At 43.7% G+C, this 72,089-nt stretch overlaps 1 protein-coding gene across 1 annotated transcript; it reads right to left on the bottom strand.

The window, feature by feature from the left end:
• Positions 1 to 29,786: 29,786 nt before the first annotated feature.
• LOC139402252 (mimecan-like) lies at positions 29,787 to 48,791 on the bottom strand. The gene is made up of 6 exons (XM_071146350.1): positions 48,369 to 48,791; positions 38,003 to 38,093; positions 35,055 to 35,219; positions 33,466 to 33,668; positions 32,537 to 32,629; positions 29,787 to 31,570 (listed from the first exon to the last, which is right to left on the bottom strand). Exons 1-6 carry the CDS (start codon positions 48,522 to 48,524, stop codon positions 31,400 to 31,402), a joined length of 879 nt encoding a protein of 292 aa, XP_071002451.1. The 5' UTR covers positions 48,525 to 48,791; the 3' UTR covers positions 29,787 to 31,399.
• Positions 48,792 to 72,089: the final 23,298 nt, after the last annotated feature.

Genomic DNA, 72,089 nt, shown 5'->3' with positions numbered 1-72,089 from the left:
ACAGTGAAATGCTTATTTACAGGCTCTAACCAGGTGAACAGTAGGTAAGTAAAGAAATAAAAACAACAGTAAACAAGACAGTGAAAAATAACAGTAGAGAGGCTATATACAGTAGAGAGGTTATATACAGTAAAGAGGCTATAAAGGTAGAGAGGTTATATACAGTAGAGAGGCTTTATACAGTAGAGAGGCTCTATACAGTAGAGAGGTTATATACAGTAGAGAGGCTATATACAGTAGAGAGGCTCTATACAGTAGATAGGCTCTATACAGTAGAGGGGCTATATACAGTAGAGAGGATATATACAGTAGAGAGGCTATATACAGTAGAGAGGCTATATACAGTGGAGAGGCTATATACAGGAGAGGCTATATACAGTAGAGATACTATATACAGGAGAGAGGCTATATACAGTAGAGAGACTATATACAGTAGAGAGGCTATATACAGTAGAGTGGCTATATACAGTAAAGAGGCTATAAAGGTAGAGAGGCTATATACAATATAGATGCTATAAAGGTAGAGAGGCTATATACAGTAGAGAGGCTACATACAGTAGAGAGGCTATAAAGGTAGAGAGGCTATATACAGTAGAGAGGCTATAAAGGTAGAGAGGCTATACACAGTAGAGAGTAATGTTTGTTCTGAAGCTATATTTTATTTTCCAAAAGCCAAGAAAAATGCAATGATATATTTTACTTTATAAGGACTGAATGCTAAATACAGGTTACCAAGCTTGAAACAACTTCATTTAGCACTGATGTGTCAAGTGAGAGGTGTCAAAGCCCTTGACCACAACAGAAGCACCCACCCGCTGTTCAGAGGTAATTAAAATACAGTCCCCTCTGTATGTAAAGAATAATAACACACGAAAAGAGTACAAAATGAAGGTCCTTATGGAAAAATCAAGAGACACTTTTTGCTGACTATTTTAGAAATGGGAACATAAGCAACCTTATCTTCCACACAAACCATTACCCTGGCATGGCACAGTGCTATATTAACACACTCCCCCTCTGTTAAGAGGATACTACACAATGAGGACTCTGAGTCAGCTAATATAAATCTCTATAAGTTTGAAACAGTATTAGTACGGGGCAACCTCAAACAGTTTCAGCTGGACTTTCACCTAATCAAAGATATATCTCAGCAGGAGAAGCTCTCCCTTGAGAAAGATACCCCCACCCGAGTATGTCAGACCAGACCTCTTCATTCATTGCTACCACGAAAAGACTTCCACCCTGCTACCATACAGCGGGTAAACGCAAATATTTCCAGTGACTGCGCCTCAAAACCAAATGTTTTCCTGGCCCACCACTCCATCATGGAATAGAACAGCCTCTATGACCAGGTCCACCTCTACAAGGCAGCAGTGCCCACCTTTGCCCGGACCCTAAAGGACATCGCGGTCAAACGCAGCCCCAACATTTCACACAGGAGCGACACATCAATAGACCCCCCCCCCCCCCCGGACCTACACATAGAGGACCCACGTCGAGAGGACCTACATCTAGACCACAACACCACCAGCCACATTCATACCCCCACCCCAACCAATCAACACTCCCCCAAGTCAACCATGCCCACACCCTATTTAGGCCCCCTCAGATCAGACCTATGCTCCTCCTGTCCACTCCATGCACCCCACTCCCGCAAAGAGGGCCTCAACATGGAAGTCACACATCCGCCCAGGCCGTGAGCAGGCAAACAGGCCCGACCCCCACTCTTACACTCGCCCAAGCCAATGGAATGTATCAGATGCACAGCAGGCTCAGTTCACACTTACTGGCTTGAGGCCAAACCACACGACCAACAACATTGGACACTTTATGGAACACAAAGCCTTCACTATCTCATCCTGAAATATCCCAGGCCTGAGGTCATCTGCCTTTGGCCTAAAGAGCAGGAACCTGGACTTCATCAAAGAAATCAGAAATACAGACATTGTCAACCTACAAGAAACCTGGTATATTTTTTTTAATTTTTTATTTTACCTTTATTTAACCAGGCAAGTCAGTTAAGAACAAATTCTTATTTTCAATGACGGCCTGGGAACAGTGGGTTAACTGCCTGTTCAGGGGCAGAACGACAGATTTGTACCTTGTCAGCTCGGGGGTTTGAACTCGCAACCTTCGGGTTCCTAGTCCAACGCTCTAACCACTAGGCTACCCTGCCGTCCGGAGACGGACCCACTGGTTGCCCTCTAGGTTACCGAGAGCTGGTAGTCCCATCCACCAAACTACCAGGTATGAAACAGGGAAGGGACTCAGGGGGTATGATAATTTGATATAGAGCAGACCTAACTCACTCTATTAAAGTAATCAAAACAGGAACATTTTACATTTGTCTAGAAATTCAAAAGGAAATGATCTTAACAGAGGAAAATGTCCTCCTGTGTGCTACCTATATCCCCCCACTAGATTCCCCATACTTTAATGAAGACAGCTTCTCCATTCTGGAGGGGGAAATCAATCATTTACAGGCCGAGACATGTGGTAGTCTGTGGCAACCTAAATGCCAGAACCGGACAAGAACCTGACACCCTCAGCACACAGGGGGACAAACACCTACCTGGAGGTGACAGCATATGCCCCCCTAGGCACAACTATGACAACATAATGCACAAAAACGGGTCATAACTCCTGCAGCTCTGTCGCACGCTGGGTATGTACATACTCAATGGTAGGCTTCGAGGGGACTCCTATGGTAGGTACACCTATAGCTCATCTCTTGGCAGTAGTACTATAGATTACTTTATCACTGATCTCAACCCAGAGTCTCTCAGAGCGTTCACAGTCAGCCCACTGACACCCCTATCAGATCACAGCAAAATCACAGTCTACTTGAACGGAGCAATACTCAATCATGAGGCATCAAAGCCAAAGGAACTGAGTAACATTAAGAAATGCTATAGATGGAAGGAATGCAGTTTGGAAACCTACCAAAAAACAATTAGGCAACAACAAATTCAATCCTTTTTAGACAATTTCCTGGGTAAAACGTTCCACTGTAATAGTGAAAGTGTAAACTTGACAGTAGAAAATCTAAACCGTATATTTGACCTCTCAGCTTCCCTATGAAATCCAAAAATTTCAAACAGAAAACTGAAGAAAATGAACAACAATGACAAATGATTTGATGAAGAATGCAAAAACCTAAGAAAGAAATGTAGAAACCTGTCCAACCAAAAACATGGAGACCCAGAAAACCTGAGTCTACGCCTTCACTATGGTGAATCACTAAAACAATACAGAAATACACTACGGAAAAAGAAGGACCAGCACATCAGAAATCAGCTCAATGTAATTGAAGATTCCATAGACTCTAACCACTTCTGGGGTAATTGGAAAACACTAAACAAACAACAACACGAATAATCCAAAATGGAGATGTATGGGTAAACCACTTGTCAAATCTTTTTGGCTCTATAACAAAGTACAAACAGCAAAAACATATACATGACCAAATACAAATCTTAGAATCAACTATAACTTAAAGACGACCAGAACCCACTGGATTCTCCAATTACATTGAATGAACTACAGGACAAAATACAAACCCTCCAACCCAAAAAGGCCTGTGGTGTTGATGGTATCCTCAATGAAATGATCAAATATACAGACAACAAATTTCAATTGGCTAAATTTAAACTCTTTAACCTCATCCTTAGCTCTGGCATCTTCCCCAATATTTGGAACCAAGGTGTCACGTTCTGACCTTTATTTCTGTTGTTTTTGTCATTATTTAGTATGGTCAGGGCATGAGTTGGGGTGGGCAGTCTATGTTTGTTTTTCTATGATTTGGGGTATTTCTATGTTTTCGGCCTAGTATGGTTCTCAATCAGAGGCAGGTGTCATTAGTCGTCTCTGATTGAGAATCATACTTAGGTAGCCTGGGTTTCACTGTTTGTTTGTGGGTGATTGTCTATGTTGATGGCTTGTGTTCAGCACAGGGGCCTGTTGCACAAAAGTAGAATTAAGACATCCGGGATAAATGACTCAGCTGAGCTCAATGAAGCCAAAACATGTGCGTCCAGGCTTAATTGGTTGCACAAAGACCAAGCCAGGATGAGCAGACACGGATTCATTAAGCCAGGTGAAACCAATCCTGGATAGGTGCGCGCTCACGGCTCACTCAAATAGACCCCGCCACAGATCACAGATTAACTGATTTACCATGGCAACTAGAGCCGCGTACTTTTCCCCGTCGGAAGCACAAATCCTCATGGAGGCATACGAGGAGGTAAAAGATATAATTAAGAAGAAAGGCAACACCGCCACAGTGATAAAGCAAAGAGAAAAAGCGTGGCAAAGTATTGCAGACCGCCTGAATGCGTAAGTAGTGCACAATTACACACTCACCGCTCCGCTGAAACATCACAATTACAATTCAAATATTTAATTCACATCTCCAAAAATGCAGTTGTACTGTAATTATGAAACGGTTAATTTTTTTTATTGAAATGCACTGCAGATATGAGTGAAATTGTGTAAAGTAACTCCATCACACTGTATAAAGCTATGATAAAATTTTTGATATTTTTACTGAAAACAAGACAAAAATACCAAGTAATTTTTTGCAGTGTGACTCCATTAAGTGTGTGTGTGTGTGTGTGCGTGTGTGTGTGTGTGTAGATTAAACATGAACGGGCCAAAACGGACATGGCAGCAGGTCAAAATCAAATACAAGAACATTCTGCAGAATGGTATGGTCCCTGACTAATATTTAACAAAGCACAAGCATATATTGTACCCAGAAGGTGCCTGCTCACACATTGTCTGTACTGTTTTAGCAGTGAAAAAGAATACCCACAGACAAGGCACGGGTGGTGGGTCACCAAAGGCTGACCTTACCCCAGCAGAGGACATGGCCTTGGAGCTAAATAAAGGCAGGCCCGTCTTAGAGGGGATCCCTGGGGGGAAAGAGACGAGCATAGGTTCCTCCCAAGATGCCACCCGCTTCATTCAAGGTATGTCCTTCCATCTCTACATGGGATACAACCACATTCATATTGAATCAATTTGGACTGTCTGACTTTGGTTTACCTATTGCCTTGCAGTGTCTGGCAGCACTGTGTTCCTGTTAGAGCCACCAGCACAAGCACCAGACGATGCTGATCCAGTGAGTACTCCATCAAAGGCATACTGTAGGCCTGGCATGTCTTGTCTACTAGCTTCAATATGAATCCGATTAAATGTGATAGGGTGAAGGCCCCAGTGCAGCAGCAACAGCACATGATGGAGACGATGATGAGGAGGAGACCATCTCTCTGGATTCCAGAAGGCATGAGGTATCATGTTAAGACTGTGAAAGTACTATTTACTCTACAATGGTGAGGAGTCCTCATCAAAATCAAAAAATCTAATTTCTTTTACAGGACCCAGATGCTATACAGTGGGAAAACCAGCCTGGCAACATAGTGCGTATTAATAAAAGGACACCACATCCTGCCAAATTCCAGCTGCGCTAATTGTATTGTGTTCACAGAGCTCACAAGCTATCAGAAAGTTGTATGGCAACCACCTCCGGTGCCAAATAGAACTGGCAGACATAGACATTCAGTACAAGAAGAAAAAGATGGAAAATCTTGCACTGGAGTTCGAAATAAAAAAGAGGACAATTAGGAAACTGGACCTTGAAATAAAAAAACTTGAGAGGGAGGTGAGATATGCCTTCAATGTACACTGTATGCTAACTGTAACACAAATGTATTAATCATTATTTTTCTTTCCTCCCCCAGCTCCAAGAAGATGACACAGCTCAAAATAAAAATTAGGTATATTCTCGTAAAGTCAAGTGAGCCATGACATATGAGCTCTTATTGTGAGCACACAGGACGGTGGCATCTTTCTAAGGTTTTTTTTATTTTCCCAGCAATCAGTACAACCAAGTCATCGTTATAAGGCATCGCCCTCTTTTGCCCACCCCCCCCAGCACCAGGTGTGGCCACTAGCCTATATGAAGGCCCAAAATTGTGTGTTCCTTTCTGCTCTGACAATGGCATGCCCATTCGTGCGAGATGTGGTGGATGAAGAAGCACTTGTGCTGAGGAGAGCCTTCAGGTGAGAAAGGGTCTTCAGGGACCGGTTGGACCCACTGGCCTTCCCTGATGACCATCTATATGAAAGATACAGGTTTTCTGCAGATGGCATCAGGTATCTATGCAGACTACTGGGTCCCAGGATTAAGCACCGCACTGCACGGAGCCATGCACTGAGTGTGGAGCAAATGGTTTGTGTGGCCTTGCGCTTTTTTGCTAGTGGAGCCTTCCTGTACTCAGTGGGGGATGCAGAACAGCTGAACAAGGCCACAATTTGCCGCACAATAAGGAGTGTGTGTCTGGCTATCAAAGCATTAGCAGATGTCTTCATCTCCTTCCCTGGCCACAGAAGACTCTGTGACATCAAAGAGGAGTTCTATAGGATTGCAGGTAAGAGGATCTACAAATTACAGGACAACTGTTAACACATAGTAGGATACTCATTACTTTGTGTGACAGGTTTCCCCAATGTCATTGGTGCAGTGGACTGCACACACATAAGGATAAAAGCCCCCTCAGGTGCCCATGAGGCCGATTTTGTGAATAGGAAATCCTTTCACAGCATTAATGTTCAGGTGAACATAACTTTTTGATATTGTCCATTGACGAACACTCTGCATTGCCAGTGATGTGCATTGATTGGTGAAATATTCCTCATCTTATGATTTCAGATGGTCTGCAATGCTGACTGTGTGATCAGCAATGTTGTGGCAAAATGGCCTGGCTCAGTCCATGACTCCAGAATCTTTCGGGCCTCTGAAATCTATCACAAGGTAAGCCACACAACCCCTATTTATAACCATCATGGCTGTGTCAAGAATATCACTGTGTTTATGAGGTAGTAATGATGAGATTTTGTGTTGACAGGTGAATTCTCTGGTGTGTTGCTGGGAGACAGGGGGTATGGCTGCCAGCCTTTTCTCCTGACACCTTTCACAGACCCCCAGGAAGCACAGCAGGCCTACAACCATGCCCATGCCAGGACCAGGGCCAGAGTTGAAATGACCTTTGGCCTCCTGAAGGCACGCTTTCACTGCCTTCACAAATTAAGGGTCAGCCCTGTTAGGGCATGTGATATTACTGTGGCTTGTGCTGTCCTTCACAATGTGGCCTGCCTGAGGAAGGAGAGGGCCCCCAGAGTGCCACCAGCCATGGACTGGGACAATCCGGCAATCTTCCCTGATGACGACAGTGGTCGGCTGCTGAGGGACCAATATGTGTTGAATTATTTTAGTTAGTATGTGTGCTTTCAATTTTGGTTAAATATGTCCTGCGGTGGCAGAGGAATTTGGGTTTTTTTGGGTTCGTTTTTTGACGAATTTGGCCTCTTATGATGTTTGTGCGGTATACTGTGTGTAATACAAGGCTGCAGGGAGGCTACTGCATCCATTCATTTGTCTGTTCAGTTGATGTGTATGGATTTGTCCTGCATTTATTTTAGTGTGCAGACATGCAGGGTGTGTTATACACATTCAAAGGTCTGTATATGTATCATTTTGTATAATATGCTTAGATTCTGTGCTTTCCATCTTGTAGAGTCACTGTGACTTCAGTTTTGAAAGGAGCTGATGGTTTACCTGCTTTGTTTTGTCCTTATTCAATAAAGGAACATAATGTTACACATTGTGTTTTTATATTCATATGGAATGTGTATTTGTTTATATGACAGAGTACTAGGGCCACACTGAAGAAAAAGGATAAAGTCATAAATTTATGAGGCTGGTTCTTTCTGCAGAAAAGCTACATATTGTTTTTACAGTTTTGATACTTATGACAATGTGATACTTAATATTCTGGCACATCAGCATGTCTTTGTTTATGAAACCATACTGAAGTACAATTTCACGAAATGCCCCACATCTGTCATTTTAACAACTGTCCTCCTTTAAAACAACTGGTTACAATATTATGACTTGTGTTTTTTTCCCCTCTGTGGCCCTAATATTCTAGCATTTTATATATAGCCTTATAGTCTATGGGAAACTGTAAATTATCTAATGATAGCAACATCATCTAAAAATCATTTTTTATCCAAAATCATTGAAATTAATGATCACAAACGTTTAAATAACAGTGGGTCTAGTTATATGTGATAACAATGTATAGTGAGCAGTGAAATAACTATTGGTTTCCATTTGTGGTGACTGCTGACTGACATTAGGGATGAGATTAAATAGATCCTGGAATTTAGCCTGGTCTGGAGCAGGCTAGCTCCACAGAATAAATCTCCATGGTAATTTATACCATAACATATCCTCCTGCCCCCTATCCATCTTTAGTGCAACCGGATTACGGATCAATTGAGCCAGGATCACCAAGATATCCTGGCTTAATCCCTTATCCTAGTTTTGTGCAACAGGCCCCTGGTCTCATTAGCGTCACGATCGGTATTTTGTTTCTTGTTTTTGTATAGTGTTTCAGTGTTCAGTGCTTCATTAAAATTCAACATGAACACATGCCACGCCGCATTTTGGTCCTCTGATCCTTCTCGCCTCTCCTCTTCAGATGAAGAGGAGGACGACCGTGACACAAGGACTAACCACAATCCACAAAAGTGGAGACAAATTTGACCCCAATAACTACCATGGGATATGTGTCAACAGGAACCTTGGGAAAATCCTCTGCATTATCATTAACAGCAGACTCATATGTTTCCTCAGTGAAAACAATGTACTGAGCAAATGTCAAATTGGCTTTTTACCAAATTATCACATGACAGACCATGTATTCACCCTGCACACTCTAATTGACAAACAAACAAACCAAAACAAAGGAAAAGTCTTCTCATGCGTTGTTGATTTCAAAAAAGCCTCAATTTGTGATGAGGTTCTGCTATACAAATTGATGGAAAGTGGTGTTGGGGGAAAAACATACAACATTATAAAATCCATGTACACAAACAAGTGTTGTTACACATTGACATCATGGGTTATTGTGTCTAGATCAGCGACACAAAAATGTAATCTATTTTAATGTAATCTATTTTAAATTCCACAACATGTGGAAAAAAGTCAACGGGTGTGAATTTTTTCTGAAGGCACTGTAAGTGTGATAGCTCGCTATATGATAATACTTAGCTCGCAAGCTAGCTCTCTTCTTACCTTGTATGTAGTCTGGGCAGCCAAGCCCACTAAGGGCTTCCCACGCTACCTTGAAAGAAGTTGCCACTCAAACCCTTTGATTTCTTTACAGAATGAAGAAAAACCAGGAACGTGTTAACGAGGCTCGAATCAAAGTACTCGAAGAAGAGATTACAGCACTGCGAGGCCAACAGGAGAAACATGAGCGAGAGATCACAATGCACGTTGGATGAGGACCCCTCCAAGATACTCTGTGAGTTGACATTTAGGCCGGGAGATACCAACCCTACCATTGTGCTTGTTTACACTGAGCTGCACTGGGGTCAGAATGCAATCAGGGTTACATTAAGACTGTTACGGTGAGTGAATGAGGACCCAAAAGCGAATTAACTTAAACAGAGCTTCTTTAATAACCAAACATAGGTAGGCTCAGATAGACCGGCAGATTCCGACAGGACAGGACAAGGTTACAGCAAACATGACGATAGTCTGGTTCAGGCATGAAACACAACAAACAAGAATCCGACAAAGACAGGAGCAGAAACAGAGAGAGATATAGGGACCTAATCAGAGGGAAAAAGGGAACAGGTGGGAAAAGGGGTGGATGAGGTAGTCAGAGGAGACAAGGAACAGCTGGGGGAAAGCGGGGGAGAAAAGGTAACCTAATACGACCAGCAGAGGGAGACAGGGTGAAAGGAAAGGACAGAAAGACACAACATGACAATACATGACAGTACCCCCCCACTCACCGAGCGCCTCCTGGCGCACTCGAGGAGGAAACCTGGCGGCAACGGAGGAAATCCTCGATCAGCGCACGGTCCAGCACGTCCCGAGAGGGAACCCAACTCCTCTCCTCAGGACCGTACCCCTCCCAATCTACGAGGTACTGGTGACCACGGCCCCGAGGACGCATGTCCAAAATCCTGCGGACCCTGTAGATGGGTGCGCCCTCGACAAGGATGGGGGGGGGGGGGGGGGGGAGACGAGCGGGGGCGCGAAGAACGGGCTTGATACAGGAGACATGGAAGACCGGGTGGACGCGACGAAGGTATCGCGGAAGAAGAAGTCGAACTGCGACAGGATTAATGACCCGAGCAATACGGAACGGACCAATGAACCGCGGGGTCAACTTGCGAGAAGCCGTCTTAAGGGGAAGGTTCTGAGTGGAGAGCCAAACTCTCTGATCGCGACAATATCTAGGACTCTTAGTTCTACGCTTATTAGCAGCCCTCACAGTCTGCGTCCTATAACGGCAAAGTGCAGACCTGACCCTCTTCCAGGTGCGCTCGCAACGTTGGACAAAAGCCTGAGCGGAGGGGACGCTGGACTCGGCGAACTGAGATGAGAACAGCGGAGGCTGGTACCCGAGGCTACTCTGAAAAGGAGATAGCCCGGTCGCAGACGAAGGAAGCGAGTTGTGGGCGTATTCTGCCCAGGGGAGCTGTTCTGACCAAGACGCAGGGTTGCGAAAAGAAAGACTGCGTAAGATGCGACCAATAGTCTGATTGGCCCGTTCTGCTTGACCGTTAGACTGGGGGTGAAAGCCGGAAGAGAGACTGACGGAAGCCCCAATCAAACGGCAAAACTCCCTCCAAAATTGAGACGTGAATTGCGGACCTCTGTCCGAAACGACGTCTGACGGAAGGCCATGAATTCTGAAAACATTCTCGATGATGATTTGTGCCGTCTCTTTAGCAGAAGGAAGCTTAGCAAGGGGAATGAAATGAGCCGCCTTAGAGAACCTATCGACAACCGTAAGAATAACAGTCTTCCCCTCTGACGAAGGCAGTCCGGTGACAAAATCTAAGGCGATGTGAGACCACGGTCGAGAGGGAATGGGAAGCGGCCTGAGACGGCCGGCAGGAGGAGAGTTACCGGACTTAGTCTGCGCGCAGACCGAACAAGCAGCCACGAAACGACGCGTGTCATGCTCCCGGGTGGGCCACCAAAAACGCTGGCGAATGGAAGCAAGCGTACCCCGAACGCCAGGGTGGCCGGCTAACTTGGCAGAGTGAGCCCACTGAAGAACGGCCAGACGAGTAGGAACGGGAACGAAAAGAAGGTTCCTAGGACAAGCGCGCGGCGACGGAGTGTGAGTGAGCGCTTGCTTTACCTGCCTCTCAATTCCCCAGACAGTCAACCCGACAACACGCCCCTCAGGGAGAATCCCCTCGGGGTCAGTGGAGGCTACTGAAGAACTGAAGAGACGAGATAAAGCATCAGGCTTGGTGTTCTTAGAGCCCGGACGATAAGAAATCACGAACTCGAAACGAGCGAAAAACAGCGCCCAACGCGCCTGACGCGCATTAAGTCGTTTGGCAGAACGGATGTACTCAAGGTTCCTATGGTCAGTCCAAACGACAAAAGGAACGGTCGCCCCCTCCAACCACTGTCGCCATTCGCCTAGGGCTAACCGGATGGCGAGCAGTTCGCGGTTTCCCACATCATAGTTACGTTCCGACGGCGACAGGCGATGAGAAAAATACGCGCATGGGTGGACCTTGTCGTCAGAGAGGGAGCGCTGAGAAAGAATGGCTCCCACGCCCACCTCTGACGCGTCAACCTCGACAACGAACTGTCTAGAGACGTCAGGTGTAACAAGGATAGGAGCGGATGTAAAACGATTCTTGAGGAGATCAAAAGCTCCCTGGGCGGAAACGGACCACTTAAAGCACGTCTTGACAGAAGTAAGGGCTGTGAGAGGAGCTGCCACCTGACCGAAATTACGGATGAAACGACGATAGAAGTTCGCGAAGCCGAGAAAGCGCTGCAGCTCGATGCGTGACTTAGGGGCGGGCCAATCAATGACAGCTTGGACCTTAGCGGGATCCATCTTAATGCCTTCAGCGGAAATAACAGAACCGAGAAATGTGACGGAGGAGGCATGAAAAGTGCACTTCTCAGCCTTCACAAAAAGACAATTCTCTAAAAGGCGCTGGAGGACACGTCGAACGTGCTGAACATGAATCTGGAGTGACGGTGAAAAAATCAGGATATCGTCAAGGTAAACGAAAACAAAGATGTTCAGCATGTCTCTCAGGACATCATTGACTAATGCCTGAAAGACAGCTGGAGCGTTAGCGAGGCCGAAAGGAAGAACCCGGTATTCAAAGTGCCCTAACGGAGTGTTAAACGCCGTCTTCCACTCGTCCCCCTCCCTGATGCGCACGAGATGGTAAGCGTTACGAAGGTCCAACTTAGTGAAAAACCTGGCTCCCTGCAGGATCTCGAAGGCTGAAGACATAAGAGGAAGCGGATAACGATTCTTCACTGTTATGTCATTCAGCCCTCGATGATCTATGCAGGGGCGCAGAGACCCGTCCTTCTTCTTGACAAAAAAAAAACCCCGCTCCGGCGGGAGAGGAGGAGGGGACTATGGTACCGGCGTCAAGAGCTACAGACAAATAATCCTCGAGAGCCTTACGTTCGGGAGCCGACAGAGAGTATAGTCTACCCCGGGGGGGAGTGGTTCCCGGAAGGAGATCAATACTACAATCATACGACCGGTGTGGAGGAAGAGAGGTGGCCCTGGACCGACTGAACACCGTGCGCAGATCGTGATATTCCTCCGGCACCCCTGTCAAATCACCAGGCTCCTCCTGTGAAGAAGAGACAGAGGAAACAGGAGGGATAGCAGACATTAAACATTTCACATGACAAGAGACGTTCCAGGAGAGGATAGAATTACTAGACCAATTAATGGAAGGATTATGACAAACTAGCCAGGGATGGCCCAAAACAACAGGTGTAAAAGGTGAACGAAAAATTAAAAAAGAAATGGTTTCGCTATGATTACCAGAAACAGTGAGGGTTAAAGGTAGCGTCTCACGCTGAATCCTGGGGAGAGGACTACCATCCAGGGCGAACAAGGCCGTGGACTCCCTTAACTGTCTGAGAGGAATGTCATGTTCCCGAGCCCAGGTCTCGTCCATAAAACAGCCCTCCGCCCCAGAGTCTATTAAGGCACTGCAGGAAGCTGACGAACCGGTCCAGCGTAGATGGACCGACAAGGTAGTGCAGGATCTTGAAGGAGAGACAGGAGTAGTAGCGCTCACCAGTAGCCCTCCGCTTACTGATGAGCTCTGGCTTTTACTGGACATGCAGTGACAAAATGACCAGCAGAACCGCAATAGAGACAGAGGCGGTTGGTGATTCTCCGTTCCCTCTCCTTAGTCGAGATGCGGATACCTCCCAGCTGCATAGGCTCAGCTCCCGAGCCGGCAGAGGAAGATGGTAGTGATGCGGAGAGGGGGGCAACGGAGAGCGCGAGCTCCTTTCCACGAGCTCGGTGACGAAGATCAACCCGTCGCTCAATGCGAATAGCGAGTTCAATCAAGGAATCCACGCTGGAAGGAACCTCCCGGGAGAGAATCTCATCCTTTACCTCTGCGCGGAGACCCTCCAGAAGACGAGCGAGCAAGGCCGGCTCGTTCCAGCCACTGGAGGCAGCAAGAGTGCGAAACTCAATAGAGTAGTCTGTTATGGATCGATTGCCTTGACATAGGGAAGACAGGGCCCTGGAAGCCTCCTCCCCAAAAACAGATCGATCAAAAACCCGTATCATCTCCTCCTTAAAGTCCTGATACTGGTTAGTACACTCAGCCCTTGCCTCCCAGATTGCCGTGCCCCACTCACGAGCCCGTCCAGTAAGGAGAGATATGACGTAGGCGACACGAGCAGTGCTCCTGGCGTAAGTGTTGGGCTGGAGAGAAAACACAATATCACACTGGGTGAAGAACGAGCGGCATTCAGTGGGCTCCCCAGAGTAACACGGCGGGTTATTGATTCTGGGCTCCGGAGATTCGAAAGCCCTGGAAGTGGCCGGTGGATCGAGGCGGAGATGGTGAACCTGTTCTGTGAGGTTGGAGACTTGGGTGGCCAGGGTCTCAACGGCATGTCGAGCAGCAGACAATTCCTGCTCGTGTCTGCCTAGCATCGCTCCCTGGATCCCGACGGCTGAGTGGAGAGGATCCGAAGTCGCTGGGTCCATTCTTGGTCGGATTCTTCTGTTACGGTGAGTGAATGAGGACCCAAAAGCGAATTAACTTAAACAGAGCTTCTTTAATAACCAAACATAGGTAGGCTCAGATAGACCGGCAGATTCCGACAGGACAGGACAAGGTTACAGCAAACATGACGATAGTCTGGTTCAGGCATGAAACACAACAAACAAGAATCCGACAAAGACAGGAGCAGAAACAGAGCGAGATATAGGGACCTAATCAGAGGGAAAAAGGGAACAGGTGGGAAAAGGGGTGGATGAGGTAGTCAGAGGAGACAAGGAACAGCTGGGGGAAAGCGGGGGAGAAAAGGTAACCTAATACGACCAGCAGAGGGAGACAGGGTGAAAGGAAAGGACAGAAAGACACAACATGACAATACATGACAAAGACACTGTGGAGCCGGCGTGAGATATGGGTGGGAAAATGCAGGGATGGGATATGCCACTGTACTCCAAACTGTACCTTTAGCCACAATGCTCCATCGAGAAGATTTAAATACTGCTGGTTTTCCCGGAGAACGTCCATTTTTGTCCTCATGCTAGCTAACAGTAGCCGCTATAGAATGGCACATTGTGTTTAACAACAAAGGAGCTGATATGCTGACAATACCATTCCAAAAATGGCTGCAGTGACTAGTGAAGACACTGGATGAAAGACATCTCACCACCTGCTGGGTGAAGATACCGGATGAAAGACATCTCACCACCTGCTGCGTGAAGATACCGGATGAAAGACATCTCACCACCTGCTGGGTGAAGATACCGGATGAAAGACATCTCACCACCTGCTGGGTGAAGATACCGGATGAAAGACATCTCACCACCTGCTGGGTGAAGATACCAGATGAAAGACATCTCACCACCTGCTGGGTGAAGATACCGGATGAAAGACATCTCACCACCTGCTGGGTGAAGATACCGGATGAAAGACATCTCACCACCTGCTGGGTGAAGATACCGGATGAAAGACATCTCACCACCTGCTGGGTGAAGATACCGGATGAAAGACATCTCACCACCTGCTGCGTGAAGATACCGGATGAAAGACATCTCACCACCTGCTGGGTGAAGATACCGGATGAAAGACATCTCACCACCTGCTGGGTGAAGATACCGGATGAAAGACATCTCACCACCTGCTGCGTGAAGATACCGGATGAAAGACATCTCACCACCTGCTGCGTGAAGATACCGGATGAAAGACATCTCACCACCTGCTGGGTGAAGATACCGGATGAAAGACATCTCACCACCTGCTGGGTGAAGATACCGGATGAAAGACATCTCACCATCTGCTGCGTGAAGACACTGGAGAAATGAAAGTAAGCCTGTCTCATTCTATAAAATTAGAGCTGACGTTTGGAAAATGTTAGAGCCATACAACGAATCACATCTAGCCTGGTAAAGAGTACACCAACACATTGAATATGATGCCTATGTAATTCACGGAGATGTTTGTGGATTTGAAATACTTCTGGGAATATATTATTTTAAATATATTATAAAAGCAATATATCTTACTACACAGTGCAATCCTTTTCATATGTGAATCATTTGTAGGTAAGGGAATCTCTCTGGGGTCTTAATGTACTGGCAATGTTGATGTGTGAACAAGTCAGATGACCATTATCATCGTCTCATTGTTTTCTGTTGTCTTCTTCTCAGGTTCAACAACACTGACTGGCTACTGCTCCTTCCTAGACTACGAGGTGGAGTTTGAGTTCACTGATGTTCAGGGAAAAAGACTGTTATTATCTGGGTGTAGGGTTGTATATAGTACGGGTGGCCCTCAACTCATGTTTCATGACAGGCAGCCATCTTCCCATTTTGGGCCGTAGGGATTTAGAGTATGTGTCAGGATGATGCTTTTACCTCTGCAAGGGGAATGGTTGGAGAGATGCTAGGAGGTTGAGAGAACTAGTAATTTTCTCACTGTTATATGCCGTCTTCAACACAAGGGGGCAGTGGTTAACTCTATGTTAGACTATCTGATATTTTGTCAGGACAGAATATTACTTCATACACATCAGTTTAGAGGTTATTCTAACCTTTAACTGAATACCTGTTGCTTGCTGCTTTGCCTGGAAGGCAAGAAACACCAAGCACTCTGGTATCAGATTTACAACAGAAAACTGTTGTGATTATAGACGACAGTCAGCATTAATACTGTTGTGATTATAGACCACAGTCAGCATTAATACTGTTGTGATTATAGACCACAGTCAGCATTAATACTGTAATGTTGTGATTATAGACCACAGTCAGCATTAATACTGTAATGTTGTGATTATAGACCACAGTCAGCATTAATACTGTAATGTTGTGATTATAGAGCACAGTCAGCATTAATACTGTAATGTTGTGATTATAGACCACCGTCAGCATTAATACTGTAATGTTGTGATTATAGAGCACAGTCAGCATTAATACTGTAATGTTGTGATTATAGACCACCGTCAGCATTAATACTGTAATGTTGTGATTATAGACCACCGTCAGCATTAATACTGTAATGTTGTGATTATAGACCACAGTCAGCATTAATACTGTAATGTTGTGATTATAGACCACAGTCAGCATTAATACTGTAATGTTGTGATTATAGACCACAGTCAGCATTAATACTGTAATGTTGTGATTATAGACCACAATCAGCATTAATACTGTAATGTTGTGATTATAGACTACCAAAAGTCCTCCTGCGGGGGCAGGGGCTGGGATTAAAACTAATATGTACAGGACAAAAGACACATCACGACAAGAGAGACAACACAACACTACATAAAGAGAGACAACACTACATAAAGAGAGACAACACAACACTACATAAAGAGAGACAACACAACACTACATAAAGAGAGACAACACAACACTACATAAAGAGAGACACCACAACACTACATAAAGAGAGACAACACAACACTACATAAAGAGAGACAACACAACACTACATAAAGAGAGACAACACAACACTACATAAAGAGAGACACCACAACACTACATAAAGAGAGACAACACAACACTACATAAAGAGAGACAACACAACACGACATAAAGAGAGACAACACAACACTACATAAAGAGAGACAACACAACACTACATAAAGAGAGACAACACTACATAAAGAGAGACAACACAACACTACATAAAGAGAGACAACACAACATAAAGAGAGACACCACAACACTACATAAAGAGAGACAACACAACACTACATAAAGAGAGACAACACAACACTACATAAAGAGAGACACCACAACACTACATAAAGAGAGACAACACTACATAAAGAGAGACAACACAACACTACATAAAGAGAGACAACACTACATAAAGAGAGACAACACAACACTACATAAAGAGAGACAACACAACATAAAGAGAGACACCACAACACTACATAAAGAGAGACAACACAACACTACATAAAGAGAGACAACACAACACTACATAAAGAGAGACAACACAACACTACATAAAGAGAGACAACACTACATAAAGAGAGACAACACAACACTACATAAAGAGAGACAACACTACATAAAGAGAGACAACACAACACTACATAAAGAGAGACAACACAACACAACATAAAGAGAGACAACACAACACGACATAAAGAGAGACACCACAACACTACATAAAGAGAGACAACACTACATAAAGAGAGACAACACTACATAAAGAGAGACAACACTACATAAAGAGAGACAACACTACATAAAGAGAGACAACACTACATAAAGAGAGACCAAAGACAACAACATAGCAAGGTAGCAACACATGAAAACACAGCATGGTAGCAACACAGACTGACAACAACATGGTACTGTAGCAGCACAACATGGCAGCAGCACAACATGGCAGCAGCACAACATGGTAGCAGCACAACATGGTAGCAGCACAACATGGTAGCAGCACAACATGGTAGCAGCACAACATGGTAGCAGCACAACATGGCAGCAGCACAACATGGCAGCAGCACAACATGGTAGCAGCACAACATGGTAGCAGCACAACATGGCAGCAGCACAACATGGTAGCAGCACAACATGGCAGCAGCACAACATGGCAGCAGCACAACATGGTAGCAGCACAACATGGTAGCAGCACAACATGGCAGCAGCACAACATGGTAGCAGCACAACATGGCAGCAGCACAACATGGCAGCAGCACAACATGGTAGCAGCACAGCATGCTAGCAGCACAAAACATGGTACAAACATTATTGGGCACAGACAACAGCACAAAGGGAAAGAAGGTAGAGACAACAATACATCACACAAAGCAGCCACACCTGTCAGTAAGTGTCCATGATTGAGTCTTTGAATGAAGAAATGGAGATAAAACTGTCCAGATTGAGTGTATTTTACAACTCGTTCCAGTTGCTAGCTGCAGCAAACTGAAAAGAGGAGCGACCCAGGGATGTGTGTGATGAGGAAAAGTTGGATGGGTAAAGAGGCATGGCTGAGTCAGTTAGGAATCCTGACTTAAGTGGTGATTTAAAGAGCTCAGCCATGTGCTTCTTGTCAGTGACAACCACATCATCAACATTAAGGGACACGGGCAGCTGTGAGGAGGAGGGTTTATTCTCCAGGTCTTTAACCGTTTCCCAAAACTTCTTGGGGTTAGACCCACAGAGAGAGAACTGCTCCTTAAAGTAACTAACTTTGGCCCTCCGGATAGCCTGAGTGAACTTATTTCTCATTTGCGAGCCAGTCGGCCTGAGTGTGAGTGTCCTGAGTCTTTCGCCAAATGGTGTTCTTGAGGTGGAGTAACTCTGCCAGATCACAGTCACACCAGGGGCTGAACATGGTTTTAATCATTCTACATGTCTTTATGGGGGGTGTGTTTGTTAAAAAAATACCACTGAAAATATCAAAACAGAAGGCCAGAGCATCTGTTTTAATACTGTAATGTTGTTATTATAGACCAATGTTGTTATTATAGACCAATGTTGTTATTATAGACCAATGTTGTTATTATAGACCAATGTTGTGATTATAGACACATGATGTGATTATAGACCAATGTTGTGATTATAGACCAATGTTGTGATTATAGACACATGATGTGATTATAGACACATGATGTGATTATAGACCAATGTTGTGATTATAGACCAATGTTGTGATTATAGACCAATGTTGTGATTATAGACCAATGTTGTGATTATAGACACATGATGTGATTATAGACACATGATGTGATTATAGACCAATGTTGTGATTATAGACCAATGTTGTGATTATAGACACATGATGTGATTATAGACACATGATGTGATTATAGACCAATGATGTGTTTATAGACCAATGTTGTGATTATAGACCAATGTTGTGATTATAGACCAATGTTGTGATTATAGACCAATGATGAGATTATAGACACATGATGTGATTATAGACCAATGATGTGATTATAGACCAATGTTGTGATTATAGACACATTATGTGATTATAGACCAATGTTGTGATTATAGACCAATGATGTGATTATAGACACATGATGTGATTATAGACCAATGTTGTGATTATAGACACATGATGTGATTATAGACCAATGATGTGATTATAGACCAATGTTGTGATTATAGACACATTATGTGATTATAGACCAATGTTGTGATTATAGACCAATGATGTGATTATAGACACATGATGTGATTATAGACCAATGTTGTGATTATAGACACATGATGTGATTATAGACCAATGATGTGATTATAGACCAATGTTGTGATTATAGACACATGATGTGATTATAGACCAATGATGTGATTATAGACCAATGTTGTGATTATAGACACATTATGTGATTATAGACCAATGTTGTGATTATAGACCAATGATGTGATTATAGACACATGATGTGATTATAGACCAATGTTGTGATTATAGACACATGATGTGATTATAGACCAATGTTGTGATTATAGACACATGATGTGATTATAGACACATTATGTGATTATAGACCAATGTTGTGATTATAGACCAATGTTGTGATTATAGACCAATGTTGTGATTATAGACCAATGATGAGATTATAGACACATGATGTGATTATAGACCATAGCCTGCCTTTGTTGAGTGATTATCATTTATGTCTATTATATGTCTATAATATGTCTATTTGTTGATATGATTTGGTTAATTGATACTGTGATCTGAACATTGTCATGGACAGGACAGAGATCCAGGATTTCTGGAAATGTGTGTCTGGGTAAAGACTATGTTGAATAATGTGTGTCTGGGTCAAGACTATGTTGAATAATGTGTGTCTGGGTGAAGACTATATTGAATAATGTGTGTCTGGGTAAAGACTATGTTGAATAATGTGTGTCTGGGTGAAGACTATATTGAATAATGTGTGTCTGGGTGAAGACTATATTGAATAATGTGTGTCTGGGTAAAGACTATATTGAATAATGTGTGTCTGGGTGAAGACTATATTGAATAATGTGTGTCTGGGTGAAGACTATATTGAATAATGTGTGTCTGGGTAAAGACTATGTTGAATTCTGAATTCCAAAGCCTCCACGTTTTGTTGAGGTGTACTGGCTTTCTCTCCGTCCACATCTTTGTTGTCATATTTGGGAAATGTGTTGTTGAGTTGGGAAACAGGGTACAACCTATATGATATTGACCTCCTTATTGGTCCACATCATAATGATACAGAACTCCTTATAGGTCCACGTCAAACAAGAAGCTCCCGCGCTGAGGTCTGTTCAACGCTGGTCCGACCAATCTGACTCCACACTCCAAGACTGCTTCCATCACGTGGACTGGGATATGTTTCGTATTGCGTCAGACAACAACATTGACGAATACGCTGATTCGGTGAGCGAGTTCATTAGAACGTGCGTTGAAGATGTCGTTCCCATAGCAACGATTAAAACATTCCCAAACCAGAAACCTTGGATTGATGGCAGCATTCGCGTGAAACTGAAAGCCCGAACCACTGCTTTTAATCAGGGCAAGGTGACCGGAAACATGACCGAATACAAACAGTGTAACTATTCCCTCCGCAAGGCAATCAAACAAGCTAAGCGTCGGTATAGAGACAAAGTAGAATCTCAATTCAACGGCTCAGACACAAGAGGTATGTGGCAGGGTCTACAGTAAATCACGGATTACAAAAAGAAAACCAGCCTCGTCACGGACCAGGATGTCTTGCTCCCAGGCAGACTAAATAACTTTTTTGCCCGCTTTGAGGACAATACAGTGCCACTGACAAGGCCCGCAACTAAAACATGCGGACTCTCCTTCACTGCAGCCGATGTGAGGAAAACATTTAAACGTGTCAACCCTCGCAGGGCTGCAGGCCCAGACGGCATCCCCAGCCGCGCCCTCAGAGCATGCGCAGACCAGCTGGCTGGTGTGTTTATTCAATCAATCCCTATCCCAGTCTGTTGTTCCCACATGCTTCAAGAGGGCCACCATTGTTCCTGTTCCCAAGAAAGTAGCACTCACTTCCGTCATCATGAAGTGCTTTGAGAGACTAGTCAAGGACCATATCACCTCCACCCTACCTGACACCCTAGACCCACTCCAATTTGCTTACCGCCCAAATAGGTCCACAGACGATGCAATCTCAAACACACTGCACACTGCCCTAACCCATCTGGACAAGAGGAATACCTATGTGAGAACGCTGTTCATCGACTACAGCTCGGCATTTAACACCATAGTGCCCTCCAAGCTCGTCATCAAGCTCGAGACCCTGGGTCTCGACCCCGCCCTGTGCAACTGGGTACTGGACTTCCTGACGGGCCGCCCCCAGGTGGTGAGGGTAGGTAACAACATCTCCACCCCGCTGATCCTCAACACTGGGGCCCCACAAGGGTGCGTTCTGAGCCCTCTCCTGTACTCCCTGTTCACCCACGACTGCGTGGCCATGCACGCCTCCAACTCAATCATCAAGTTTGCGGACGACACAACAGTGGTAGGCTTGATTACCAACAACGACGAGACGCCTACAGGGAGGAGGTAAGGGCCCTCGGAGTGTGGTGTCAGGAAAATAACCTCACACTCAACGTCAACAAAACTAAGGAGATGATTGTGGACTTCAGGAAACAGCAGAGGGAACACCCCCCTATCCACATCGATGGAACAGTAGTGGAGAGTGTAGTAAGTTTTAAGTTCCTCGGCGTACACATCACAGACAAACTGAATTGGTCCACCCACACAGACAGCATCGTGAAGAAGGCGCAGCAGCGCCTCTTCAACCTCAGGAGGCTGAAGAAATTTGGCTTGTCACCAAAAGCACTCACAAACTTCTACAGATGCACAATCGAGAGCATCCTGTCGGGCTGTATCACCGCCTGGTACGGCAACTGCTCCGCCCACAACCGTAAGGCTCTCCAGAGGTTAGTGAGGTCTGCACAACGCATCACCGGGGGCAAACTACCTGCCCTCCAGGACACCTACACCACCCGATGTCACAGGAAGGCCATAAAGATCATCAAGGACAACAACCACCCGAGCCACTGCCTGTTCACCCCGCTATCATCCAGAAGGCGAGGTCAGTACAGGTGCATCAAAGCAGGGACCGAGAGACTGAAAAACAGCTTCTATCTCAGGGCCATCAGACTGTTAAACAGCCACCACTAACATTGAGTGGCTGCTGCCAACACACTGACTCAACTCCAGCCACTTTAATAATGGGAATTGATGATGTAAAATATATCACTAGCCACTTTAAACAATGCTACCTAATATAATGTTTACATACCCTACATTATTCATCTCATATGTATATGTATATACTGTACTCTATATCATCTACTGCATCTTTATGTAATACATGTATCACTAGCCACTTTAACTATGCCACTTTGTTTACATACTCATCTCATATGTATATACTGCACTCAATACCATCTACTGTATCTTGCCTATGCCGCTCTGTACCATCACTCATTCGTATATCTTTATGTACATATTCCTTATCCCCTTACACTTGTGTCTATAAGGTAGTAGTTTTGGAATTGTTAGCTAGATTACTTGTTGGTTATTACTGCATTGTTGGAACTAGAAGCACAAGCATTTCGCTACACTCGCATTAACATCTGCTAACCATGTGTATGTGACAAATAAAATGTGATTTGATTTGATTTGATGATATTGACATCCTTATTGGTCCACGTCATAATGATACAGACCTCCTTATTGGTCCACGTCATAATGATACAGACCTCCTTATTGGTCCACGTCATAATGATATAGACCTCCTTATTGGTCCACGTCATAATGATACAGACCTCCTTATTGGTCCACGTCATAATGATATAGACCTCCTTATTGGTCCACGTCATAATGATATAGACCTCCTTATTGGTCCACGTCATAATGATACAGAGCTCCTAATAGGTCCACGTCATCTGTAAATGTTAAACATGAAACAACCTAGAAATGAGGCTGTTGTAGTAGTTGTTCAGTTCATTTGTTGACTTTTATTTAGTTTAATTAGTTCTCTACTAAACACTATTATAAGAGAAGTACACTGCTTTCAACATCGGAGCAGGATCAGAGGGCGGCTGTGTATAACATTGGTTCTGGTTAGTCGGCTCACTGCCCAGGTTAGAGTTAAATCTACAGGCTGTTGTTTGATGAGAACCAATCTCATGAGAACCGAAGTCTGTGTTGCTGGGAGACTGTTCTCTGACGCATCCCAAATGGCACCCTTTTCCCTATGTAGTGTACTACTTTTGACCAGGGCCCATAGGGTTTTGGTCAAAAGAAGGGCACTATATAGGGAATAGTGTGCAGGGGCCCTGGTAAAAAGTAGTGCACTATGTAGGGAATAAGATGCCATATGGGATAATGGGCCCTTCAGAATTAGTGCACTATGTAGGGAATAGGGAACAATTTGGGAAGTAACCTTTGTGTTTGGCTTGACCAGAGACTTGGCATCATCTCTCTAGTTATATTTGCCCAGTAGTGCAAAAGTAGCCATTTTATTGCTGAATCCTGAGTGAGTATTAAGTTTATAGACATATGTTTACTTTAGTGAATTTATCAACTTCAATCTGGAGATTTCAACAGATCTGCTCCTTCCAAATAGAAACGGCATCAACAGTTTTCTCTTCTGCAGAAAACATTTGGTCTGTCCTATTGCTGAGCGATTTGAGCTTTTTGAAGTCAGTTCGGACCATCTGACTCCTTATACTTCTCTGTTAAGAGTTAAGAGAACCTACTGACCCTCTACTTCTCTGTTAAGAGGACCTACTGACCCTCTAATTCTCTGTTAAGAGGACCTACTGACCCTCTATACTTCTCTGTTAAGAGGACCTACTGACCCTCTACTTCTCTGTTAAGAGTTAAGAGAACCTACTGACCCTCTTTTCTCTGTTAAGAGGACCTACTGACCCTCTACTTCTCTGTTAAGAGGACCTACTGACCCCATACTTCTCTGTTAAGAGGACCTACTGACCCTCTACTTCTCTGTTAAGAGGACCTACTGACCCTCTACCTCTCTGTTAAGAGTTAAGAGAACCTACTGACCCTCTACTTCTCTGCTAAGAGGACCTACTGACCCTCTACTTCTCTGTTAAGAGGACCTACTGACCCTCTACTTCTCTGTTAAGAGGTCCTACTGACCCTCTATACTTCTCTGTTAAGAGGACCTACTGACTCTCTACTTCTCTGTTAAGAGGTCCTACTGACCCTCTATACTTCTCTGTTAAGAGGACCTACTGACCCTCTACTTCTCTGTTAAGAGGACCTACTGACTCTCTACTTCTCTGTTAAGAGGTCCTACTGACCCTCTATACTTCTCTGTTAAGAGGACCTACTGACCCTCTACTTCTCTGTTAAGAGGTCCTACTGACCCTCTATACTTCTCTGTTAAGAGGACCTACTGACCCTCTACTTCTCTGTTAAGAGGACCTACTGACCCCATACTTCTCTGTTAAGAGGACCTACTGACCCTCTACTTCTCTGTTAAGAGGACCTACTGACCCTCTACCTCTCTGTTAAGAGTTAAGAGAACCTACTGACCCTCTACTTCTCTGTTAAGAGGACCTACTGACCCTCTGCTTCTCTGTTAAGAGGACCTACTGACCCTCTACTTCTCTGTTAAGAGGACCTACTGACCCTCTATACTTCTCTGTTAAGAGGACCTACTGACCCTCTACTTCTCTGTTAAGAGGACCTACTGACCTCTATACTTCTCTGTTAAGAGGACCTACTGACCCTCTACTTCTCTGTTAAGAGGACCTACTGACCCTCTACTTCTCTGTTAAGAGGACCTACTGACCCTCTACTTCTCTGCTAAGAGGACTTACTGACCCTCTACTTCTCTGTTAAGAGGTCCTACTGACCCTCTATACTTTTCTGTTAAGAGGACCTACTGACCCTCTATACTTCTCTGTTAAGAGGTCCTACTGACCCTCTACACTTCTCTGTTAAGAGGACCTACTGACCCTCTATACTTCTCTGTTAAGAGGACCTACTGACCCTCTACTTCTCTTTTAAGAGGACCTACTGACCCTCTACTTCTCTGTTAAGAGGACCTACTGACCCTCTACTTCTCTGCTAAGAGGACCTACTGACCCTCTACTTCTCTGTTAAGAGGACCTACTGACCCTCTACTTCTCTGTTAAGAGGTCCTACTGACCCTCTATACTTCTCTGTTAAGAGGACCTACTGACTCTCTACTTCTCTGTTAAGAGGTCCTACTGACCCTCTATACTTCTCTGTTAAGAGGACCTACTGACCCTCTACTTCTCTGTTAAGAGGACCTACTGACTCTCTACTTCTCTGTTAAGAGGTCCTACTGACCCTCTATACTTCTCTGTTAAGAGGACCTACTGACCCTCTACTTCTCTGTTAAGAGGTCCTACTGACCCTCTATACTTCTCTGTTAAGAGGACCTACTGACTCTATACTTCTCTGTTAAGAGGTCCTACTGACCCTCTATACTTCTCTGTTAAGAGGACCTACTGACCCTCTATACTTCTCTGTTAAAAGGACCTACTGACCCTCTACTTCTCTGTTAAGAGGACCTACTGACCCTCTACTTCTCTGTTAAGAGGACCTACTGACCCTCTACTTCTCTGCTAAGAGGACCTACTGACCCTCTACTTCTCTGTTAAGAGGACCTACTGACCCTCTACTTCTCTGTTAAGAGGTCCTACTGACCCTCTATACTTCTCTGTTAAGAGGACCTACTGACTCTCTACTTCTCTGTTAAGAGGACCTACTGACCCTCTACTTCTCTGTTAAGAGGACCTACTGACTCTCTACTTCTCTGTTAAGAGGACCTACTGACCCTCTACTTCTCTGTTAAGAGGACCTACTGACTCTCTATACTTCTCTGTTAAGAGGACCTACTGACCCTCTACTTCTCTGTTAAGAGGACCTACTGACCCTCTACTTATCTGTTAAGAGGACCTACTGACTCTCTATACTTCTCTGTTAAGAGGACCTACGGACCCTCTACTTCTCTGCTAAGAGGACCTACTGACCCTCTATTTCTCTGTTATGAGGTCCTACTGACCCTCTACTTCTCTGTTAAGAGGACCTACTGACTCTCTATACTTCTCTGTTAAGAGGACCTACTGACCCTCTACTTCTCTGTTAAGAGGACCTACTGACCCTCTATACTTCTCTGTTAAGAGGACCTACTGACCCTATACTTCTCTCCTCATCGCCTCGTATAGCCTAGCCTACCACTTATACACCTAGCCTACCTTTTATACCCTAGCATACCTCTTATAACCTAGCCTAGCTCCTATAGCCTAGCCTACTTCTTATATCCTCTTATAGCCTAGCCTATCTCCTATAGCCTAGCCTACCTCTTATAGCCTCTTATAGCCTAGCCTACATTTATATCCTACTCTACCTTTTACAACATCATATAGCTTAAGTAACCTCTTATACCCTAGTCTACCTCCTATAGGCTAGCCTACCTCTTATAGCCTCTTATACCCTAGCCCACCACATAACCTCTTATAGCCTAGCCTACCTCTTATAGCCTTTTATACCCTAATATACTGTACCTCTTATAGCCTCTTATAGCCTAGCCTACCTCCTATAGCCCAGCCTACCTCCTATAGCCTAGCATACCTCTTATAGCCTCTTATACCCTAGTCTACCTCATCGCCTATTATACCCTAGCCTACCACTTATAGCCGAGCCTATCTGTTATACCCTAGCCTACCTCTTATACCCTAGCATACCTCTTACAGCCTCTTATAACATAGCCTACCTCCAATAGCCTAGCCTACCTCTTATAGCCTCTTAAAGCCTACCTTTATATCACCATATTGCCTAAGAAACCTCTTATACTGTACCCTGGCCTACCTCTTATAACGTAGTCTACCTCTTCTAACCCAGCCAATCTCTTATAGCCTCTTATACCCTAGCCAACCTCCTATAGCCAACCTCTTTTAGCCTTGTATACCCTAGCCAACCTCCTATATCCTTGCTTACCTCTTATAGCCTAGGCTACCTCTTATAACCTAGCCAACCTCTTGTAGCCTAGCCAACCTCTTATAACCTAGCCTACCTCTTATAGCCTATCCAACCTCCTATATCCAAGCATACCTCTAATATAATCGTATAGCCTATTCTACCTCGTCTAGCCTAGCCTACCTCTTATAGCCTAGCCGACCTCTTATAACCTAGCCTACCTCTTATAACCTGGAATACCTCTTATAACCTAGCCTACCTCTTAAAGCCCAGCCTACCTCCTATAACCTAGTCTACCTCGTATAGCACAGCCTACCTCCTATAGATTAGCCAACCTCTTATAACCTAGCCTACCCTCTTATAACCTAGCCAACCTCTTATAACCTAGCCGACCTCTTATAATCTATCCTACCCTTTTATAACCTAGTCTACCTCCTATACCCTAGCCTACCTCTTATAGCGTAGCCAACCTCTTATAACCTAGCCAACCTCCTATACCCTAGCCTACCCTCTTATAACCTAGCCAACCTCCTATACCCTAGCCTACCCTCTTATAACCTAGCCAACCTCCTATACCCAAGCCTACCCTCTTATTGCCTAGCCAACCTGTCAAGCTTACAGATGAGCAGTAGCTCAGTGTGATATATTTTGCCAGATACCACATTCTTGTTGGAGAATCAGGCTAAACAGTATAAACATACTCGTATTATTATACCCGGTTAGAAAAGCATATAACTGATGGTGTGCTGTTATACTGTATATCAGTGGAAATAGTTCTGGTGATGTGCTGTTATACTGTATATCAGTGGAAATAGTTCTGGTGATGTGCTGTTATACTGTATATCAGTGGAAATAGTTCTGGTGATGTGCTGTTATACTGTATATCAGTGGAAATAGTTCTGGTGGTGTGCTGTTATACTGTATATCAGTGGAAATAGTTCTGGTGATGTGCTGTTATACTGTATATCAGTGGAAATAGTTCTGGTGATGTGCTGTTATACTGTATATCAGTGGAAATAGTTCTGGTGATGTGCTGTTATACTGTATATCAGTGGAAATAGTTCTGGTGATGTGCTGTTATACTGTATATCAGTGGATATAGTTCTGGTGATGTGCTGTTATACTGTATATCAGTGGAAATAGTTCTGGTGATGTGCTGTTATACTGTATATCAGTGGAAATAGTTCTGGTGATGTGCTGTTATACTGTATATCAGTGGAAATAGTTCTGATGATGTGCTGTTATACTGTATATCAGTGGAAATAGTTCTGGTGATGTGCTGTTATACTGTATATCAGTGGAAATAGTTCTGGTGATGTGCTGTTATACTGTATATCAGTGGAAATAGTTCTGATGATGTGCTGTTATACTGTATATCAGTGGAAATAGTTCTGATGATGTGCTGTTATACTGTATATCAGTGGAAATAGTTCTGGTGATGTGCTGTTATACTGTATATCAGTGGAAATAGTTCTGGTGATGTGCTGTTATACTGTATATCAGTGGATATAGTTCTGGTGATGTGCTGTTATACTGTATATCAGTGGAAATAGTTCTGGTGATGTGCTGTTATACTGTATATCAGTGGAAATAGTTCTGGTGATGTGCTGTTATACTGTATATCAGTGGAAATAGTTCTGATGATGTGCTGTTATACTGTATATCAGTGGAAATAGTTCTGGTGATGTGCTGTTATACTGTATATCAGTGGAAATAGTTCTGGTGATGTGCTGTTATACTGTATATCAGTGGAAATAGTTCTGGTGATGTGCTGTTATACTGTATATCAGTGGAAATAGTTCTGATGATGTGCTGTTATACTGTATATCAGTGGAAATAGTTCTGGTGATGTGCTGTTATACTGTATATCAGTGGAAATAGTTCTGATGATGTGCTGTTATACTGTATATCAGTGGAAATAGTTCTGGTGATGTGCTGTTATACTGTATTTCAGTGGAAATAGTTCTGGTGATGTGCTGTTATACTGTATATCAGTGGATATAGTTCTGGTGATGTGCTGTTATACTGTAGTGTAGTGGTGGTGTCTGCCAAGTTGGCTGGCTTAAAGTAACATCATTTACCCAGGTCTTCACTATTTGAATGTGTGGCAAACTATTAAAACCGTAGATATTTGCAATCCTTGCAGTTCATAGTTATCGTGGAGAAAGTTATCCCTTCTCTATACCGTGTCAATGTAAATGGTTGTTGTTGTTTACAAATTACACTCAGAAAAACAAAATGGGTTTTTGTTTGGTTGACGTTCATGCAGGGTTTAATTTTTTTTAAAGTATTTTAATTGTATTAAAATGTATAAAAACACAGCCACGGTCAAATACAATTTTTGGGATTTTACTGTACAGGTCATAACCACAGGTAATAACCACAAGCAATAATCACAGGTAATAATCTCATGTAATAATCACATGTAATAACCACAGGTAATAACCCCAGGTAATAACCACAGGTAATAATCACAGGTAATAATCGCAGGTAATAATCGCATGTAATAACCACAGGTAGTAACCACAGGTAATAACCACAGGTAATAATCGCATGTGATAATCGCAGGTAATAATCGCATGTAATAACCACAGGTAGTAACCACAGGTAATAACCACAGGTAATAATCGCAGGTAATAATCGCATGTGATAATCACATGTAATAACCACAGGTAATAACCACAGGTAGTAACCACAGGTAGTAACCACATGTAATAACCACAGGTAATAATCGCAGGTAATAATCGCATGTGATAATCACATGTAATAACCACAGGTAATAACCACAGGTAGTAACCACAGGTAGTAACCACATGTAATAACCACAGGTAATAATCGCAGGTAATAATCGCATGTGATAATCACATGTAATAACCACAGGTAATAACCACAGGTAGTAACCACAGGTAATAACCACAGGTAGTAACCACAGGTAATAACCACAGGTAATAATCGCATGTGATAATCGCAGGTAATAATCGCATGTGATAATCACATGTAATAACCACAGGTAATAACCACAGGTGATAATCACAGGTAATAATCACAGGTAATAATTCCTAATGATCCTTTTCTAAAAGGACTTTAGAAAAGGATCATACCATGTCTGATTCCACCATTTCAATATCAAAGCTTACAATTTTGAGACACATTAGGTTCACATTACTACAGGCTACGTATTTCAAAGATACATGTATTGTCAACTTCTACTTAAGAACCAGTTTACATGGAGGTAATTCACAGAATTCAGAAAGCCAAAAGCTTGACTCAACATTTTGAAGAAGTCATAATTCATACATTATGCAGAAGCAGAATAAAAGGTGTATTTACAAAGGCTTCAGACCATTTAGCTCATGTGTTCAAGTTTATGTTCAAGACCAGTCTAAACGTAAAGGAAATTAAATCAGAACCCACGCAGAGAGGAAGCCTGACGTAGCTTGCTAATGGGACACGCTAACGTTTCAGTCCCAATCCACTAGCCTTCTGAAAGACCTGGGCACAATTTTTTACAGAAGAAACGTTCAGACAGAAATGGAATGTAATTGTGTAGACGACCAGTCATATCAGATGGTCTTGTCTTCGTCAAGTAGAATAGGGAATTGCGTTGTATGTGTCTGTCTGGCTGAAAGCCCTGTAGAATCTGTTTTACTACTGTAATGTTATTTAATAACCAGGAAGTCCATTAACGTTGGAAAACTTTTCCTAAATCCCCTAGTTATACAGATATCCTGTTTGGAGTATTCCGGATTCCCTGTTTATTCCCTACTGATTCTAGGACTCCTCCAACTAGGATTTCTGGAAAAACTGGGAATTTTGGAAAAGTTAGCGAAATCCCTTTTCCCAGGGAGTCTTTTGTTTAGCGGTATTTTCCGACGGGGAGAGACTTGAGGCAGGTGAAGCTGTCGGGGGACTTGGACAGCAGCACTGGGTTCCCATCCAACCTCACCTCTATCAGGTTGGGTCTGATGTAGTACGTGTTGTTGCCATTACAGAACGTGTCGGAGGTGACATCAGTGATGTTGTTGTTCTGTATGGCAGAGAAAAGAGAGATGAAGAGCAGGATCACTATTACTCTAGGACAGGGATGGGCAACTTTGATGGGGTAATGAATAATGTGGGACCGCAGTGGTTCGAGGGTCTGCATACGCACATCCATACACACACATGCAGTCAAGTGATTTGTGCAATCAAACTATTTGTGCAGTTAAAGTACTTAAAGGTGCAATATGCAGAAATAGCTCCGCCATTTCCTGGTTGCAAAAATGTCAGTTTATGTGACAAAATCAGTGTAGAGAATTATTGTACCATCTAAACAACTGTGAAATATATTTTCCATAAACAAACATATTGTATTTTATTCTGTTTCAAGCTGGTGGACAAAACCAAAAGTAAAAACTAAACTTGAGGATGGGAAGCATAGAAATACTGCACATAAAACAGATCTACCACTTCTTAAACTTCCTTTCAATGAGAATGACAGATCTATAAAACACATATCTATGTGAATTTGGTCGAGTCGACCAAAAAGTGACACATTGCAGCTTTAACTCTCTTATTAATTAAATGCATTTTACCAGTAGCCAGTAGCCTCTACTCTCAACAGTAAATTTCGAGTTCTGGGCCATCAGTTGCCCATCTCTGGGTAAGGGTAGTTAGTCCCTGCTCTAGGATATTTTCTTGATCATGTATGAGCAGGAGAAACTCAGGGCCCAGACATTAGAGCTATCCTAGTCAGGAGAAACTCAGGCCCCAAGACAGCACTCAGAGAGCAGTGCTTTTTGACCAACATAAATACAGCAGAGCTATTTGACCATTTCAATACTTTTTCCTGGTCAGGACAAGCAGTTCAGTTCATCAGAGCTCAGATTTTTGGGAAACTTTCAAAAAGTTTCTGAAACTTCGCTACCTCTGTCAGGATAAACTCAGACTCCTATGCATGCCATTTTGAACTCATTCTGTAGTGTCCAGTCTGAGTTTAGTGTGTGGTACTGACCTGTAGGTGAATAATGCGGACGCTCTCAGGGATCACTGGCACGGCCTCCAGCTCATTGTCTCCGAGGAACAGGTTAACCAGCTGCCTCAGTTTCTGCACCAAAAGACAGAGCACAAATCACCAACCTTATTACATTTTTTTATTTAACGAGGCAAGTCAGTTAAGAACTAATTCTCAATGACGGCCTAGGAACAGTGGGTTAACTGCCTGTTCAAGGGCAGATCGACAGAATTGTACCTTGTCAGCTCGGGGATTTGAACTTGCAACCTTCCGGTTACAGCTCCAACACTCTAACCACTAGGCCACGCTGCCACCAGATATATTATATCCTAAATATATGCTGATGATGATCCATCTTTAAATATCCTCTTGCACTTTTAATAGTCAGTATACAAGGATTATTTCTCATTCCTTTTTACAACTCCATCCTTCCAACATGCTAGGGTATGTTAAGAGGGCAGTCCTGGAAACGCAGCCACCTGACGAGCCACAGTCAAGCACCCAAGGTGGCTTACATTGTAGCTAGCTACACAATCCCGCAACGTCTTGAACTGTCTTACCTGACAAAGATTCCAGTGGGATGGAAACATTGTTGTTGAGTGTCTTAATACACCACTTACATCCCAGTTGAGTATCTTAATACACCACTTACATCCCAGTGGGATGGAAACGTTGTTGTTGAGTGTCTTAATACACCACTTACATCCCAGTGGGATGGAAACGTTGTTGTTGAGTGTCTTAATACAACACTTACATCCCAGTGGGATGGAAACGCTGTTGTTGAGTATCTTAATACACCACTTACATCCCAGTGGGATGGAAACGCTGTTGTTGAGTATCTTAATACACCACTTACATCCCAGTGGGATGGAAACGCTGTTGTTGAGTATCTTAATACACCACAGGGAGTATAATACACTGAAACATACCTTGAAGGCGTTGGCCTTGACCCCTTTGGTTTTGAGCTGATTGTGGTTGGCGTTGAAGGTTGTGAGCTTGCCGGGCAGCATGGGCAGCTTGACCAGATGGTTCTCAGCCAAATTGAGTTCCTCCAATAGGGTAAGCTTGGAGAACGCTCCGTCCTGGATCTCAGAGATCAGGTTTCCCGTCAGGTCGATTCTCTTCAGAGTCACTGGAGATAAAATGGAATAGAACGTAGGACAAAGAACATACTCTAATTCTCGAATCAGAATAGAACATAAATTCAGAGATCAGGTTCTCCGTTAGGTTGATCCTCTTCAGAGTCTCTGGCATAGAATAGATTGGAGAAGAATAGAACTTAATTGTCGATCAGAGGTTGTAAAATTGCGAAAATGCTGTTTTATCTAACACAAGGCACTGCTAAGCTATAGCCCTCATGCTCTGATAGGAATGGTTTATCTGTAAATAAAGTAAGTTATGCAATGTTTTGACTATTTTTCAAATGTACACACAGAAATATGGATGATTCAGAACTACCCTTCTGGGAGTTTAAACTTCTGCAGTGTAAATCTAAAACCGGGATAGAGACCGAGAGAGTTTGCCAGACATTCCGTCTCGCCAGCTTTAAATCCAGATGTGCCTCTACTTATGTCAGTAAAGGGCCAGGGCCGGGCCTCGAGGGGCCCACATAACATCCACAAACACAAACAAATGCCCAAATAAAGGAAGCATTTAGATGTCTACAGACCCTCCGCGAGGCCAAGAAAATGTCCATCTGTTATCTTTCTTTCATCCCTGAATGAATATTCCTCTGCATATGTAGGGCATGTTCCAGTAGTATTATATATGTAGGGCATGTTCCAGTAGTATTATATATGTAGGGCATGTTCCAGTAGTATTATATATGTAGGGCATGTTCCAGTAGTATTATATATGTAGGGCATGTTCCAGTAGTATTATATATGTAGGGCATGTTCCAGTAGTATTATATATGTAGGGCATGTTCCAGTAGTATTATATATGTAGGGCATGTTCCAGTAGTATTATATATGTAGGGCATGTTCCAGTAGTATTATATATGTAGGGCATGTTCCAGTAGTATTATATATGTAGGGCATGTTCCAGTAGTATTATATATGTAGGGCATGTTCCAGTAGTATTATATATGTAGGGCATGTTCCAGTAGTATTATATACTGTATGTAGGGCATGTTCCAGTAGTATTATATAATGTATGTAGGGCATGTTCCAGTAGTATTATATATATATTGGACATTTTCCAGTAGTATTATATATATTGGACATTTTCCAGTAGTATTATATATATTGGACATGTTCCAGTAGTTTTACTTCCCAGGTATCTAGAAATCCGGTATATCCCAGATATCTGATATATAAATAGATATATCCCAGATATATGATATATAGATAAATATATCCCAGATATATGATATATAGATAGATATATCCCAGATATATGATATATAGTTAGATATATATAAGATATCTGGCTTTAGAATAAGCAAGGAGAGAATTCTCCAACCAGGACAGTGAACTTCATATCTATTAACTTCCTGTATGTTTCAACCCCGACTCACCGATTTCTGCAAAGTCTTTATTGGTGATCTTGTTGATCTTGTTATAGCGGGCGTAGAGGTAGGCAGTCTCCTTGGGCAGGGTGGGCACAGCAGTCATCTCAGGAACAACTTCCTCACAGTACACAGAGCCGGTCAGACACACACACAGCAGGCATGTGGGCAGCTCTGGAGACACAGAACACACATGATGGATGGATGGATGGATGGATGGATGGATGGATGGATGGATGTCATGGATGGATGGATGGATGGATGGATGGATGGATGGATGGATGGGTGGATGGATGGATAGATGGATGGATGTCATGGATGTCATGGATGGATGGATGGATGGATGGATGGATAGATGGATGGATGTCATGGATGGATGGGTGGATGGATGGATGGATGGATGGATGGATGGATAGATGGATGGATGTCATGGATGGATGGGTGGATGGATAGATGGATGGATGGATGGATGGATGGATGGATGGATGGATGTCATGGATGTCATGGATGGATGGATGGATGGATGGATGGATGGATGGATGGATGTCATGGATGGATGGATGGATGGATGATGTCATGGGTGGATGGATGGATGGATGGATGTCATGGGTGGATGGATGGATGGATGGATGGATGGATGGATGGATGGATGGATGTCATGGATGGATGGGTGGATGGATGGATGGATGTCATGGATGGATGGGTGGATGGATGGATAGTTGGATAGATGAATGGATGTCATGGATGGATTGACTGACTGACAGATTTTTGTGTCATTAAAGGGTCTTGAATCTTACAGATGTCCAACCTACAGTTGAAGTCGGAACTTTACATACACATTAGCCAAATACATTTAAACTCAGTTTTTCACAATTCCAGACATTTAATCATAGTAAATATTCCCTGTCTTAGGTCAGTTAGGATCACCACTTTATTTTAAGAATGTGAAATGTCAAAATAATAGTAGGGAGAATTATTTATTTCAGCTTTTATTTATTTCATCACATTCCCAGTGTGTCAGAAGTTTACATACACTCAATAAGTATTTGGTAGCATTGCCTTTAAATTGTTTAACTTGGGTCAAACGTTTCGGGAAGCCTTCCACAAGCTTCCCACAATAAGTTGGGTGAATTTTGGCTCATTTCTCCTGACAGAGCTGGTGTAACTGAGGCAGGTTTGTAGGCCTCCTTGCTCGCACACACTTTTTCAGTTCTGACCACAAATGTTCTATTTGATTGAGGTCAGGGCTTTGTGATGGCCACTCAAGGACTTTGACTTTGTTGTCCTTAAGATATTTTGCCACAACTTTGGAAGTATGCTTGGGGTCATTGTCCATTTGGAAGACCCATTTGCGACCAAGCTTTAACTTTCTGACTGATGTCTTGAGATGTTGCTTCATTATATCCACATAATTGTCCACCTCATGATGCCATCTATTTTGTGAAGTGCACCAGTACCTCCTGCAGCAAAGCACCTCCACAACATGATGCTGCCACCCACGTGCTTCACGGTTGGGATGGTGTTCTTCGGCTTGCAAGCCTCCCCTTTTCCTCCAAACATATCGATGGTCATTATGGCCAAACAGTTAAATTTTGTTTCATCAGACCAGAGGACATTTCTCCAAAAGGTACCATCTTTGTCCCCATGTGCAGTTGCAAACCGTAGTCTGGCGTTTTTAATGGTGGTTTTGGAGCAGTGGCTTCTTCCTTGCTGAGCGGCCTTTCAGGTTATTTTGACATAGGACTTGTTTTACTGTGGATATAGATACTTTTGTACCTGTTTCCTCCAGCACCTTCACAAGGTCCTTTGCTGTTGTTCTGGGATTGATTTGCACTTTTCACACCAAAGTACGTTCATCTCTAGGAGACAGAACGCATCTCCTTCCTGAGCGGTATGATGGCTGTGTGGTCCCATGGTGTTTATACTTGCGTACTGTTGTTTGTACAGATGAACGTGGTACCTTCAGTATTTTGGAAATTGCTCCCGAGGATGAACCAGACTTGTGGAAGTCTACAATTTTTTCTGAGGTCTTGGCTGATTTCTTTTGATTTTCCCATGATGTCAAGCAAAGAGGCATTGAATTTGAAGGTAGGCCTTGAAATACATCCACGGGTACACCTCCAATTGACTCAAATGATGTCAATTAGCCTATCAGAAGCTTCTAAAGCCATGACATCATTTTCGGGAATTTTCCAATTGTTGGAACAATTACTTGTGCCATGCCGATAGCACTTTGAGGCTATTGTAGTTGCAAAGGTTGCTTTCGTTGGTGTGTGTGTGTGTGTGTGTGTGTGTGTGTGTGTGGGTGTGTGTGTGCGTGCGTGCGTGCGTGCGTGGTCTTCTCCCAGGCCGACAGGAAACCCACACAAACACAGCAGACAGAAAGACAGACATGCAGACACACAGGCAGACACACAGGCAGACGTGGTGCATGACAGCTTCCATTTAGTGCTGTTGTGTGTTCCCTTTGCTACCCCACACAGCTAGGCAGTACATCAGGAAAGAGAGTGAGTCTGGGAGAGGAAGAGGGAAGGAGAAAGAGAGTGAGTCTGGGAGAGGAAGAGGCAGAGATAGGCATGGATAGACAGGGAGACAAAGACTGAGGCAGGTAGAGAGGGAGAGGCATGGATAGACAGGGAGTCAAAGACTGAGGCAGGTAGAGAGGGAGAGGCATGGGGAGACAGGGAGACAAAGACTGAGGCAGGTAGAGAGGGAGAGGCATGGGGAGACAGGGAGTCAAAGACAGGGAGAGAGGCAGGGAGAGAGGGAGATGGAGAGTGAGGCAGGGAGAGAGGGAGAGTCAAAGGGAGAGACCAGTATGGATGGAGAGAGAAGAGGAGGAATGAAGAGACAGAGAGGGATGAAGAGGCAGAGAGAGACCAGTATGGACAGAGGGAGAAGGGGAGGGAGGAAGAGGCAGGGAGGGAGGAACAAGAAAGCTAAAGTAGCTATCTTACCTGAGGCTGGGGCATCGTCTGGTTCATCAGCAGGCAGGAAGACCATTCTGGAGTCATAGTCCTCTCCCAGCCACAACGCTGCTGCCTCTCTCTAGTGGAGGAAAATAGTCACACTTTTAGGATTAACACTGTAGAGTCACATTTAGGATTAATACTGTAGAGTAACATTTAGGATTAATACTGTAGAGTAACATTTAGGATTAATACTGTAGAGTAACATTTAGGATTATTACTGTAGAAAAACACTGTTAGGATTAACACTGTAGAGTCACACTGTTAGGATTAATACTGTAGAGTAACATTTAGGATTAATACTGTAGAGTCACATTTAGGATGAATACTCTAGAGTAACATTTGGGATTAGCACTGTAGAGTAACATTTAGGATTAATACTGTAGAGTAACATTTAGGATTAATACTGTAGAGTAACATTTAGGATTATTACTGTAGAGTAACATTTAGGATTATTACTGTAGAGTAACATTTAGGATTAATACTGTAGAGTCACATTTAGGATTAATACTGTAGAGTAACATTTAGGATTAATACTGTAGAGTCACATTTAGGATTAATACTGCAGACCCGTCAAACTCAACTCTGGACCTCAAAGACAGTTCCACTGCTTTTTTTCATTGTTTCCCTGTTCCCAGACCTGCTACCTCTCTCTGGGTGGGAACAGACCTGCTAACTCTCTCTGGGTGGGAACAGACCTGTTACCCCTCTCTAGATGGGAACAGACCTGCTACCTCTCTCTGGATTGGAACAGACCTGTTACCTCTCTCTGGATGGGAACAGACCTGCTACCTCTCTCTAGATGGGAACAGACCTGCTACCTCTCTCTAGATGGGAACAGACCTGCTACCTCTCTCTAGATGGGAACAGACCTGCTACCTCTCTCTAGATGGGAACAGACCTGCTACCTCTCTCTAGATGGGAACAGACCTGCTACCTCTCTCTAGATGGGAACAGACCTGCTACCTCTCTCTGGATGGGAACAGACCTGCTACCTCTCTCTGGATGGGAACAGACCTGCTACCTCTCTCTAGATGGGAACAGACCTGCTACCTCTCTCTAGATGGGAACAGACCTGCTACCTCTCTCTAGATGGGAACAGACCTGCTACCTCTCTCTAGATGGGAACAGACCTGCTACCTCTCTCTAGATGGGAACAGACCTGCTACCTCTCTCTAGATGGGAACAGACCTGCTACCTCTCTCTAGATGGGAACAGACCTGCTACCTCTCTCTGGATTGGAACAGACCTGTTACCTCTCTCTGGATGGGAACAGACCTGCTACCTCTCTCTAGATGGGAACAGACCTGCTACCTCTCTCTAGATGGGAACATACCTGCTACCTCTCTCTAGATGGGAACAGACCTGCTACCTCTCTCTAGATGGGAACAGACCTGCTACCTCTCTCTAGATGGGAACAGACCTGCTACCTCTCTCTAGATGGGAACAGACCTGCTACCTCTCTCTGGATGGGAACAGACCTGCTACCTCTCTCTGGATGGGAACAGACCTGCTACCTCTCTCTAGATGGGAACAGACCTGCTACCTCTCTCTAGATGGGAACAGACCTGCTACCTCTCTCTGGGTGGGAACAGACCTGCTACCTCTCTCTAGATGGGAACAGACCTGCTACCTCTCTCTAGATGGGAACAGACCTGCTACCTCTCTCTAGATGGGAATAGACCAACACACTTATGAAAACTACATACCTGTAACATAACCCTCAGCTTAAATGGTCAGATACAGTATGTGAGAGGGATGGAGAGAGACTCAAGGAGAGGTAGGGAGAAAGATGGAGAAATGGCCTAAATGGGGTGTGGGCATGGTTGACTTGGGGGGGGGGGGGGGGGGTTGAGGGGGGTGTGTGTTCGTGGCTGGTGGTGTTGTGGTCTGGATGTAGGTTCTCCCGGTGTGGGTCCTCTATGTGTAGGTCCGTGGGGGGGGGGGGCTATACAGAGTCAATGTGGAGGCTATATACAGGGGGTACCGGTACAGAGTCAATGTGGAGGCTATATACAGGGGGTACCGGTACAGAGTCAATGTGGAGGCTATATACAGGGGGTTCTGGTACATAGTCAATGTGGAGGCTATATACAGGGGGTACCGGTACAGAGTCAATGTGGAGGCTATATACAGGGGTTCTGGTACAGAGTCAATGTGGAGGCTATATACAGGGTGTTACGGTACAGAGTCAATGTTGAGGCTATATACAGGGGGTACCGGTACAGAGTCAATGTGGAGGCTATATACATGGGTTCTGGTACAGAGTCAATGTGGAGGCTATATACAGGGTGTTACGGTACAGAGTCAATGTGGAGGCTATATACAGGGTATTACGGTGCAGAGTCAATGTGGAGGCTATATACAGGGGGTTCTGGTACAGAGTCAATGTGGAGGCTATATACAGGGTGTTACGGTACAGAGTCAATGTGGAGGCTATATACAGGGGGTACCGGTACAGAGTCAATGTGGAGGCTATATACAGGGGGTTCTGGTACAGAGTCAATGTGGAGGCTATATACAGGGTGTTACGGTACAGAGTCAATGTGGAGGCTATATACAGGGTATTACGGTGCAGAGTCAATGTGGAGGCTATATACAGGGGGTTCTGGTACAGAGTCAATGTGGAGGCTATATACAGGGTGTTACGGTACAGAGTCAATGTGGAGGCTATATACAGGGGGTACCGGTACAGAGTCAATGTGGAGGCTATATACAGGGGGTTCTGGTACAGAGTCAATGTGGAGGCTATATACAGGGTATTACAGTACAGAGTCAATGTGGAGGCTATATACAGGGTGTTACGATACAGAGTCAATGTGGAGGCTATATACAGGGTGTACCGGTACAGAGTCAATGTGGAGGCTATATACAGTGCATTGCGAAAGTATTCGGCCCCCTTGAACTTTGCGACCTTTTGCCACATTTCAGGCTTCAAACATAAAGATATAAAACTTTATTTTTTTGTGAAGAATCAACAACAAGTGGGACACAATCATGAAGTGGAACGACATTTATTGGATATTTAAAACTTTTTTAACAAATCAAAAACTGAAAAATTGGGCGTGCAAAATTATTCAGCCCCTTTACTTTCTGTGCAGCTCTCTCCAGAAGTTCAGTGAGGATCTCTGAATGATCCAATGTTGACCTAAATGACTAATGATGATAAATACAATCCACCTGTGTGTAATCAAGTCTCCGTATAAATGCACCTGCACTGTGATAGTCTTAGAGGTCCGTTAAAAGCGCAGAGAGCATCATGAAGAACAAGGAACACACCAGGCAGGTCCGATATACTGTTGTGAAGAAGTTTAAAGCCGGATTTGGATACAAAAAGATTTCCCAAGCTTTAAACATCCCAAGGAGCACTGTGCAAGCGATAATATTGAAATGGAAGGAGTATCAGACCACTGCAAATCTACCAAGACCTGGCCGTCCCTCTAAACGTTCAGCTCATACAAGGAGAAGACTGATCAGAGATGCAGCCAAGAGGCCCATGATCACTCTGGATGAACTGCAGAGATCTACAGCTGAGGTGGGAGACTCTGTCCATAGGACAACAATCAGTTGTATATTGCACAAATCTGGCCTTTATGGAAGAGTGGCAAGAAGAAAGCCATTTCTTAAAGATATCCATAAAAAGTGTCGTTTAAAGTTTGCCACAAGCCACCTGGGAGACACACCAAACATGTGGAAGAAGGTGCTCTGGTCAGATGAAACAAAAATTGAACTTTTTGGCAACAATGCAAGATGTTATGTTTGGCGTAAAAGCAACACAGCTCATCACCCTGAACACACCATCCCCACTGTCAAACATGGTGGTGGCAGCATCATGGTTTGGGCCTGCTTTTCTTCAGCAGGGACAGGGAAGATGGTTAAAATTGATGGGAAGATGGATGGAGCCAAATACAGGACCATTCTGGAAGAAAACCTGATGGAGTCTGCAAAAGACCTGAGACTGAGACGGAGATTTGTCTTCCAACAAGACAATGATCCAAAACATAAAGCAAAATCTACAATGGAATGGTTCAAAAATAAACATATCCAGGTGTTAGAATGGCCAAGTCAAAGTCCAGACCTGAATCCAATCGAGAATCTGTGGAAAGAACTGAAAACTGCTGTTCACAAATGCTCTCCATCCAACCTCACTGAGCTCGAGCTGTTTTGCAAGGAGGACTGGGAAAAAATGTCAGTCTCTCGATGTGCAAAACTGATAGAGACATACCCCAAGCGACTTACAGCTGTAATCGCAGCAAAAGGTGGCGCTACAAAGTATTAACTTAAGGGGGCTGAATAATTTTGCACGCCCAATTTTTCAGTTTTTGATTTGTTAAAAAAGTTTGAAATATCCAATAAATGTTGTTCCACTTCATGATTGTGTCCCACTTGTTGTTGATTCTTCACAAAAAAAATACAGTTTTATATCTTTATGTTTGAAGCCTGAAATGTGGCAAAAGGTCGCAAAGTTCAAGGGGGCCTAATACTTTCGCAATGCACTGTACAGGGTGTTATGGTACAGAGTCATTGTGGAGGCTATATACAGGGGGTACCAGTACAGAGTCAATGTAGAGGCTATATATAGGGTGTTACGGTACAGAGTCAAGGTAGAGGCAACCTTCTCCACTACAGCCTTGTCGATGAGAATGGGGGCTTGTCGATGAGAATGGGGGCTTGTCGATGAGAATGGGGGCTTGTCGATGAGAATGGGGGCTTGTCGATGAGAATGGGGGCTTGTAGATGAGAATGGGGACTTGTCGATGAGAATGGGGCTTGTTGATGAGAATGGGGGCTTGCTCGGTCCTCCTCTTTCTGAAGTCCACAATCCCAGATATCCTAATCCCTCTTTATTTCGGACATCTTTCAACCGGGATTTCTGTAAAACCTGGGAATTTTCGGGATGTTACTGTAATTTTGACATACGGTATACCTGTGCATGCAAGCTCTCAGTTCATATGGTCAGTTGGTCATATGGTGGGAGAAACTGCAACTGTAACACCACGTACTTTATATTGGCTTCCCTGAAGATCTGAATGTTTCTGTCATAGTGTGTTGTTGTATTTTGGAGAGCACAGATGTACTGTGATCTTCCAGCTTCTCTAGCCATCTGGCAGAAACATCAACTTTGAGGTTTTGTTAGCATTGTTTGACTTTGGTGTCTTTCAGGAGTATACACTCTTCACTTCTTTTAGTAAAACTATCTAAAAGCTGTTTAGATTCTTATTCCAGAAGTCTCTATTATTCCATTGCTGGGCATTTCAGTTGCAGCATAACAGCAGTCCAGAATCTCTTACCCATACAGTGGCTTGCAAAAGTATTCACCCCCCTTGGCATTTTTCCTATTTTAATGCCTTACAACCTGGAATTAAAATTGAGGGGGCTTTGTATAATTTGATTTACACAACATGCCTGGCACTTTGATGATGCAAAATATTTTTTCTTGTGAAACAAACAAGAAATAAGATAAAAACAACAGAAAACTTGAGCGTGCATAACTATTCACCCCCCCCCAAAGTCAATACTTTGTAGAGCAACCTTTTTGAAGAAAATTACAGCTGCAAGTCTCTTGGGGTATGTCTCCATCAGCTTGGCACATCTAGCCACTGGGATTTTTTCCCATTCTTCAAGGCAAAACTGCTCCAGCTCCTTCAAGTTGGATGGGTTCCGCTGGTGTACAGCAATCTTTTAGTCATACCACAGATTCTCAATTGGATTGAGGTCTGGGCTTTGACAAGGCCATTCCAAGACATTTAAATGTTTTCCCTTAAACCACTTAAGTGTTGCTTTAGCAGTATGCTTAGGGTTATTGTCCTGCTGGAAGGTGAGCCTCCATCCCAAGTAAAATCTCTGGAAGACTGAAACAGGTTTCCTTCAAGGATTTCTGTTTATTTAGCACCATCCATCATTCCTTCAGTTTGGACCAGTTTCCCAGTCCCTGCCGATGAAAAACATCCCCACAGCATGATGCAGCTTCTACCATGCTTCACTGTGGGGATGGTGTTCTCAGGGTGATGAGAGGTGTTGGGTTTGTGCCAGACCTAACATTTTCCTTGATGACCAAAAAGCAACATTTTTGTAATTCGACCAAAGTACCTTCTTCCATATGTTTGGGGAGTCTCCCACATGCCTTTTGGCGAACACAAAACGTGTTTGCTTATTTTTTTCATCAAGCAATGGCTTTTTTCTGGCCACTCTTCCGTAAAGCCCAGCTCTGTGGAGTGTACGACCTAAAGTGGTCCTATGGACAGATACTCCAATCTCCGCTGTGGAGCTTTGCAGCTCCTTCAGGGTTATCTTTGGTCTCTTTGTTGCCTCTCTGATTAATGTCCTCCTTGCCTGGTCCGTGAGTTTTGGTGGGCGGCTCTCTCTTGGCAGGTTTGTTGTGGTGCCATATTCTTTACATTTTTTAATAATGGATTTAATGGTGCTCTGTGTGATGTTCAAAGTTTCTGATATTTTTTTATAACCCAACCCTGATCTGTACTTCCCCACAACTTTGTCCCTGACCTGTTTGGAGAGCTCCTTGGTCTTCATGGGGCCGCTTGCTTGGTGGTGCCCCTTGCTTGGTGGTGTTGCCGACTCTGGGGCCTTTCAGAACAGGTGGAAAAATACTGAGATCATGTGACAGATCACGTGACACTTAGATTGTACACAGGTGGACTTTATTTAACTAATTATGTAACTTCTGAAGGTAATTGGTTGCACCAGATCTTATTCAGGGGCTTCATAGCAAAGGGTGTGATTATATATGCACGCACCATTTTTCCGTTTTTCATTTTAAATTCGTATGTTATTTTTTTCATTTAACTTCAACAATTTGGACTATTTTGTGTATGTCCATTACATGAATTCCAAATAAAATTCCATTTGAATTACAGGTTGTAAAGCAACAAAATACGAAAAATGCCAAGGGAGATTAATACTTTTGCAAGGCACTGTAGCTGTTAACCCTGAACTATTTAGCCACTGGAAGCCTAACCCAGCAGAGCACAGGAGTCATGACTTGGTGTTCACTTGCCTGTTCTGGTAAAATAACTACTCCCCCTGTTCTCCAGTACCTGAGCCATGACCTCCTGGCATCTGGACCAGGGGAGCTGTTTGGATGGGAGTTTTCCAGACAGGAACCTGAGCCCATGACCTCCTGGCATCTGGACCACGGGTGCTGTTTGGAGATCTCCAGACAGAAACCTCAGTTATGTGCCATTTTAATGTTACCTAAACATTGTAGGAATGTTAACTGTGTTCTGGGTGAGCCCTGATCTTTGGCCCCTTCTTTGGCTTCAGAACCAGGGATGAGCCTTGGAATTTAAGCCTACCTAACGTCCATGGAACATTCAAGCCCTGAGCTTTTTTGGCCCCTTGGCAGAAGGAGAGGGGCCCCTTGGCAGGAGGAGGAGGGCCCCTTGGCAGAAGGAGAGGGGCCCCTTGGCAGGAGGAGGATGGCCCCTTGGGGTGAGGAGGAGGAGGGCCCCTTGGCGGGAGGAGGAGGAGGGCCCCTGGGCAGGAGGAGGGCCCCTTGGCGGGCGGAGGAGGAGGGCCCCTTGGCGGGAAGAGGAGGAGGGCCCCTTGGCGGGAGGAGGAGGAGGGCCCCTTGGCGGGAAGAGGAGGTGGGCCCCTTGGCGGGAAGAGGAGGTGGGCCCCTTGGCAGGAGGAGGAAGAAGGCCCCTTGGCAGGAGGAGGAAGAGGGCTCCTTGGCAGGAGGAGGAGGGCCCCATGGCAACTGTTTGGATGGGAGTTCTCCAGACTGGAATCTCAGTTCTGCTCCATGGGGACTCCATTAGAACGTTGCCTAACATTGTAGAAATATTCACTGTTTTCTTGGCTGCCAGACCAGGGCTGCTGTGAGTTCCTAGACTGCTTCTGCTCCATTGGGACTCCATTGGTTACCTACAGTACCTTACTCCAACATAACCTAACATTATAGGAACGTTAACTGTTTGCTGGGTGAGAATTGAGCGCTGGCCTCTTAGCAAGGGGAAAAGCAGGGCCCCTTGGCTTCAGATACAGGACTGCTGTTTGGATAGGGGTTCACTGCTTCATACCTCAACTCAGTTGGAGACTCCCGCAGCAACCAAACTACATTTGGACTCCATTGGAATGTTACCCAAAGTTATAGGAATGTTAACTGTTTGCTGAGTGAGCCCTGAATCCTGGCCCCTTGGCAGCTAAACCAGGCATGTTGTTTGGAAAGGAGCTCAGCAGACTGGAACCAGCCTGATTGTCGTGAGCCCTTGAGGCAGGACTCAGCGCTTTCCGCTAGATGGGTCAGCTGCTAAGTAAAATTGGCTATATTGTAAAAATTCATGAAAACTAAAATGTGCTTTTTGGTCTTAATTTAAAGGAACAATTCACCCATTTTGAGTATAGTTTTTGTGCATTTCTGAATTATGTTATATCGATTCCCGGGGTCATTTCATGTTTATCTGAGATATTCTCCGTTCAAGCAGGCAGAAATACAGCCAGTATAATGAGTTTGCATCATATGGGTGAATCTTTGCTTTAAGGTTAGGGTTAGGCATTAGGGCTCGCAGTGTTATGGTTAGGTTTAAAATAAGATTGTATGACTTCACGAGTCAAATCAATAAATGCCAAACTGCGTTCGGTTCAGCAGGAGCTTTGGAATGTTACCTAATATTCAAGGACATTCAAGGAGCCTGAACTGTTTGCTGGGTGACCTCTGACCTCTGGCCCCTTAGCAGAAGGAGTTGGGCCCCTTGGGAGCTGAAGCAGGGCTTATCCAACCTGGAACATCCGTTCTACTAGAGCAGTGGAACCTCCATTCTACTAGGGCAGTGGAACCTCCATTCTACTAGGGCAGTGGAACCTCCATTATACTAGGGCAGTGGAACCTCAATTCTACTAGGGCAGTGGAACCTCCATTCTACTAGTGCAGAGGAACCTCCATTCTACTAGTGCAGAGGAACCTCCGTTCTACTAGGGCAGTGGAACCTCCGTTCTACTAGGGCAGTGGAACCTCCGTTCTACTAGGGCAGTGGAACCTCCGTTCTACTAGGGCAGTGGAACCTCCGTTCTACTAGGGCAGTGGAACCTCCGTTCTACTAGGGCAGTGGAACCTCCGTTCTACTAGGGCAGTGGAACCTCTGTTCTACTAGGGCAGTGGAACCTCCATTCTACTATGTCAGTGGAACCTCCATTCTACTAAGGCAGTGGAACCTCCATTCTACTAGGGCAGTGGAACATCCATTCTACTAGGGCAGTGGAACCTCCATTCTACTAGGGCAGTGGAACCTCCATTCTACTAGGGCAGTGGAACCTCCATTCTACTAGGGCATTAAGAACCTCCATTCTACTAGGGCAGTGGAACCTCCATTCTACTAGGGCAGTGGAACCTCCATTCTACTAGGGCAGTGGAAACTCCATTCTACTAGGGCAGTGGAACCTCCATTCTACTAGGGCAGTGGAAACTCCATTCTACTAGGGCAGTGGAAACTCCATTCTACTAGGGCAGTGGAACCTCCATTCAACTAGTGCAGTGGAACCTCCATTCTACTAGGGCAGTGGAACCTCCATTCTACTAAGGCAGTGGAACCTCCATTCTACTAGGGCAGTGGAACCTCCATTCTACTAGGGCAGTGGAACCTCCATTCTACTAGGGCAGTGGAACCTCCATTCTACTAGGGCAGTGGAACCTCCATTCTACTAGGGCAGTAGAACCCTACTGTGCTGACTAATCACAATCACTATGAGTCTGGACTGAGTCTGGAGCTCTGGACAGACAGCCCAGCCAACCGCTTTCAAATCAGTCCCTGATGGCACAGATTTCACCCGGCAGGAATTAGACTAGGGGATAGAGAAATTAGACTCGGACTGTCATCCAAATCGGACTGTTACAGTGAAGTGGGACTGAGGCCAATGGCTATGGTTTGAGTTGCTACTGACATAATAATATAGACCAGTTGTTATTGCTGAGGCATTGTTAAATAATGCATGAATAAGACAATGTTTGCATACAACAACAAAAAATAGAATGTTCAAAGGAAAGTAGATTATTTGTTTTCAAAGTATAAAACAAACAACTGGTTATGTAATTATTTGCCTCTAATTACATAGTATAGATTTTATAGTATATACACAGTACCAGTCATTCCAGGGTTTTTATTTATTTTGACTATTTCCTACATTGTAGAATAATAGTGAAGACATCAAAACTATGAAATAACACATATGGAATCATGTAGTAACCAAAAAAAAGTGTTTAATTAAACAAATCAAAATATGTTTTATGTTGAAGATTCTTCAAAGTAGCCACCCTTTGCCTTAATGACAGCTTTGCACACTCTTGGCATTATTTTCAATACTGGAAAAGAAGACTGATATAAAAAAAAATACATCTTACCTTAGACCTCCTTGCTTCCAGATAAACTTCTCTATCGAACAATACATCCTGTTGTTTCAGTCGGAGCGTTGAGTCCTGGTTAAAGTGTTTCCCAGTCAAGGAGAGCACCCACGGTGACAGTATAACGGAGAAGAGTAACATTCTCACAGTTCCCATCGTGTCTGTGCTGTGGTGTGTTACCTAGCTGGAAGCTGTGGTAAAGTGTGAGGAGGCAGTGCAAGCTATGGGCTAGTAGTAGTAGTAGTAGTAAGTTATTTTCTCAGTGGCAGGCTGTGTGTAAAATGTGATTGGTCAAATCAGTATTTAAAGCCTGCACAAGGAGATTCTTGAAGCACAGGAGAGTTTATGGAACAGACTTTGCAAGTTTAGACAGGGGGAAACACCTCCTCTCCACTCAGCTGCTGCTGCAGTCACTATGTCACTATGGTTATTGTGAGTAACCTAGTTTCTGTTCCTTTAACTCCGCCTTCTAGTGAGTTTATACAAACTGTCATCTCCTACCATTCTGATGGATTGGAGACTGTCAGAAAACATGGTTGTAACGTTAATCATCAAATCAAATCAAAATCAAATCAAATTTATTTATATAGCCCTTCGTACATCAGCTGATATCTCAAAGTGCTGTACAGAAACCCAGCCTAAAACCCCAAACAGCAAGCAATGCAGGTGTAGAAGCACGGTGGCTAGGAAAAACTCCCTAGAAAGGCCAAAACCTAGGAAGAAACCTAGAGAAGAACCAGGCTATGTCGGGTGGCCAGTCCTCTTCTGGCTGTGCCGGGTGAAGATTATAACAGAACATGGCCAAGATGTTCAAATGTTCATAAATGACCAGCATGGTCAAATAATAATAATCACAGGCAGAACAGTGGAAACTGGAGCAGCAGCACGGCCAGGTGGACTGGAGACAGAAAGGAGTCATCATGTCAGGTAGTCCTGAGGCATGGTCCTAGGGTTCAGGTCCTCCGAGAGAGAGAAAGAAAGAGAGAAAGAGAGAATTAGAGAGAGCACACTTACATTCACACAGGACACCGAATAGGACAGGAGAAGCACTCCAGATATAACAAACACAAATCATTTGGTTGTTTTTCCATTGTTTACCTCAAGGCAGATGCCACTTGGGCAGAGTGGCCCACACTCATTGGATATGGCATGTTTAAATGTTAGAGCATTTCTCGTGAATGTATTTTATTTATCTAGACCTTATTTTACCAGGTAAGTTGACTGAAAACACATTCTCATTTACAGCAACGACCTGGGGAATAGTTACAGGGGAGAGGAGGGGGATGAATGATCCAATTGGAAGCTGGGGATGATTAGCTGACCATGATGGTATGAGGGCTAGATTGGGTATGAGGGCTAGATTAGCCCTGCTCAATATGCCTTAACCAACCATGTTGTTCCACCTCCTACATATGCGATGACATCACCTGGTTTAAACATCTCTAGAGACTATGTCTCTCTCTTCATTACTCAATGCCTAGGTTTACCTCCAATTTACCTCCAGACATCCTACCTTAACTTTGTCTGTACACTATGCCTTCAATCTATGCTATCGTGCCCAGAAACCTGCTCCTTTTACTCTCTGCTCTGAACGTGCTAGACGGGCCAGTTTGTATTGTCTTTAGCCGTACCCTTATCCTACTTCTCCTCTGTTCCTCTGGTGATGTGGAGGTTAATCCAGGTCCTGCAGTGCCTAGCTCCACTCCCACCCCCCAGGTGCTCTCATTTGTTGACTTCTGTAAACGTAAAAGCCTTGGTTTCATGCATGTTAACATTAGAAGCCTCCTCCCTATGTTTGTTTTATTCACTGCTTTAGCACACTCTACCAACCCAGATGTCTTAGCCGTGTCTGAATCCTGGCTTAGGAAAACCACCAAAAACCCTGAAATCTCCATTGCTAACTATAGCGTTTTCTGCCAAGATAGAACTGCCAAAGTGGGCGGTGTTGCAATCTACTGCAAAGATAGTAATACAGAACTCTGCAGCTATCTAAGTCTGTACCCAAACAATTTGAGCTTCTACTGCTAACAATTCACCTTTCCAGAAACAAGTCTCTCACTGTTGCCGCTTGCTATAGACCTCCCTCTGCCCCCAGCTGTGCCCTCGATACCATATGTGAATTGATTGCCCCCCATCTATCTTCTGAGCTCGTGCTACTAGGTGACCTAAACTGGGACATGCTTAACATCCCGGCCATCCTACAAACTAAGCTTGATGCCCTCAATTTCACACAAATTATCAATGAACCTACCAGGTACAACCCCAAATCAGTAAACACGGGCACCCTCATAGATGTCTAACTAATTCGCCCTCCAAATACACCTCTTCTGTTTTCAATCAAGATCTCAGCGATCACTGCCTCATTGCCTGCATCCGTAATGGGTCTGCGACCAAGCGACCACCCATCATCACTGTCAAACGCTCCCTGAAACACGTCTGCGAGCAGGCCTTTCTAATCGACCTGGCCGGGGTATCCTGGAATGACATTGACCTCATCCCGTCAGTGGATGATGCCTGGCTATTCTTTAAAAGTGCCTTCCTCACCATCTTAAATAAGCATGCCCCTCTCAAAAAATTTAGAACTAGGAATAGATATAGTCCTTGGTTCACTCCAGACCTGTCTGCCCTTGACCGACACAAAAACATCCTGTGGCGTTCTGCATTAGCATCAAATAGCCCCCGTGATATGCAACTTTTCAGGGAAGTTAGGAACAAATATACACAGGCTAAGGCAAGCTTTTTCAAACAGAAATTTGCATCCTGTAGTACTAACTCAAACAAGTTCTGGGACACTGTAAAGTCCACTGCTCTGAGGCTAGGAAACACTGTCACCACCGATAAATCCACTATAATTGAGAATTTCAATAAGCATTTCTCTACGGCTGGTCATGCTTTCCACCTTGCAACCCCTATTACTAGCCTGTTCAACCTCTCTTTCGTATCGTCTGAGATTCTCAAAGATTGGAAAGCTGCCGCGGTCATCCCCCTCTTCAAAGGGGGTGACACTCTAGACCCAAACTGCTACAGACCTATATTTATCCTACCCTGTCTTTCTAAGGTCTTCGAAAGCCAAGTTAACAAACAGATTACTGACCATTTCGAATCCCACCATACCTTCTCCGCTATGCAATCTGGTTTCAGAGCTGTTCATGAGTGCACCTCATCCACGATCAAGGTTCTAAACGACATCATAACCACCATCGATAACAGACATTACCGTGCAGCCGTATTCATCGACCTGGCCAAGGCTTTCGACTCTGTCAATCACAACATTCTTATTGGCAGACTCGGCAGCCTTGGTTTCTCAAATGATTGGACCTCTGACAGTCTCTATGGGTGTGCCACAGGGTTCAATTCTCGGGCCGACTCTCTTCTCTGTATACATCAATGATGTTGCACTTGCTGCTGGTGATTCTCTGATCCACCTCTACGCAGACGACACCATTCTGTATACTTCTGGCCCCTCCTTGGACACTGTGTTAACTAACCTCCAGACGAGCTTCAATGCCATACAACTCTCCTTCCTTGGCCTCCAACTGCTCTTAAACGCAAGTAAAACTAAATGCATGCCATTCAATCGATCACTGCCCGCACCTGCTCGCCCGTCCAGCATCACTACTCTGGACGGCTTTGACTTAGAATACGTGGACAACTACAAATACCTGGGTGTCTGGTTAGATTGTAAACTCTCTCTTCCAGACTCACAAAATTAAATCTAGAATCGCAACAAAGCATCCTTCACTCATGCTGCCAAACATACCCTCGTAAAACTGAACATCCTACCGATCCTCGACTTCGGTGATGTCATCTATAAAATAGCCTCCAACACTCTACTTAACAAACTGGATGCAGTCTATCACAGTAACATCCGTTTTGTCACCAAAGCCTGAAACACTACCCACCATTGCGACCTGTACGCTCTCGTTGGTTGGGCCCTCGCTTCATACTCGTCTCCAAACCCAGTGGCTACAGGTTATCTACAAGTCTCTGCCTTATCTCAGCTCACTGGTCACCATAGCAGCACCCACTCGTAGCACACGCTCCAGCAGGTATATCTCACTGGTCACCCCCAAAGCCAATTCCTCCTTTGGTCGTCTTTCCTTCCAGTTCTCTGCTGCCCATGACTGGAATGAATTGCAAAAATCTCTGAAGCTGGAGACTCACATCTCCCTCACTAGCTTTAAGCACCAGCTGTCAGAGCAGCTTACAAATCACTGCACCTGTACATAGCCCATCTGTAAACAACCCATCTATCTACCTACCTCATCCCCATACTGGTATTTATTTATTTTGCTCCTTTGCACCCCAGTAGCTCTACCTGCACATTCATCTTCTGCCGATCTACCATTCCAGTGTTGAATTGCTATATTGTAATTACTTCGCCACCATGGCCTATTTATTTCCTTAACTTACCTCATTTGCACTCACTGTATATAGACTTTGTTTTCTTTTATTCTACTGTATTATTGACTGTATGTTTTGTTTATTCCATGTGTAACTCTGTGTTGTTGTATGTGTCGAATTGCTACGCTTTATCTTGGCCAGGTCGCAGTTGCAAATGAGAACTTGTTCTCAACTGGCTTACCTGGTTAAATAAAGGTGAAATAAATATAAATACAAAAACTGCCCTGGGGCATTGGGATTTTATTTTTTGACCAGAGGAAAGATTGCCCTCCAACACCACTTCCAGCAGCATCTGGTCTGGTCTCCCATCCAGGGTTTGTAGGGTGCTATGCCTCTGGCTCATTACTGAGCGCAAAGTTAATTGCATGTTTCTCACTGAAACATTGTTGTCTTCAGACTGTAGTGCTGCTCTTATTGAAGACCAACCCCCCTAACTACATACTCTACAACTTCATACTCTATCTGAAAAGGGGAAAAGGGGGCCTTTATTTTTGCTCTCAGCTGTAAGGGCATTTAATCAATTCATGACAAATTGCAGAAAGGCAGAGTGAAAGTGGAGAAAATCTAAGATTTTCTACGAGAGCATCATGGCATATATAACAGGGCAATTAGAAACACCAAATGGGCTCATTTTACTAAATTGATCACTAATAATCAGAATAATTGGAGAGTGCTCTTCTCAACCATTGATTACCTGATGAATCCTAACCCCTGTAAACCTATGTGAACTTTCCTCCACATCTAAAGGTGGCATATTTCAGAGATAACAAACATTAGGCTGTGTATCAGTCAAGCAAGACCTGATGAGAAGTTTGATATGTGCCCTAACCTACCACACAAAGGCACTATGGATTTATTTTCCCTGGTTCTCTACCTGCCTTCTCCATCCGATCCCCCACCACCTTCTTCAAAACAGTTTTAATTGCATATCTGAAGAAGTGCAAGCTATTTTTAATCACTCCCTGTTCACAGGCACTTTCGTCACTGCACTAAAAACTGTTACGATGAAACCCCTTCTGAAGGAAAGTAATCTAGATTCTTCAGCTTTTTAGCAATTTTGGGTCAATCTCCAACCTTCCATTCTTAAACAAAAATTCGGCCAACTTTAATTGTTATTCCAATCTGTTTTTTTCGTGCCCGACACAGCACAGCGACAGTCTTAGTTAAAGTGGTGAAGTATCTAATGGCCAACACAGATGCCAAACAGCTCTCTGTCCTTGTACTCTTAGATTTAAGTGCTGCATTCAACACTGTTGACCGTGATGTCCTTCTGGACAGACCGGAGAGGTGGGTTGGCTTCTCTGGTCCAGTTCTAATTTGGTTTAGGACCTATTTAATCGGTCAAGAGTTTTTTTGTCAACCTTGGAGAACATAACTCAGAGAAAATACACATCACATGTGGCGTTCCACAAGGTTCTATTTTGGGTCTGGTACTGTTCCGTTTATACAGTGACTTCGTAAAGTATTCAGACCCCTTGACTTTTTCCACATTGTTACGTTACAGCCTTATTCTAAAATGGAGTAAAAATAAATCAATCTCAGCAATCTACACACAATACCCAAATAATGATAAAGCAAAATGTTTTTTTTTTTTATACATTTATGAAAATGAACAAAAACACTAAATGTATTTACATAAGTATTTAGACCCTTTGCTATGAGTCTCGAAATTGAGCTCTGGTGCATCCTGTTTCCTTTGATCATCCTTGAGATGTTTCTATAACTTGATTGGAGTCCACCTGTGGTAAATTCAATTGATTAGACATGATTTGGAAAGGCACACACCTGTCTATATAAGGTCCCACAGTTGACGGTGCATGTCAGAGCAAAAACCAAGCCATGAGGTTGAAGGAATTGTCCATAGAGTTCAGAGACAGAATTGTGTTGAGAAACAGATCTGGGGAAGGGTACCAAAAAATGTCTGTAGCATTGAAGGTCCCCAAGAACACAGTGGCCTCCATCATTCTTAAATGGAAGAAGTTCGCCCGGCCAAACTGAGCAGTCGAGGGAGAAGGGCCTTGGTCAGGGAGGTGACCAAGAACCCAATGGTCACTCTGACAGAGCTCTAGAGTTATTCTGTGGATATGGGAGAACCTTCCAGAAGGACAACCATCTCTGCAGCACTCCACCACCAATCAGGCCTTTATGGTAGAGTGGCCAGACAGAGGTCACTCCTCAGTAAAAAGCACATGACAGCCTGCTTGGACTTTGCCAAAAGGCACCGAAAGGACTATCAGATCATGAGAAACAAGATTCTCTGGTCAGATGAAACCACGATTTAACTCTTTGGCCCAAATGCCAAGCATCACATCTGGAGGAAACCTGGCACCAGGAGACTAGTCAGGATCGAGGGAAAAATTAACTTAGAAAAGTACAAGGAGATCTTTGATGAAAAACTGCTCCAGAGTGCCCAGGGCCTCAGACTGGGGTGAAGGTTCACCAGACAGCGACCCTAAACACACAGCCAAGACAATGCAGGAGTTGCTTAGGGACAAGTCTCTGAATGTCCTTGAGTGGTCCAGCCAGAGCCCAGACTTGAACCTGATTGAACATCTCTGGAGAGACCTGAAAATAGCTGTGAAGCAACACTCCCCAACCTGACAGAGCTTGAGAGGATCTGCAGAGAAGAATGGGAGAAACTCCCCAAATACAGGTGTGCCAAGCTTGTAGCGTCAAACCCAAGAAGACTCAAGGCTGTAATTGGTTAAATCACATTATCTGGTGTAACAATCTACAGCGAAGAGAACTAGTGATCAGCAGATGATGGGAGAGGTGGTCATGATGAAACTGCCATTCCAAAGAAACATACAATCAGTTCAGGAAATACTTGTAAAGCTGTGGGAGGAGTGTTCGCATGACCAAACTGCCATTCAGCTCCTCATGAGGCATCAAATTGAAATTCAGCATAATGTCTAATCCCTCAAGAGGGATAGAGATCACGAGATACAGTTCTGCTGCAATGACACACGTAGGCAAATTAATTATGTTTCTCTCCATATAGAATCATATACAGGAAGAAGCCCAGGCACCACACGTTATTGTCTGTAAAAAAAAAATATATTATTATAACCTATTGTAGAGTTTGAACAACAGCTGAACCATGCCAGCATAACATCAACATTAGGGTAGACTAGTTCAGATCAAATCACATTTTTGGTTCATATACACATTTTTAGCCGATGTTATTGCAGGTGTAGCGAAATGCTTGAACATGCGTACATGTGTATAGGCACATAGATGTACATTACAGGCCTCTCTCATCTTTTTAAGTGGGCGAACTTGCACAATTGGTAGCTGACTAAATACTTTTTTGCCCCACTGTAGATGTACCTAGGTACAGTAAGTTGGCAGACAATATTTAGCTACAGCATGCTTAGGCAAATATTGTTTTAAGTAAAACCAGATTTAGAGATTTTAAACAAATTGTTATATTGTTGTTTCCCCTCACTGTTTGCTGGTAAATTTAGCTAGCTAGCTTGCTGGATATGCAATAATTGTTATTTTGTGTCATGCATTGTGTCATGCATATTATTTTGTGAGATTAAAATGCATCCACGGTCATAATCATAACCAATGTCAACCCTACAAAGCTAGCTAGTAAAATTATTTACAGTGGCTTATGTTACATAGCTAGCCAGTAAAATTATGTGCAGTTGCTGACGTTACACATTTGCAAACAAGTTACAAATGTGAGTTGTGGTGCATAACAAGTAAGCAGGTGCCAGGCTAACTAGCTAGCCAACTTCATTCATGTGTTAATGTTCGCTGGTAAACCTAGCATTAGGTGGCTGGTTGTAGCTTGCTGTTTAGTAGCCATATCTACGACTAAAAAGAGAAGAGGTTTTACAATCGAGATACAAAAGTTCTGATTGTACAACATATTCTATTTGTAGTCATAGATATGGCTACTAGTAGTTGTTTAGCTAGCTACCTACCTAGCTAGCTGCATAGTTAGCAAAGAGACAATTATTGATTATCCCACACTAACACAGTAGTATGTTAGCCACCAATACACAATATGTTTTCAGTAGATAAACTTAAGTTGCCCTCTTGGTGCTCGCATCGGCTGTAGTGGGGCTTACAATTGGCTCATTCATCCCCTTCCTCTCCCCTGTAACTATTCCCCAGGTCGTTGCTGTAAATGAGAACGTGTTCTCAGTCAACTTACACAGTAAAATAACAAATAAATAAATAATGTTAGCTAAATCCAACTCTTTGTTTCAAATCCTCTTTGTTATATTCAGGTTTAATGTCACGATGTAGCTAATAGATGCTCGTCAAATTCATGTTGACGAGAGGAATCACTTGAAGCCATTGCGTCTGATCATTGCTTTCAGTTTTGCCAAAAGGTTTGTTGTTTGTGTCCTCCACCTTCATCCTCTTAATGATTAGCCACTTATTTTTAAATTTACTCCTAAAATGACATACCCAAATCTAACTGCCTGTAGCTCAGGACCTGAAAAGCAAGGATATGCATATTCTTGGTGCCATTTGAAAGGAAACACTTTGAAGTTTATGGAAATGTGAAAGGAATATAACACAATAGATCTGGTAAAAGATAATACGAAGAATAAAATCAACCGTTCTTTCAATTTTTTTGTACCGTCATCTTTGAAATGCAAGAGAAAGGCCATAGTGTATTATTCCAACCCAGGTGCAATTGTTGGCCACTAGATGGAATCAGTGTATGTGAAACGTTTTAGACTGATCCAATGAACCATTGCATTTCTGTTCAAAATGTTGTATCAAGTCTGCCCAAATGTGCTCATTTGTTTATTAATAACTTTTAATGTTCAAAATTTTGCACTCTCCTCAAAAAAATAGCATGGTAGTCTTTCACTGTAATAGCTACTGTAAATTGGACAGTGCAGTTAGATTAACAAGAATTTTAGCTTTCTGCCAATATCAGATATGTCTATGTCCTGGGAAATGTTCTTGTTACTTACAACCCCATGCTAATCGCATTAGCCTATGTTAGCTCAACCGTCCCATGGAAGGAACACCGATCCCGAAGGAGAACGTTAAAAAAAAGCCAGCCTTTGGGGAGGGACGTGGGCCAGAGCATGAAGCACCGCCCAACACAAGTTGTAGTCTTTCAGAGAATGGAAAAAATGTGTCCGCTTGTATATTTAGCAATGAATCCACCGATAGGATCATCACTGAAAGATGTCCAATAGCTCTATGAAACAAGGACAACCATATCTCACTCACAAAAACACAGTGGTATAAAGTACTTAAGTAAAAATACTTTAAAGTACAAGCAGTGGTTGAAAAAGTACTAAAATCCCATACTGTAGTAAAAGTAAACGGTACCTTAATAGAAAATGACTCAAGTAAAAGTGAAAGTCACCCATGAAAATACTAATTGAGTAAAAGTCTAAAAGTAGTTTGTTTTAGATATACTTAATCATTATACTTTATCAAAAGTAACTGTAGTTACTAAAATATACTTAAGTATCAAAAGTAAAAGTACGAATAATTACAAATTCCTTATATTAAGTAAACCAGATGGCACAATTTTCTTGTTTTTGATTTATTTACAGATAGCCAGGGTCACACTCCATCAATCAGACATTATTTAAACACAAAACATGTGTATTTAGTGAGTCCGCCAGATCAGTGGCAGTAGGGATGTTCTCTTGATAAGTGTGTGAATTAGACCATTTTCTGTCCTGCTCTGCTCTGTCGTGTTCTGTCCAGCATTCAAAATGTAACGAGTACTTTTGGGTGTCAGGGAAAATGTATTGAGTAAAAAGTACATCATTTTCTTTAGGAATGTTGTGAAGTAAAAGTAAAAATTGTAAGTACAGATACCCCAAGTAGTACTTTAAAGTATTTTTACTTAAGTACTTTACACCACTGAGCACCTTAGCCCAGCCACAACTCCTCTTTCTCTCCATCCTCACATCACTCTTTCTTCCATCTCTCTTCCATCATCTTCCCCTCATGGGAGAGAGGGGGGGAAATAGATGTGAGGAGAAAGAAAGAGAGATGTGAAGAGAGAGAGAGGGAAAGAGATGTGAGGAGAGAAAGGGAAATAAATGTGAGGAGAGAGGGGGAAAGAGATGTGAGGAGAGAGAGGGAAAGAGAGATGTGAGGAGAGAGAGGGAAAGAGAGATGTGAGGAGAGAGGGAAAGAGGGATGTGAGGAGAGAGAGGGAAAGAGGGATGTGAGGAGAGAGAGGGAAAGAGAGATGTGAGGAGAGGGGGAAAGAGTGATGTGAGGAGAGAGAGGGGAAGAGAGATGTGAGGGGAGAGAAGGAAAGAGGGATGTGAGGAGAGAGGGAAAGAGGGATGTGAGGAGAGAGGGAAAGAGAGATGTGAGGAGAGAGGGAAAGAGAGATGTGAGGAGAGAGAGGGAAAGAGAGATGTGAGGGGAGAGAAGGAAAGAGGGATGTGAGGAGAGAGGGAAAGAGGGATGTGAGGAGAGAGGGAAAGAGAGATGTGAGGAGAGAGGGAAAGAGAGATGTGAGGAGAGGGGGAAAGAGAGATGTGAGGAGAGAGAGGGAAAGAGAGATGTGAGGGGAGAGAAGGAAAGAGGGATGTGAGGAGAGAAGGAAAGAGGGATGTGAGGAGAGAGGGAAAGAGAGATGTGAGGAGAGAGAGGGAAAGAGAGATATGAGGAGAGGGGGAAAGAGAGATGTGAGGAGGCTGATGTATTGTTCCCACTCTCCAACTATGCCGCAACTTTGCCAGAAAGCTTCTCAAGTCAGTCTTCAGAGCTTGTTTCTCTGTGACAAACTGGCACGTCTCCCTGGTCTCTGGTGACCAGAATGTTCTACAGCTGTATTTCTCCTTTAAGTATTGTACATTTTGTCTATTACTCAAGACAAGTACTGGCACTTTTGACTGAGGAGGACTCTTTGTTCTTCCTGGATAGTTGTTGGCAGATCTGTAAAGTGGTTTTAAGTTAAGTCCTAGACACACCAGTTTAAACCTGGTCTATACCAATAGATTACCCAGTGTTATCAGTGGTCCGAGGTTTTCAGATACAGTCAGAGGTATGTTTTCACCAGATCAACAGGTCAATGTGATTTTTGTTTACAGGAGAGGTTTGTGTGAGATTAAATCTAATGTTATTTGTCACATGCTTTGTAAGCAACAGGTGTAGACTAACAGTGAAATGCTTAAACTATCAATTAAATATATATTATTGTTATTTCCATGTGGTTTAACGCACAGTACTGGATACTGGATGGATAAGTAGTAATTACATGCCAACATGGATTGTTCCAGCCAGCATTAGTCCACATGCAAATAAAGTAGAGATTATCTGTTTGGGGACTGGAGTGCATTGTTCAGGCGAGACAAAGTACCACAGAAATCGGGACAACATGACCAATTATTATTTTGTAGACACACACACACACACACACACACACACACACACACACACACACACACACACACACACACACACACACACACACACACACACACACACACACACACACACACACACACACACAGAGACACACAAAAACACACATACACAAACACGCAGGCACACACACACAGGCAGTGTGACAAGGTTAACGTAATCAGACTGGAAAACCAATTTAAAAGAGCAGTAATATAAATCAAACTGGATTTCCTCCATCACAGAGCTCTCTTCTCATAGCCTGTGCCCCAAATGGCACCCTATTCCCTACCAAATGGCACCCTATTCCCTCCCAAATGGAACCCTATTCCCTCCCAAATGGCACCCTATTCCCTACCAAATGGCACCCTATTCCCTACCAAGTGGCACCCTATTCCCTACCAAATGGCACCCTATTCCCTACCAAATGGCACCCTATTCCCTACCAAATGGCACCCTATTCCCTCCCAAATGGCACCCTATTCACTACCAAATGGCACCGTATTCCCTCCCAAATGGCACCCTATTCCCTCCCAAATGGCACCCTATTCCCTCCCAAATGGCACCATATTCCCTCCCAAATGGCACCCTATTCCCTCCCAAATGGCACCCTAATCCCTACCAAAAGTAGTGCACTGGTCAAAAATAGTGTCATAGTCGTATTGCCTGGCGACCCAAACTACTTGCTCCAGCCAAATACTACTCTTCTCCGCAATGAGTCTGGATCTGAGTACCTCCCCTATGATTTCTAGAATGGAAACTCATTCTAGACCGTCTGATTGGTCCCAGAAACCGAGGTGTTGGGCCAGAACATAGGCAAAGAAAGTTTAGTTTGGTTCATTGGCACCATCTACAGGTGATATGAGACTACTACTGTCCTCTCCGTTTCCTACAGTATCTTCCTACTGAACCTATCATTCTGTAGTCAAAGACATTAAGTAATAGCAATCCACAGGTTTCATAAGGAAAACAACGTTTTCTTAAAGCTGGAATCTCTACTGAAACTGCCATGTCTGTTTACGATATTACAACACCGGAAAACCGGAAAAGTTACTTCAAAACAAGAAGCTTTTTTTGCCCTTTCTGACATCGTAGCACATCACGCGCGATAGAACAGAGTATGTCCTGCGATCACCACCATGTTGGAGGCTCTTCCGTTTCGTCACCATGATTCTGGAGGCTCCTCTCCTCCATTTCGTTAATGAAACAAAACAATAATAAACGATCACCACGACGCTGGAGGCGCCTCTCCTCCATTTCGTTAACGAAACAAAATAATAATAAACGATCACCACGACGCTGGAGGCTCCTCTCCTCCGTTTCATCAAAACAATAATAAACGATCACCACGACGCTGGAGGCTCCTCTCCTCCGTTTCATCAAAACAATAATAAACGATCACCACGACGCTGGAGGCGCCTCTCCTCCATTTCATCAAAACAATAATAAACGATCACCACGACACTGGAGGCTCCTCTCCTCCATTTCGTTAACGAAACAAAACAATAATAAACGATCACCACGACGCTGGAGGCGCCTCTCCTCCGTTTCATCAAAACTATAATAAACAATCACCACGACGCTGGAGGCGCCTCTCCTCCGTTTCATCAAAACAATAATAAACGATCACCACGACGCTGGAGGCTCCTCTCCTCCATTTCATCAACGAAACAAAAACGAACTCTCTGGGGGCAAACAGTACCGGTGTTTCCCCTTACTCAGATTTGAGCTTACAGGTGAAATTATGGCAAAGATGGTGTCGACAGAGATGTTCGCCTCGCTCGAGTCCTTAGGAAACTATGCAGTATTTTGTTTTTACAGCCGGGAAGAACTATTGCATGTATTATTTCTTACATTGTTACCCCAGGAAATCTTACGTCTTATTATGTACAGCCAGGAAGAACTATTGGAGGAAATACGGAATACGACTTTTCCTTATGGATCCTCTGCTTGGACCACCACCTAGGACATAGGATCTAATACCAGAAGCCAACCCAAGACAATGGCGCCGCAGAAGGGGCAGACAGAGTGGCCTCCTGGTCAGGCTTCGTAGATGTGCACATCGCCCACCGCTCCCGAGTATACTACTCGCCAATGTCCAGTCTCTTGACATCAAGGTAGACAAAATTCGAGCAAGGGTTGCCTTCCAGAGAGACATCAGAGATTGTAACATTCGTTGTTTCATGGAAACATGGCTCTCTCTGGATATGTTGTCGGAATCAGCCACCGGGCTTCTCCATGAATCGTGCTGACAGAGATAAACACCTGTCTGACAAGAGGAAGGGCGGAGGTGTATGCTTTATGGTGTAATCATAACAACATACAAGAACTCAAGGCCTTCTGCTCACCCGACCTAGAGTTCCTCACAATCAAATGCCGGCCATATTACCTTCCAAGAGAATGATTGTCAGTTATCGTCACAGCGGTGGACATTCCCCCTCAAGCAAACACCAAGATGGCCCACAAGGAAATTTACTGGACTCCATGTAAACAGGAAACCATATATCCTGAGGCTGCATCTATTGTAGCTGGGGATTTTAACAAAGCAAATTTGAGAACAAGGCTACCTAAATTCTATCAGCATACTGATTACACTACGCGCGGGGGTAATACACTCGATCACTGCTACTCTTACTTCAGCGATGCATACAAAGCCCTCCCCTGCCCTCCCTTTGGCAAATCCGACCACGACGCCATCAAGCTCCTACCCTCTTATAGGCAGAAACTCAGAAACTCAAACAGGATGTACCAGTGACTAGAACCGAACAATTCAACGCTGGTCTGACCAATCAGAATCCAAACTTCAAGATTGTTTTATCAAGTGGACTGGAATATGTTCCGGTCAGCCTCAGAGAATAAAATCGACCTATTTATTTATTTGTATTTTACTTAACCTTTATTTAACTAGACAAGTCAGTTAACAACACATTCTTATTCACAATGACGGTCTAGGAACAGTGGGTTTACTGCCTTGTTTCAGGGGCAGAATGACAGATTTTTACCTTGTCAGCTCAGGGATTCGATCTAGCAACCTTTCGGTTACTGGCGCAACACTAACCACTAGGCTACCTGCCGCAAAATACGCTGACTCTGTGAGTGAATTTATGAGTAAGTGCATTGGAGATGTTGTACCCACTGTGACTATTAAAACCTACCCTAACCAGAAACCATGGATGGATGCGACATTCGCGCAGAAGTGAAAGAGTGAACCAACACATTTAACCATGGAAAGAGGTCTGGGAATATGACTGAATATAAACAGTGTAGTTATCCCCTCCGTAAGGTAATCAAACAGGCGAAATGCCAGTACAGGGACAAAGTGGAGTCGCAATTCAACGGCTCAGACACGAGACGTATGTGGCAGGGTCTACAGGAAATCACGGACAACAAAAAGAAAACCAACCACATCACAGACACCGACGACACGCTTCCAGACAAACTAAACACCTTCTTGCCCACTTTGAGGATAATAGAGTGCCACCATCGCTGCCCGCTAACAAGAACTACCCCCCCCCCCCTCTCCTTCTCTGTGGCCAATGTGAGTAAAACATTTAAACATGTTAACCCTCGCAAGGCTGACAGCCCAGACGGTATCCCTATCCGCGTCCTCAAAGCATGCGCAGACCAGCTGGCTGGTGTGTTTACGGACATATTCAATCGCTCCCTAACCCAGTCTGTGGTCCCCACATGCTTCAAGATGACCACCATTTTTCCTGTACCCAAGAAGGCAAAGATAACTGAACTAAATGACTACCGCCACGTAGCACTCACTTCTGTCATCATGAAGTGCTCTGAGAGACTAGTCAAGGATCATATCACCTCCACCTTAGTGGCCACCCTAGACCCACTTCAGTTGGCATACCGCCCTAACAAGTCCACAGACGATGAACACACGCTACAACAGCGAATCACCTTCATATGACGTGTAACATGAACTAATATTTTCTGTAATTGTAGGTACTTAGCACCACTAGTCTTATTTATCTAACAGATTTGTGAAGTGAGCAATGTTAATAAATAAATATACAAGGGGACCAAACACTAAATGCTACAAGAAAGGTAAAAAAAACACACAAAAAGGTATTGAAGTAAAATCAGGGACGTGTTCACTGTCGACTCATTGAGAAGAGATAGAAGAGTTGGTCTTTATAAAAAATAAATCCTGTGTGCTGAGGAAATGGTGCTGAGGACGTAGTTGTTACTGAAGTCCACCACCAGAAGGCGCTATAGGATGTTTGTGATGGTGATAGATCTGACAGGATATAGGATAGATATCAGCAATATGGTCCAAGCTTCCCCTTGCCATCTGATAGGCTGGGGCCAGAAACTGTCTGCCATGTTGCTTCCCACTATCCAGTCCTTAGAGATGGGCCACAGTGCCAGGAAACAGACCTGACAGTGGGACATACAACAGATATGGTGCAAAAAGACATTGAAACAGATTGTCACTCAGTCTGTCGTCCAGCATCTCAGCTGTGATGAGACCAGGGAGGATATTGGACAGACGTGTGTGTGTGTGTGTGTGTGTGTGTGTGTGTGTGTGTGTGTGTGTGTGTGTGTTCGTGCGTGCGTGCGTGCGTGCGTGTGTGTGTGTGTGTGTGCGTGTTTGTGTGTGTGTGTGTTTGTGTGCTTGATCATGCATGTGGATGTTACCTCCTCCTGTTGTTACCCAGCTGTACCCCCGTGTGTAACACATATGAAATCATGTAGTAACCAAAAAAGTATTTTAGATTTTCCGGGACAAGTCTCTGAATGTCCATGAGTGGCCCAGCCAGAGCCCGGACTCCGGGGCAGGTTGGCAGGTATCTGGGTCAGCTGGTTGTAGGACAGGCAACAGCAGCTCCAGGACGTCCCGGGGCAGGTTGGCAGGTATCTGGGTCAGCTGGTTGTAGGACAGGCAACAGCAGCACCAGGACATCCCGGGGATGGATTTTAGAGATCTTGTTGCTCACTAGGAACATCATGGGAAACATGGGAAAGATATTCAGCAACCCCTGGAGGACAACGAACTTTGTTTAGGAAAAAACTTTGGCGGTAAACTAAAAGGGGTCGTCTTTATTTTCAAAGTCCGGGTGAAGCAACATCCAGAGTCATGTTTCTTTTTGTTAGGCAACAAGGTGGTCTGACCTTTACAATTACAGTTTAATCATATAGCCTTCGTCAGGGTGTTTTAGCCTGTATAGACTGATGGATCTACAGGTAAACAATGCTGGTTCAGTTTTTCATTCCGTCAAAAAGGAGACTTTCGATAAAGCACTGCTTGGCTCAGGCATTCCTTCGTGTAGTTGACTGCAAGCTGTGACCGCAAAGCACAATCAAAGGTCTCCGTCTGATGAACAGATGTTAGTGGTTTGTTTTCTCTGTTGTCCACACATCTCTCCCTCAGCTGTTACAGTGTCAGACTGGGTCATGTAGAACAGTGTCCATATCAGGACACAACCATGGAAGTTCTGATTCTGTCCTAATATGGACACCGTGTTTCATAGAGGCCTATGGGGGAAATGGGTGTCTGAAGGTGATTTGGACTCGTGTGAAATAGTCTGCGTTTACACAGGCAGCCCAATTCTGATAATTTATTGGCAAAAGATCTGGGCCCGGTTCACCAAAATCATTCTAACAATGACCTTTGCATTAAGATGTTTTGGGAAAAACAAATTGGGCTGCCTGTGTAAACGCAGCCAAAGTCAGTCACTCTAGTCCAGGGCCGACCAAACTGTGGCCTTCAGGGCAAACTGGGACGTGCGGGCCAAACTGGGGTCTTACTGCACCTATTCATTCAAAGGTTTTTCTTTATTTTTTATTATTTTCTACATTGTAGAATAATAGTGAAGATGTCAAAACTATTAAATAACACATATGGAATCATGTAGTAACCAAAAAAGTGTTAAATGAATCAAAATATATTTTAGATTCTTCAAAGTAGCCACCTTTGCCTTGATGACAGATTTGCACACTCTTGGCATTCTCTCAACCAGCTTCATGAGGAATGCTTCCCAACAGTCTTGAAGGAGTTCCCACAGTTCCCTGCATCCGTAATGGGTCAGCGGTCAAACGACCTCCACTCATCACTGTCAAACGCTCCCTGAAACACTTCAGCGAGCAGCTCTTTCTAATCGACCTGGCCGGGGTATCCTGGAAGGATATTGATCTCATCCCGTCAGTAGAGGATGCCTGGATATTTTTTTTAAATGCCTTCCTAACCATCTTAAATAAACATGCCCCATTCAAGAAATTTAGAACCAGGAACAGATATAGCCCTTGGTTCTCCCCAGACCTGACTGCCCTTAACCAACACAAAAACATCCTATGGCATTCTGCATTAGCATTGAACAGCCCCTGTGATATGCAGCTGTTCAGGGAAGCTAGAAACCATTATACACAGGCAGTTAGAAAAGCCAAGGCTAGCTTTTTTAAGCAGAAATTTGCTTCCTGCAACACTAACTCAAAAAAGTTCTGGGACACTGTAAAGTCCATGGAGAATAAGAACACCTCCTCCCAGCTGCCCACTGCACTGAAGATAGGAAACACTGTCACCACTGATAAATCCACCATAATTGAGAATTTCAATAAGCATTTTTCTACGGCTGGCCATGCATTCCACCTGGCTACTCCTACCCCGGTCAACAGCACTGCACCCCCCACAGCAACTCACCCAAGCCTTCCCCATTTCTCCTTCTCCCAAATCCGTTCAGCTGATGTTCTGAAAGAGCTGCAAAATCTGAGTCTCTGATCCACCTCTACGCAGACGACACCATTCTGTAGACTTCTGGCCCTTCTTTGGACACTGTGTTAACAACCCTCCAGGCAAGCTTCAATGCCATACAACTCTCCTTCCGTGGCCTCCAATTGCTCTTAAATACAAGTAAAACTAAATGCATGCTCTTCAACCGATCGCTACCTGCACCTGCCCGCCTGTCCAACATCACTACTCTGGACAGCTCTGACTTAGAATACGTGGACAACTACAAATACTTAGGTGTCTCGTTAGACTGTAAACTCTCCTTCCAGACCCATATCAAACATCTCCAATCCAAAGTTAAATCTAGAATTGGCTTCCTATTTAGCAACAAAGCATCCTTCACTCATGCTGCCAAACATACCCTTGTAAAACTGACCATCCTACCAATCCTCGACTTTGGCGATGTCATTTATAAAATAGCCTCCAATACCCTACTCAACAAATTGGATGCAGTCTATCACAGTGCAATCCGTTTTGTCACCAAAGCCCCATATACTACCCACCATTGCGACCTGTACGCTCTCGTTGGCTGGCCCTCGCTTCATACTCGTCGCCAAACCCACTGGCTCCATGTCATCTACAAGACCCTGCTAGGTAAAGTCCCCCCTTATCTCAGCTCGCTGGTCACCATAGCATCTCCCACCTGTAGCACACGCTCCAGCAGGTATATCTCTCTAGTCACCCCCAAAACCAATTCTTTATTTGGCTGCCTCTCCTTCCAGTTCTCTGCTGCCAATGACTGGAATGAACTACAAAAATCTCTGAAACTGGAAACACTTATCTCCCTCACTAGCTTTAAGCACCAACTGTCAGAGCAGCTCACAGATTACTGCACCTGTACATAGCCCACCTATAATTTAGCCCAAACAACTACCTCTTTCCCTACTGTATTTAATTTATTTATTTTGCTCCTTTGCACACCATTATTTGTATTTCTACTTTGCACATTCTTCCATTGCAAATCTACCATTCCAGTGTTTTACTTGCTATATTGTATTTACTTTGCCACCATGGCCTTTTTTTGCCTTTACCTCCCTTATCTCACCTCATTTGCTCACATCATATATAGACTTGTTTATACTGTATTATTGACTGTATGTTTGTTTTACTCCATGTGTAAATCTGTGTCGTTGTATGTGTCGAACTGCTTTGCTTTATCTTGGCCAGGTCGCAATTGTAAATGAGAACTTCTTCTCAACTTGCCTACCTGGTTAAATAAAGGTGAAATAAAAAATAAAAATAATAATAATATAATAATTTGCACACTCTTGGCATTCTCTCAACCAGCTTCATGAGGAATGCTTCCCAACAGTCTTGAAGGAGTTCCCACATATGCTGAGTACTTGTTGGCTGCTTTTCCTTCACATTCAATATTTTCTTTCCTTTGACTCTATGCTCCGCCCATGTCATTCGACTGTCAAAGCCCCCAGGAACCAAACCCCTCCCACCCTCTCCATATTCCTTTCTTCCAACTTCAGGTATATTTCCTTCTAGAAAAAAACACAGTCTGTGTTTTCTCAACTAAAAACTTGAAGCCCCACCTGAGGGACTACTGCTCAACTTCACTGATTAAATCTTGAATTCTCCTGACTGTATGAGTAATATTTCTCCCTCTTCCACAGTGCCCTTGTCTTCCGCAAACAATGACCTCCCAATATCAGGTCTCACCTGGAGGAATACATTGCCAATCATAATGGACAACAAAAAATAACAAATTACACTTCCCTGGGGGGTACCATTATCTACCTCATCCCTTTCTGACTTAGAGCTCCCCACCCTCACTTGAATTGATCGCCCAAAAATAAAATCCTTTATCCAGTTAAAAATCCTTCCTCCAACTCCCTCCGCTATTCACCTTGATAAGTCGACCTTCCTTCCACAACATACCCTAGGCCTTCTCTACATAAAAAAACAGCTACCACCACCTCATTTGCCTGTCCGTATGACTGTGTTAATTATCGTAGGCTACCCATACTATTAAGGCAATCAGGTCAACAGGGTACAGCTGTCAGACGACGTCGTGAACAAGTTGACTAGACACCTTTCAAAACTTACAGTTCATGTAAATCCCCTAAACAACAATTATCAATCAATCAAATGTATTTACAAAACCCTTCTTACATCAGCTGATATCTCAAAGTGCTGCACAGAAACCCCAAACAGCAGCAATGCAGGTGTTGAAGCACGGTGGCTAGGAAAAACTCCCTAGAAACAAGCCCTGTACAGTAATTAGGACATCAAATTCATCATATTAATATAATAAACATTTACATTTGGATATTGACATCCATGTATGATATGAATAAAATACCATATTAAATTAAATTAAATTAATTATAAGTGCTATCACTTCTATTTATGTTGATTGCATGGCGTTGAAACAATGACGTTGATCCAAACATATACCATTGTACTATACTATCATCGTTGAAATTAGGTCAAATAAATTGTGAAATATAACATCATTTCAACCATCCAATATACAGTATATATGATGAAAAACAGACATTGGATAAACAGTGAGAATATGCTAAAACGTCAACATCGTAAATATGATGACGTGGATCTGATGTTGCATGTTGAACGTATTTACACATGTACCACAATAAACAACATTTTTATTTTATTTCACCTTTATTTAAACCAGGTAGGCTAGTTGAGAACACCTTTATTTAACCAGGTAGGCTAGTTGAGAACACCTTTATTTAACCAGGTAGGCTAGTTGAGAACACCTTTATTTAACCAGGTAAGCTAGTTGAGAACAAGTTCTCATTTACAACTGCGACCTGGCCAAGAATAAAGCAAAGCAGTTCGACACAAACAACAACACAGAGTTACACGTAGAATAAACAAACATACAATCAATAATACAGTAGAAAAATCTATATACAGAATATTCAAATAAGGTAATATTAGGGAGGTAAGGCAATAAATAGGCCATGGTGGCGAAGTAAATTACAATATAGCAATTAAACACTGGAATGGTAGATGTGCAGGGGATGAATGTGCAGGTTGAAATACTTGGGTGCAAAGGAGCAAGATAAATAAGTAAATAAATAGCAGTGTGGGGATGAGGTAGATTGGAGGGGCAATTTACAGATGAGCTATGTACAGGTGCAGTGATCTGTGAGCTGCTCTGACAGCTGGTGCTTAAAGCTAGTGAGGCAGGTAAGAGTCTCCAGCTTCAGATATTTTTGCAGTTCATTCCAGTCATTGGCAGCAGAGAACTGGAAGGAAAGGCGGCCAAAGGAAGAATTGGCTTTGGGGGTGACAAGTGAGATATACCTGCTGGAGCGCGTGCTACAGGTGGGTGATGCTATGGTGACCAGCGAGCTGAGATAAGGGGGGACTTTACCTAGAAGAGACTTGTAGATGACCTGGAGCCAGTGGGCTTGGCGACAAGTATGAAGCGAGGGCCAGCCAACGAGAGCATGCAGGTCACAGTGGTGGGTAGTATATGGGGCTTTGGTGACAAAACGGGTGGCACTGTGATAGACTACATCCAATTTGTTGAGTAGAGTGTTGGAGGCCATTTTGTAAATGACATCGTCGAAGTCGAGGATCGGTAGGATGGTCAGTTTTACGAGGGTATGTTTGGCAACATGAGTGAAGGATGCTTTGTTGTAAAATAGGAAGCCGATTCTAGATTTAATTTTGGATTTGAGATACTTAATGTGAGTCTAGATAGAGAATTTACAGTCTAACCAGACATTTAGGTATTTGTAGTTGTCCACATATTCTAAGTCAGAACAATCCAGAGTAGTGATCCTGGATGGGCGAGCAGGTGCAGGCAGCGATTGGTTGAAGAGCATGCATTTAGTCTGACTTGCATTTAAGAGCAGTTGGAGGCCAAGGAAGGAGGGTTGTATGGCATTGAAGCTCATCTGGAGGTTGGTTAACACAGTGTCCAACGAAGGGCCAGAGGTATACAGAATGGTGTCATTTGCGTAGAGTTAGATGAGAAAATCACCAGCAGCGAGAGCGACATCATTGATGTATACAGAGAAGAGAGTCGGCCCGAGAATTGAACCCTGTGGCACCCCCGTAGCGACTGCCAGAGGTCCGGACAACAGGATCTCTGATTTGACACATTGAACTCTATCTGAAAAGTAGTTGGTGAACCAGGCGAGGCAATCATTTGAGAAACCAAGGCTGTTGAGTCTGCCAATAAGAATGTTGTGATTGACAGAGTCGAAAGCCTTAGCCAGGTCGATGAATACGGCTGCACAGTAATGTCTCTTATTGATGCCGGTTATGATATCGTTTAGGATCTTGAGCGTGGCTGAGGTGCACCCATGACCAGCTCTGAAACCAGATTGCACAGCGGAGAAGGTACGGTGAGATTCGAAATGGTCAGTAATCTATTTGTTAACTTGGCTTTCAAAGACCTTAGAAAAACCGGGTAGGATAGATATAGGTCTGTAGCAGTTTGGGTCAAGAGTGTCCCCCCCTTTGAAGAGGGGGATGACCGCGGCAGCTTTCCAATCTTTAGGAATCTCAGATGATACGAAAGAGAGGTTGAACAGGCTAGTAATATGGCTTGCAACAATTTCAGCAGATAATTTTAGAAAGAGAGGGTCCAGATTGTCTAGCCCGGCTGATTTGTAGGGGTCCAGATTTTGCAGCTCTTTCAGAACATCAGCTGTCTGGATTTGGGTGAAGGAGAAGTGGGGGAGGTTTGGGCGAGTTGCTGTGAGGAGCGCAGGGCTGTTGACCAGGGTAGGGGAGGCCAGGTGGAAAGCATGGACAGCCGTAGAAAAATGCTAATTGAAATTCTCAAATATTGTAGATTTATCGGTTGTGACTGTGTTTCCTAGCCTCAGTGCAGTGGACAGCTGGGAGGAGGTGCTGAGATGAGATTGTGTTACAACAGCCATTGTCATACATCGTTTTGATGACTACATTGAAATAAGATTAATGTAGCAATTCTTCATTCTCTCTTCATTCAAAGACTCAATCATATACAATTACTCTTTATGTAGTGTTGTTGTCTTAGGTCTCTCTCTATGTAGTGTTGTTGTCTTAGGTCTCTCTCTATGTAGTGTTGTTGTCATAGGTCTCTCTCTATGTAGTGTTGTCATAGCTCTTTATGTAGTGTTGTTGTCTATCTTGTCATGATGTGTGTTTGTCCTATATTTATTTTATTTATTTATTCATTTTTTATCCCAGCCCCCATCCCCACAGGAGGCCTTTTGCCTTTTGGTAGGCCGTCATTGTAA

This window comes from Oncorhynchus clarkii, unplaced genomic scaffold (genome assembly GCF_045791955.1).
Source record: "Oncorhynchus clarkii lewisi isolate Uvic-CL-2024 unplaced genomic scaffold, UVic_Ocla_1.0 unplaced_contig_4199_pilon_pilon, whole genome shotgun sequence".
NCBI lineage: Eukaryota > Metazoa > Chordata > Actinopteri > Salmoniformes > Salmonidae > Oncorhynchus > Oncorhynchus clarkii.
Note: the sequence above shows the minus strand (reverse complement) of the source record. Positions and strands in the feature narration are given on the sequence as shown.

Excerpts from the sequence above, each read along its gene's own strand:
- LOC139402252 (XM_071146350.1), bottom strand. The coding sequence starts at position 48,524 with ATGGGAACTGTGAGAATGTTACTCTTCTCCGTTATACTGTCACCGTGG. Across the intron at positions 33,669-35,054 it reads TAAAGACTTTGCAGAAATCG|TGACTCTGAAGAGAATCGAC; the intron begins GTGAGTCGGGGT and ends TTTTATCTCCAG. Across the intron at positions 31,571-32,536 it reads TCCGCATTATTCACCTACAG|AACAACAACATCACTGATGT; the intron begins GTCAGTACCACA and ends TCTGCCATACAG.